Source organism: Aphelocoma coerulescens, chromosome 3 (genome assembly GCF_041296385.1).
Source record: "Aphelocoma coerulescens isolate FSJ_1873_10779 chromosome 3, UR_Acoe_1.0, whole genome shotgun sequence".
NCBI lineage: Eukaryota > Metazoa > Chordata > Aves > Passeriformes > Corvidae > Aphelocoma > Aphelocoma coerulescens.
Genome location: NC_091016.1, coordinates 50,239,078 through 50,311,166, shown reverse-complemented (window position 1 = coordinate 50,311,166; position 72,089 = coordinate 50,239,078). Strand labels below are relative to the sequence as shown.

The following is a 72,089-nucleotide window of genomic DNA, read 5'->3' as shown; positions in this document are numbered from 1 at the left end:
CCCAAAGCATCAAGAATTCACGACTGCAATAAAGGCACTAGGAGGATGGAATATTATTGCACAGAGATAAGAGCTTGATGCTTAACAACCATTTTAAGCCAAGTTTAATAAAAAAAGGTTTTTTCAATAATTTTTCTGCATGTTTGCTTATCTTCATATACACTGAACTCTCCTAATGGCCTTCAAGTTAACTGGCCACTCTTCACCAGGTTTGATGGAAGTTGGAATTATACTACAAGTTATTAAATTCCTACAAATCTCATATAAATAGACACTTGGGTTGATGAAGGTGGTCCTGTTTGTGGCTTCATTGAAGACAAGTCCCTAGCAAATGCTAAAACTTACTAGGTGCAGGGAATGTGACTGGCAGACATTACAATTTTCTCAGTTATGGGGAAAACTCTTGACTACAGCCAATATTATTTTAAACATCAGCGTATACAAACACAAAGGAGAAATCCTGCAGACAGCATGTTCCCCCAGTTCCTCTACTCTTGCCATGAATTTCTCGCCTTAAATTTTTAACTAATTTTCTTAGGTGGATGATTCTCAAGTTTCCCCGTCTTGCTTATTATGGGCCTTTTAAAACATCCAAATCAAAGCAAAATTACAAAGCATTATATAGGCAGTCAATCTGCCTTATTAATCAGGTTATTTAGTCCTGTATGTTTGTCCACTCATTAAACCTACCATCCAAATGCAGGTGATCAAAGAAAAGGGAGTGGGAGAATTATATTAACAGCGTTCTGCACAGGATGTTGCTTTCTGAGGGTAATATTTATTTCATTTATGGCACTACCAAGTACTGCTCTGAGGGCCTAACGAGGGTATTTGTAATGACATAAATTTTTGCCAAATATGTTGTTTTGTTAAAGATAAAATGCTTCCCAGGAACACATCCATTTCAACAATGTTCTGGTCCAGTTCCCTCTAGTCGCTTCTTCTTACAGAGACAGTAAAGAATGAATGGAAAGGTTTCAGTTTTCAAGAAAATATATATGAAAATCCAGGAGAGTTGTCTATCTGGTTCTAATGGGGAGACAGAATAGTAATAATAATATCAGAAATTTATGCGAGTTGAATAGAGCAAAGCATTGAATGAAAGCAATTTGTCCTGACAGAAATCCATCTTTGCATTATTTTGCTGTTGCATCTTACTGAGTTGTCAAATACTGCCTTTTTGCTAAAATTTCACACCCTCTGTGTGGCTAAGGGCAGTCAGGGATGGTGTAAAGAATAGGTGTATTCCTCCTCCTTTCCCTGTTTGAGTGTTCTCTGAGGTGGAAATAGAGCACTGTTCTTCTTAATCAATGACACTGGTAATTAGGTGGTATAATTCAAAAGGCCAAATTTTGAGTTAGGATGGATTTATTATATTTTATCTGAATCATCAGACTTTTCATTATTTCTTCAGTTTGGCTGTTGTTACCAAACTTACCTGTGTTTTAGCAGCTTTATGACAAATTACTGCTGTCCATCTAGTTAGCTTTTCCAAGATGGTAACCAAAAAAATGAAAACTGAATGCCATGATGTCAGATTTCCTTATACATGTGCTCATTCTGTTTATGTTTACATGATGGTGAACTTTGCTGCTGCCTCCTGTACACATCTTTTATTGCAAATTTGTTACAACAGTGAAAGTAAGCAGTGGAGAGAGGAGGAGTCAATGTTTCTGAAACAACACAGAAAGCGCACACACTTCACACAATTTTGGAATGCCAAGCTGTAAGCTAAAGTCACACTTGACTGTTCATTTGAAAATACTCTTCTGAAAGCTGCCTAAATCTGCAACCAGATTCTGTTTCAGGAAGCTGCCTGAAGCTTGGACAAAAGTGAAGCATCACATATTCAGGATTATGAAAAGTATGAATAACCATGATCAACAATAGATATTTTGGGGTGTCATTGGGTCAAAGAGTTAAAGCAGCAATGGCTGCAAAGGGAGACACTTCTAGAAAAACAAAAAACCAGGATCCAAGTAGTATGAATTTGTCTTTGAAAAGAAAAGAAGCACAAAACTTAAAACCCACAGCCCCACAAATGTTCCCCCTACCTCAAATACTAGACAAGACAGAGGACGAGCAATTGCCTGTACAATGAAATGCACCATGTGCTGATGCACAAGTAAGGAACATCACAAAGAACCAGGATCCTTGCCATTTTCAATAGAGAAACTGTGGCTGCAAGAGCTCACTAATTTCTGGTGGTGTTGCTATTTTACTTTTTAAGCAAAGGCAACCAAAATAACAACACTGAAAAATACCAAATGGATAATCCAAATTTTGCATATTTCACAGGAAAAAACCCTTTTGCATACCAAGTGAACTTTGCATTTTTCACAAAGTGTGAATAGATATGATAGCAACTTTTATCTCAAAACAAGAGTGGTTCTATTGAAAGAGAAAAAATAGAAACCAATAAATAATAGTTCAGCTGAGAAACAAAACCTTTGGAGCCCAAAGGACCAGGTTTGAAGGAGACACTAGGTATGTATCAGCCAGAGTGACAAAGGGAAAACAAATCACGTATCTAGACAACTTGTTGATGGATATGCTTGCCAAAGATAATTTAGTGCTGAACACAGAGCTGAAAGCAACCAAGTAAAAATCAATAGGCATCCAAGTGGTGCTGTGTAGAGCAGTTTTACAGAGGACAGCAGACATCAAAGTACACAGTGAGAGTGAGCTGTGGCCTTTTCAGTCCTCAGAACTGAATTAAGTCGAACGCACATGGCTTCTTCATACAATGCTAACAGGATAGAAGGAAGACTTAAGCCCATCAGCAAGAACAGAGCAACGGATAAACCTCTTTGACTAAGACTTAGTTTATTTAGTCAGATGGGAAAAAAAAGGCAATCCACCAAAGCCCCCCTGAAACCATCACTATCCCATCTGTCTGTGTTATTAACAAAGACTTGTCCAAAGGCTGAGTGGTGTTAACAAGGCATCTCTGCTCATTTGAACTATACAAAGGTGCAGAAAGTCATGAAGTTAAAACATTGTTAAGCATTTACCAGACAATAACAACAAAAGGTACCGAGAAATCCAAGAGGATCCACTACCCACAAATATTTCAAAGACACAACTGCAGGACATGAAATCCAAATTAGAGACAAATTTTTCTCTTGTCCCATCAGTGAGTCAAACCTCATGAAATTCTTTCTTTAAAGATGGGGGGTGAGTGTGTGTGTGTGTGTAAATCATGACAGTAAAGTACATCTCAATTCCACTGTGATCCTCTCTTTCTTCCTAATCAGAGACCACCACAAGAAAAGAGGAATTCTCAAAGAAGGAAGATGTGTGTTATACTGCATGCTCAAACAATGGGCAAAACCCAGCAGAATTATAGATCTTGGCTAATGCATGAGAAAGTCAGAAAACAGACACAAAGCATCACTCACTGACAGTGATATAATAGCGAGCTCCCCCAGGACTGACACATGCAGGGCACTGATTGGCCTGCACGTCTTCTGGGGATGCAGTGCTGTTAGTGTTTTTTTCAGACAAAGGAAAACTGGGAGCCCTAGAACTCATGCAAAGAAAATGCCATTATCAATATAACTTCTCAGTGTTTGGACAACCCTGGGAGCTTTCATCAGGCTTCTTTCAGAAATTACAAGAATTCACATGCCATCTGTTTGTCCCTAAAAGTGCAACAACTGATGCCATTATCAATCCTTCCCTGCCAAAAGGGATGAAATCGACTCCAGCCAGCTTCCCCCATGCAAAGATTTCTTATTCCAGCATGAACTGCATGCAAACCATTAAGCAGGAATTTGGAGATGATTCCTGCAATGTGAACCCACTCTGCTGGATCCAGCAAGTTATGGCTGGACAACTGATGCCAAAGGGAATTTGGACATTCAGTGGATGCCTGAATCATCATCACCCAAAACTGTCTTGAAGCTTATGAATTACAGATGTGTAATGTCCATTCCTGCCAAATTGATGAATGCTTATGTATTAGTAATGGATTCAAATGCACAGAGATATGCAAGTTCCAAGCTATACCAAGTAAAAGACTGATGGTGAAAAGGCACAGTTTGCAAGATCACTTCAGTGAAGATTTGGCAGAGAAAGATGAAAAAAGAGAATAATCATGTTATACAAGACCTGTGAAGCAAATATCTGACATGATTCCAGAGGGGGAAAATGTAATGTTGCTTATTATGGTATATTTAAAATTATCAGTTCCCTACTTGTGTTCAGAGTATCTTTTTTACCCAAGAACTATGTACCCTGATAAAGTGAAGGTTGTCAACAAAAACATGCTTAGCAGCACTGAACTACCCCACTGAGGAAGATTTCACATCTAAACAAAGTCTAGAGGCAGCAACACCTGCAAGGAGCTTCAGAAGAATTTTGGCCACAGGAACCATCAGCAAGAGGAATGCCTGACCTTGGCTCACCAGATGTTGGCTGGACAAGACACTCGTGCTTTGTAAGATCACCTCAACTCTCTTCTTTTGAAAGGTGATCCAGCTGCTAAGAATGGGAAACTGTCCTTGTTAAATGGAAATTAAATAAACTTCAGTGGAGACAACAAGATAGTGCTAACACAGGGAAAAGTGGTCCTGCTCTCTCCTAGTCCTGGATGTCACTGTCCATCCTGGTGGTACCTTGTCCTGCCTACTGAAACAAGGGTTTTTGTCGTCATGCAATGAATTAGACTGGGGAAAGTAGATTCAGGTACACCCTCGTCCTCTCCCAGCTCCAGCTGAATCTGCTCCAGTTCACCATTAGGCTAGTGAAAATACTGTGAAAGTAAGAGAATAGCACAATGGTGAGAACAAGCAGTCAGAAGCAGAGGAAGTGTGGATCTACTGCTTTCATCAATACTGACAACTTATGCTGGCTTAAATTATTTGTCTGACTACAATCCTGAGATCTTCCAAATAGCTTCTCATTTCAGCCTATATGTTACCACTCCACAGTCCTGTCATCACTGCCTGAAGCTAGTCAAAACGCTGCAAGGGAAGAGTTTTTTGGAAAAGAGAGTTTCTTTTTCAAAAACTAAGATCAAGGCTTTCTTCACGTCTGAAAAGGACTGAATACCTGAAGACTACTGCTGCACGTTTGGATCACCTCAAAATCCATCTTGTCTCATTGCCCTTGACAATCACTGCTGCCAGATTACTGAGCACTGAAAGTTTAAAGCAGAGAACATCCTACTGTGAAGATGATGGAAGAGATGGAGGAAGAAAACCAAAAACCAAAAGCCAAAGCTGAATAAATTGCTCACACTCATTCAGAGACCAGTCTAACTTAGTCTCAACACTTCTCTCCCAAGTTACTGAAGCAAAACCATCCCCCCATTTCCCTCTTCTCTTCCAAGCCATACACAGTTTCTTGTTGAGCTCTGATAGTGTGCAAACCCCATGAAAGTCTCTTGTCTCTAGTGGGAAAACAAACTGATTCTTCACACAGCTCTGGCTCACTCATTTCTGTTCACTAACAGTGTCAGCAACAAGTGCCAGATGAAAGCTTAAGGTCAGGATTTTAAAGTAAATGTCTTTCTGTCCATTAGAGCCTCCATCTCCAGGATGCTTTGATTTTTACATTGCTATGCAAAAAAAAAAATCCTTATAATTTTAATTTTATTAATTTCGTCACAATTTCTTAGCTTCAATTCACGTGTTGTTAAATTGGTTTTTGTCATCAAATTATTTAAAATACATTTTAATAAATATTTTGTTTTAAAAACTTACCATAATCTGCCATATTTTATCATGAATTGATATGCCTCTTAATATTGCATTTTTGAGTATTTTAAAATAAGGACTGTAAAGAAACTGACATGACTGAAATAAGAATTTCAGCTTTATTGTAATAAAAATATTCAATTAATCTGAAGGAGTAAAAAGTGGTATATCTCTTCTTTGACCCAGATAAACACTTTTTCCTTCCGTACTCATTCTGAAAATAAGCATGCATGACATCCATGTACCCCCCACCCCTGCAGACCCTGGCTGTGTTGGCTGACTCAGTGGTACAGTGGCTGCCACTGCTTCTCCTTTGGACAAAGCAGACAGCTTCCAGTGCTTGCCCTAAGTTGTAGCTCACTAGTGACAACTTTATGGACATTTTGTTTGGGTGAAATTGATTGTTAGGCCAAGCTTTTGCTTTCAGCACCTGCAGTCCTCTGATATCTGCATACTCATTAGCTTCACCTGAATCCAAAGCTGCTTTGAGATCAGGGTTTTTTATACGGGAAGCAAACTCAGCCAGAGTCAGATGATAATGTTAACCATCTCAGTGTTCAGGGGATGAAAGAGGTCTCATTTCAATCTAATGATCCAAATCCACATTTGCTGTAGAAGCATACTCTCTCAGGCAGCCTGTAAGACTGTCTGGAAAACTCCTGGAGCTCAGAGAATCATTCTTTTTCCCTCATATCCCTCTCCAGGCACTTGCATCAGTGCTGAAAATAATACCAGAAACCACCAGAAATTCCTCCTGGAGGGAGGGACGGCGCGTCCGGGAGGGCGGCAGGTAACGCAGTTCCCTCCCTCTCCCCAGCAGATCCTCCCCTTGACGGGAGCATACATGAGAGCTTTTATGAAGTGACATATGTCTAATTGGCTGAAAGGTAATATTCAAAGGCCCGCTGCTCCTCTCAGAGCTCAGGGACTGCAGCTGGCAGAGTGTTAAATCAGTTAACAGTTGGGCCCTTTACTGCGCTGCACCACTGCTGCTGCTGCTGCTGTTCCCGGGGCCGCTGCCCAGTTTGGCTCATTGAGCTCCCCAGTCAATGGAGAAGGCATCTCTATTGTGCACCTCAAAGCATGCTCACAGCCCCTGAAAGAGAAACAGGCCCCAAACTACTGGGGCAGATCGTATGACAGGATTACTTGCTTGTTGTTCCTCTTTCTTTGTTTTTTTCTTCTTTAAAGGACTTCTATTGGACTACAGGAAGGAATTACGTGAGGGGGAGACTGTATTACATAGTGACAGCTGGAAAACTGGGGATTGCAGACTAGTAACGGAGCTGGGTTCCTTCTGTGCCGGCTGGACACCTACCTAAGGCATCTTTTAATTAATTTGTGCAAAGAGTGATCTCCACAGCCCAGGCAGCACAGAGCAAATCCTCACGTGACCAATATCGACGGCAGCCTGCCCCCAGCACTGTGGTGAGGACGGGATATTTCACAAAACACACACAACAGCCCCTCACTGCCAACCTTAGAGCACAGAAGTGCAAGCATTTATTGTTCTTACAGGATCCAGACAACAAGACTCTGGAAATGTGTTAAAGCTGTGATTAAGCAGAGCTCTGAATGCCTGACACTCCAGCCACGGCAGAGATCAGGTTCTTGGCTGGCAAAAATCAGTGTTTCTCTAATGGTGTCAATAAACATTGCCCAGCTGATGAACTTCCCTAGCAGCCCAACAGTGGTTCTGCAACTGGCTCTGATACACCTGCCTAAGCAACATCAGACATAATTTATAACCACTCCCTGCCTTCTGCAGGCCGAGGCTGTGTGTGCACCTCAGATCCCTGTACCTGTGCTTGCAATAAGATGTCTACAATTTGCCTTCCAGTGCTGTAAACAGGCACAGTACCAGGGACCTCCATCATTGCTTAAGAGGAGGACCGTAATCATTCCATAGGTGCCCATGATGGCAGCAAGGGAATTGCTATCTGGAGTTTCAACATGACCCTTGGCTGCTACACTTCCCTAGAAATGCATAGACATTGCACATTTCTGGTAAAGTACACGTATATGCCTCATCTCACCTTGTTAGTAGCACCTCAAGGCTTCAAAGCTCTTTAATTGACCACCATCACTGTTCAAATAGCACTCAGTTAAGCCACAGCATAATCTATCTTCTCAGCACGTGTAGAAAGCAGTGCCACCATTCAATCTAGGCCTAAAAACTGCACAAAGTGTGCAGTCCTGCTCTGGGTAAAAACAGCACTTGCAGTTGGGAACTACAAATCCTGCTGGGGGCTGGACTTACAATGCCCTATTGTATCAGTTTTCCTTCACATTTTTGGACTCAGGGAAAATCAAGCTGTCAAATCTTGAAGCGCAGTGTTAAATACTGTGTTGTTTTGATTCAAAATGCAGAGTTGTCTAGGTCTGTAAAGATACCAAAACTCCCATGGTCTATGACATTCTTGGAGAAGAGAAAAGATCGGCCCAATTTTCATTTACATGCTGGCACATTTGCACCATTCTGGCAACAAACAAGGACACCAAAGTGGATTTAAAAGCAGACTGGCACGAAACAAGTTGCCACAAGAGAGGGTTTGAATTCAGAGTGCTCAGGCTACATCGTGGTAATTGTGATAAGCTGCAGATAAATGCTTTTATCATACCCACAATAAAGGTAAGGTAAGAGACCCGGCTTGCAGCTCGACACAAGCACAGGGCACTACCTCACACGTGCCACAGAGTAAGACCCAACACTCAGGCACTCACCACAAAGCAGATGAGGCAATGTAAATCCCCACCCTTGCTGGCCTTGTGGTAATTTGTTCATGTGCTTTTCCCCGGGGTGAGTAAAACCAGCCTGTTCTGCCAGAACAGCAACACTGAAATAGCAACATTTGCTGAAATTGTACATTATTATTAACACCTAGGATTACGTCAGAATGGATCATATCTTATGCAGCTCTACCACACGTCATGTAGTCTCTGAGCACACAACATTATTGTACTATTCAGTCATTTAATTAAAACAATAATTGATGCATAGGATGAAAAATAAAAGAGCATTTTTTTTGAAAAAACTTAAAACTTAGCCTTTTGAAAAGATGGTATAGATACCTGACAGGATGCATTCAAAAATGGGAAGAGGATTTTTGTGCTAGGAACAGAAGAAAAGAGGATTTTAGAAGCATGAGAAGTAAGACGAGCTGGTAGAAAGACCAGCCAGAGTACAGCTGACTGTCCAGGCTACAGGAACAACTGAATGGAGGCAGGAAACAGAAAGGATAGTCTGGGTGAAAGGCTGAAAAGTTTGCTTTTGCAAGCTAGGGACTGCAAAGGGACAACATATCTGAGAAAAAATTTTCAGAAAACTTGAAAGAGGCAAGGCTGGGGGGAAGGGAAGTGAGAAAAACGGAAGGATGATGGGATAGTCTGGGGCAGAGATCAGGTAAGTGACTGCTGTCATCCAGGAACCAAAACCCCAGGCTCAGTGAGGAAAACACTGAGGAATACCAACACAGAAAGTGAAAGACCAAGATGTTTCACAACTTCAGAGCATTTAACATTCCCAAGCAGACTTTCTGTATCCTAACGGCTGTCACATTTCACCCTATCTATCGTGGTTAGCTTCACCAGCAGCGTTCATTTATCAGATGCTGCTCTACTCCCTTCACATATAAGATGGAAGGAACTACAGGACAGAGTCTTCTCAGCCCTTGTGTCTGGAATGCAGCTCCTGTTGGCACTGTGGCAGAGCTGGGGCTCTTGGTGTGTAATGAAGGGCAATCTGGTCTAGTGCTCTCAGCAGGCGAGGCTGGGAGGTGGGCATGCCGCGTGTCTCGTGCCAGCTCTCACACTTGCTTCTCCCTCTGTAAAGTGGGAATACCACCTGCCAGCCCCACAGGCTTGTCATGAGGATTGATTAATGTTTGTAGACATTTTTAAGAGAGGGGGAAAGCTGACCAGACAGAGCTGCTAAAAGGCTGTGTGCGGGTTTTATCACCGCTATGGCTTAAACTGAGGCCCACACCATAAAAAAATTGTTACATTTGGATTCAGTTATGTCCAAAAGATTTGTGGCTGTCAGGCACAACTACAACATGCAGAAGTCTCAGAACAAATGACTCTTAACCAAGGGGAAAGTAGCCCATCCCTTGCCTTTTGCTTGGCTCCAAAAATCCCTCAGTAGCTTTGCATGTCTTCAGAGCCATGGGTGTTTCTGCATGATGCCAGTCACAGCCTCATCACAAAAACTTTCTAACCACTACCAGACATGCTCCCTCAACCCTGGGCTTCCACTGGAAAGCATGCCTGCCCCTGTGTCTGAGCTGTAATGCCAACAGTTAATTCACAAGCACATTAGCTCTGCTGCAGCCTTTTAGTAGTTTGCCCCAAAACTTGCACCTTGAATTTTGACTGTGCTCCCCGCCCAGGTCGAGGGAAAATGCGGGGATGGGGTAACCCCTACCATGGAGGAGCTGCCATTCCAGAGCACAGATAAAAGTGAAACCTGAGCGGAAAATGTTTGCGGTGCCACTGGCAATCAAGGGCTGGGTTGTCCCAGCAACGGGAACACTTCATCAGCTCAGCTAACAGATGGTCAGTGAGCAACAGGCAGCATATGTTCCAATAAGCACTGACATCAGCACAGATGGAGGGTGGGCAGGAGGCTGGCCCTGAAACATAACCTGACATTTCCTTCTCATTTGGTGCTGCATTGTTATAACTCACACAGGAAGATTAGCAGGGAAAAGTGAATAGCATTAGGGAATCTGCTCAGGAACCAATTACTAACACTTCACTGCAGTTTTAGATTTTTACTTAACCAGAGTGCAACATTGTTAACAACATTCAGGGGCAGAAAAGGAAAATGCACTGCGTTTTAACGATGGGGCATTATTTTCATTACAGACAGGTTTTCCCAAGAACACTAATTAACAGATTGCCACCTTCTAGGAGTCTAGATCTCCAGTTCCACTATTTCTACAGCTTTTTCTTTTACTCCTTCTATCCCTCCCCCAACAAAATGCACCCAAATATCCTACAGGATTAAATAAAGCTCCACAACACATTGTCACAAAGGGCATAACTTTCCTCAGCCCAAAATAAACTTCAATGCTTGCTACAAAAGACAGAAAAACAGCCACAAAAGGAAAAAAATAATAAAACATATATTCCTGCTGACGAACATTCAATAAAAAATAGGAATCAAAGGAGACTGTAGTCCTTGGAATCACAACCAGATTGATCTGGGACCTAGAGAATCCGTATGCAAACAGGTTACACACAAGTTGTATATTTATAGACTTGCACTGAGGATAATGGGCAAGCGTGCTGCATGGCTCCAAAGTGCCTCTTTGTGACAGACAGCAAGATGTCAAGCAGATACATCCAAATGATGTAAGTGTACAGCTGTATCACAGGCAGATATTAAAGAAAGGCAACATGTGCAGCCACAGCCTTCTGTTACCTCGTGAGATACCTTTAGAAGCCTTTTCCTCTGCTAGCGCGTGGGAAAGTTTAGCAGGCACCTCCCTTCAATGCTAATGGGACTTGTATGTACATCCATCTCTTGTGTCAGCAGAAGAACAGACCCTCCAGTGAAGCCTGTCTGCAGTCCTGGGGGACTGCCAAGCTGTTTTGGAAATGGCAAATGCTTCCATCTCTGCTCCTTGTGCCTTTCTTTGGACAGCATGAATTTGGTCAGAGATTTGCAGTCTGGATAACCCCCTGTACATCCTCCTGTTTATTCACAGTTTCTTCTCTGGAACTTTACCCAGATGCTCTGTGGTTGTATAGCCCAATTCACATGAGGATCTCCTGCCCCTCTTCAAACTACAGTCTCTCTGAGAGGCAAATACAGCTCTTTAGCAAAGAGCTGCACAGGGAGTCAACTGCTGATATTTTCTAGTGATTCCTAGTTTTCCACAGCTCAGTATCTGGCATCAGCATTACAGATTTATTGGGGTAATATTCTACACATTTAGTGGCCATGCACTGCAGCAATCACTTCCCATCTCTCTAAGCGTCCTAGAAACTTCTAAAGATGGCAGGCTGTGCTCCAGCTGATGACAACGAGTGTCACAACATTCTGGTATATCTTGAGCAAGGTAACAGAGTTAGGAAATGACAGATCTAGGAAGGTGCAGGGGAATCAATCAGGTTTCCTAATTCTGACCCCCATCCTAATGATTAAACTGAATCCTCTTACAGCAGAACAAATTAGATACTCATCAACTCTGAAAACATGTGCTCAGTGAGAACTCCCTAATGAACAACATGTGTCAGTGAGTGGACAGACACACACAAACTGCAGATTGCTGCATAAGGAGTGAGGCATCCCAAGAGTGTGCTCTTGTTGCTATCTTCCAGAGGCAAGCACTGCAACTCTAGCAAAGGCACTTAAGAGCACTTTTAACCTGAGAAGACTGAGTAGCTGAGCTATTTTGTATTAACTTCAAGCACAAGGATGCCAAACTGCTGAGAGGTGACCATTTTATGCTCTGGGCTGTGTTCTGCTTTATGCCATCAATGACTTTCAGTATCAAGAAGGCGATATGCAAGTCTGGGACTGTGCTCTTGGAAGTCCATGTCTTTTAGTGCTGTTTGGGGAATGGTCTTCCAGTCATAGGGGATGCTTTGCTCCTTTCCTCCACTACCTGTACAACCAAAGCTTGTACATAATATTTTGGTGCAGCTTCACTGTCCCAGTTACACCAAAGACTGTATTTTAATCATCACCATTTAGTCCTCTAGCAAATCCTCACCGAGGTTAAAGCAGTGCAGATCCTTTATGATGAATGGTCTTCTTACGTGGAAGTTAAAGACAGTCAATGATAGCCAAAGTCAAAATGAAAAATCCAAAGCATGTGCTTTAATTGCAGCAATAATGCTGACTGTTTGCAAAACAGCTGCAGGGTGAGCACATACAGCCAGCATCTGCCAGTTAACAACATTTGGAATGACATTTAACAAATGAAGTCTTTAAGGATCCAGAAGGATTGGCTTGGTTTTATATAATGTGCTTTTTATAAGTAAAAAAAAAAAAAATTCTGTATCTCTATTTGCACTACATATGTTCCAAAATATGAGGCAAGTGGGGCAGTTGGATTATTTATCCAACAAAACAGGCCCTGAGTGTGCTATTTCTGGACAGAGGTAGTTTTTCTAGGAAAACCAGCAGCCAAAGGCTGTTAACATTACTTAGATCTCCAGAAGTTCCTGCCTCCATGTCCATCTATTAAGGAATCAACCTGGCCAAGGTACCTGAGTGAGTCCCTCAGTTCTCTGAAGCAGTATGGATAAGGACTTGAACAGATGAGTAATGTGAGCAAGGAACAGAAAGAGGGGAGATTGCTTCCACCTCTCCTTCACCAACTTCCTGATCTTCAGAATGAGCAGGACATTCATGTTTACTGAAATAAAAGTTCTCTCTCTCTCCTATGCCCTGCCTTCATTCTGACTCCCTGCAGCCATCATTCCTAATGTAAGGCACCAGCTTGTCAAAAGTTAAACTGTATCGCTGACGACACTAAACTGGGTGGTGAGATGGACATGCCAGACAGGAGACACATCTTACAGAAAGACCTGGACAGAATGGAAAACTGGGATAGCAAAAAGAGTACCAAGTTTAACAAACAGAAGAGCCAAGTCCTGCACCTGGGGCAACACAACCGAAGTGTCCTGTACAGGCGAGGATCTGTGTGGCTGGGGAGCAGCCTTGCTGGAAGGGACCTGAGGCTCCTGGTGACAGCAAGCTGAACAGCAGTCAGTGGCATGCTGAGCAGCAACAAAGGCAAATTGGATCCTGGGCTGCATCTGCAGGAGCATTGCTAGCAGAGATAGAGACACAGTTACCCCACCCTATGCAGTACTTGTCAGGCCACACCTAGAGTACTGTGTCCAGTTCTTGTCCTCATAGCTCAAGAAAGAGGAAAAAAGAGTCTTTCACTGAAAGACTGGAGAGGATCCAAAGGAATTCATGAGGTTCATCAAAAGGCTGGAAACCTGCACTCTGAGAAAAGGCTGAAGGAGTGAAGTCTTTCCTCTCTGGAGAAGAGAAGGCTCAGGGAGAACCTCAACACAGTATTCCAGTACTTAAAGGGCAGCTACAAAGAGGACAGAGGCTCTCTATTCCCAAGGAGCCATGTGGAGAAGACAAGGGGCAAGGGATACAAGTTGCATCAGGAAAGGTTTCATTTCAATATAGTAAATAAACTCTTTATTATGAGAGCAATCATTCACAAGAACAACCTCTGAGGGGAAGTGGTAGGGTCCTCATCACTGGACATTTTCAAGATGTGATCAGACAGGGTGCTAAATAATCTCATCTGGGCTCCTTCTCCCATGGAAGGTTGGGTCAGGTGATTTTACAAGGCCACTTCAGACCTGGGTTGTTCTCTGATTCTGTATCTCCCATTGCTTAAAAAAAACCCACAAACAAGTTTTACAAAATGCTTTTGGGAAGCGAGACTGGTTTCACCTTAATGTGGAGCAAGTCCTTCCCCTAAAGGGAAGGGAAGGTTCTGTGTTCCCTCACCTGCTTCCAGCTACCAGTGTCCATCCCTTCTTTGTGCTGGCCACATCAGACAGATTAACTGATCAAAAACTTGTGCTTGTTGTTAGTCTCTTGGGGAGGTTAGCTCCCAGTCAAGCCGACTCTCTGACTTCGTAAACAAGGCATGAGCAAAGAGAGCCTGTGGACAGTAGTTTTCAATTTGCTGTAAAACAGCCCACTGGAAATTTTCAGGACAGACAAAAGTAATATCATTTGACTTCAACTTCTGTGGACACACAGCCACAAACGTGTCCAAGCATTAAGTGACAGATGCTGGTGAGTCTTGTCTTCAATTCTAACCACTGAAGCTGCAAAGTGCGACCACAGGCAGGACCTATAGTGGATGTGCTACACCCACAAGTAAAATCTCATTCAGGCAGAGAAATGAAGCCAGGGCATTGTCAATTCACTGGAGGCTCCCTGAACCTTTGCCTTGGGGGCTCTGAGAGCAGGGGCCATAAAGTACAGAAGAGTCTTTACTGAGAGCATATCCTAGAGCACATCCTGAAAAAGCAAGGCAAATGGTGTGGCTTCTTCTCCTGACGTCCCCACCAATATGAGGGCTCCAGTGACAGGTTAGAGTTGCAAACAGAGAGATCCCAGCAAAACTTGCTCTGAAGAAGCATAAACAGAGCAGTTCTAACAAGGCTCATGCAATGTTAGGAGCATATTTGTGCAGGGACTGGCAGTGTCTTAAAGCAATTGCAGGTGCCTGATCTTAATGCTAGCAACTGCTTCTTTTTGTCTGTACTGTAGCCAGGACTTGTGAGTGTGAGAGAGATTGAATGCTTTGTAATGAAGGTATATTGTAACATTTCTCTCCAGGTGGCACTTTGTTAACAACAATTAGATCCTGATTGATCTTTGAAGGGCTAATTCTTATGTGGTTTGCAAGGGTCCTACAAGGAGCAAGTGTTGAGTGGGGGCACTTTAAAAGTATTAGTGAGGAGGAAAAAAAAAAAAGAATAGTGCCATAAGAAATTTGCAATACAATGCCCAAGCCTCCTTTGCACCCCACAGTAATTTGTTCTTATTCCTGTTATTATCCCCTCGGGCACTAATGGTCACTTTATTAATTAGTTGAAAATTGCATTCTAGGTCAAATGGCAGCTTTTTTCCCTCCCATTGTTGCAAATTGCTAGTGGTATGGCCCAGTAAATGGCAGTGTTACTGCAAAATGGGAAAGATCCTTTGCTTTTCAAGATAAAGCCTATGGACCAGCTGCACTTTCCATGACATTTCTAAGCAGAGCATTTCCCCAGGCCTGCTTTTAAGCAGTTAGGAATTAAACAGAACTCACTGTCATTGTTAAGATTTCTAATCATAGGCTGTTACTGTATTTGCTCTCACTCTCCTCGCCCTCCCCCCCATTTTACTTCTAGCCAAGCCTGTTTTCTAAGGTGCATCTCTGCAGTGCTTAGCCCCATTTTCCAGCAAAGTAGGCAGTGGGTTTAGGTGCCTTCGTTTCTGGTGCTCTGATGGAAATATTTTAGAGACATCAGATTTTGCAGGAGAGGACAGATGCTTAGCTTATTTCCGAGAAATAAGGCCACGTCTGTGGCCTCTGAAGTTAGAGACTCGAAAATTACAAATCACTCTTGAAAATATTTGCTGGCTACTGAATGTAGAAATAGAGCAAACCACAGTCTCAGAAGACAAAATGGAAATTACAGATTTTGTGAAAGTTTTTTCATAAAGAAAACTCCTACTGAGGACAATGGATGTTTAGCCTTTAAACCAGAGGATCAGCCCACCAGAAGTGAACATCAAAGCAGTCTATTTTCCATTAACTACTTTCTGCAGCCTACTGTGCTGGATGCAATCTGTCATGCCAGTTCGTAGTCCAGCAGTCAGGGAAACTACCAGAAGTCAGGAAGCCTGGGCTAATTTCCCAGCACTGTCAGCCTAACACATCTAAAAGGATGCAGTTAATATGAAGTAAGTTCCACAAGCCGTCTAAGACAAAGCATAGCCTTTAATTTCTCTTTTTTCAAGCAACCCTGACCTCATATCTGCTTAATTTTCTTCTGTAAAGTTACTTCGATAGGCCGAACTTAAAACCAACATAATTCAGGAAAATAAAAGACCCTTCCTCTGGCCCTCCAGGGATTTAACTGAAGTCATATAGAGAGCAAGAAAACTTTTTGTATGAGAGAAAAATGCTACAGGGTCTCTTACAGAAAGTTTACACATGCTACCCTCACATACCTAAAAGTGCAAGTGTTTTGTGATTGAAACTATTTCCCCTCGAAGGATAGATCATATCCAGCACACAGAGAGGCATCTTATCCTCCAGCAGGCTGGACACTCATCCTCTCAAAATCTAAATGCTCGAGCTGGCACCAGCTGTAGCCCCTAGTGAGCATTACACAGAGCAGTTAACAACCCCCTGAATCACTCACTCCTGGATCATAAGGACAGAAGAAAAGCTTTATTTCCCTTTTTTCTTTTTGCCCTCTCCTCTCCTCACTCCCTTCCTAATTTCTAATATCAGAAACCATCACCCTTGCTAAGCTGGACTCTTTCTACAGGCAGATGGGGGTGTTTATGAGGGAGAGGGATGGTGGAGTGATTAAGCAGTAACACATTAGTGTAAACAAATGCACAGTGACAAATTTGGGATTTCGTTCCTACTCCCAACAAGGAAGTGTTAAGACAGGCAAACTGGCTCCTGTTAGCACTTAATATTTTTTCTTTGATGCTATTTTTTAACTTGCTTGGAGCAAAAGTTTCTTACAGCTCTATTTGTCACCAAGTATCAATATAGTAACCAGCAATGCAAAGAAGTAAAAGAATTCCCCCATCAAAATAAAAAAGGCTGAATTTGCAGGTTATTATTTCTTCTCAAAAACTTCAGGAAATCATTCAAAATCTAATCTTTATTTAAAGCATAAACCACAATCAATGCCTAGATGTGCACTGGTATCACACAGTCATAAAATGAGCCTAGATATGAAGGTAGTCAATAAAAAACACAAACAAATCTGCATTAAGTGTATTCCAAACCAGTATATGCTCAAGGTTTCTGATTTGTTTTTAAGGCCTAGAAGTTTTGGTCTAGATGCACTGGCCACCTTCTAAATGCTCTGTGCTACTGTACATAGCTGAGTAGCTGCTCTCCCTCTTTTGTTTGGATTTGTTAGAAATTCTCCTATTTGCTCCTTTGTGAAATCCCCCCTCTGCATAGGGAAGGTGGAGTAGAAATTAAACCACACCTTCAAAATGAAGGCTTTGTTGAAGAGAGAAGTATTACAATTTGCTCAAAGATGATGAAGATTTGGGGGCAGCCTTATCACCTTATTTAAATGTGGTGATCTTTCATAGATGTACTATGTAACTATGCTGGCTTTGTCACCAGCACCCTGCCTCAGACCTCTATAAACTTCACTGGAATTGAAAACCCTCAAGCAGAATACAGATCAGAAGGACTGAAGGACCTGATGGGTAATTAAACTAGGGGACAAAGATGATTATCGAAAGGCAGCACATTATACACTCACATCCCTTTTAGATGAGCTGCATCATGATCACAAGTAAAAATTAAAGTATTATCAGGAAGTGAATACAGAGCCTGCTGGTCTTCTGCTATTAACAATCAACCTCTTTCTTAAAAATAAAGCTGAATGTGATGAAGGTAACTCCATGATGAATGGTTACCTTGACCTAAATTTTCCAAATGCCATAATTCCATGCAAGTTTCTCATCACTTTTCTAAAAACTATGATTGCTATTGAATTTTTAAGCCACCTAAAGCATATTTAGGAAACACATCTGATATCAGAACAGCTCTTACAGTACAGTTTTGCTCTTTAATATGAGTCCAAAAGCCAGCTGCAGACTTGGCTACCTAATTTTTGAGACAGGCAGCACTATTTTCTATTAAAAAGCCTGCAGTTATCAAGCATTTTCAGAGAGCTTATATTCAGGATTTGTTTCTGTGCCTAGTATTTCTTGTGTCTTCTGGCATGAAAAAGAGAAGCTTAATACATTTGAAATATCAATGTATTCATATAAAAAAAATCATGCCTAGATTAACTATATTAACAATTAATATATCCCTGTTTATCTATGTGACCACTACTAATTAAAGGTCATTTGATAAGTGATCTAATGAGTAACTGGGAAAATCAGAACCAACACTAAGACAAAAGCCTCGAAATATTAAATGTTGTATGCACCCATCCCTTGCATTCTGTCTTGTCCTTGCCTGTGTAACTTTCAGGTTTGTGATTGTATCTGATCACCAAATCAAGTCCTTAATCTCCAAAGGAATGGTAAACAGTAGTCACAAATATCATCACTGACAAGAGGAGAGTCTTTTGGTATTTGCAAGATACAATCTTGGTATCAAATATGAATACCCAGTGCAGAATACAACACTATGTGACTGAAATTCTGCACTCAGAACAGTTCTTTGCCCCAAACAAATGCCTAGCTCCCTATTTCACAGAATCACACAGAATCACAGAATATGCCCAGCTGGATCATTGAGTCCAACTCCTGGCCCTGCCCAGCATCATCCCCAAGAGTCACACCATTTGCCTGAGAGCATTGTCCAAACTCTTGAACGCTGTCAGGCTTGGTGCTGTATATTTGTATTTGTAGTTTTTAGAGATATGGGAGACAGCAGTTGCAATTGCTGCAGCTGATGTCCTGCCTGTGCTCCAATTTCAGGCATTAGTGAGTTGTGCACTGCCATAGCTGCTACCCAGGCGATGAGCAGCACCCAGTACAGGATCTGGGTCAGTAACTGGTTTTGATTCCTTACCTGAACAAATATTCCAGACAGTAAGGTCGAGGGGTTTTAATACACTAAAGATGTATTTTCCCAGTTGGCACAAGCAAAACCAAACATTAGACCTTATTTTTGTAGTACTAAATAAATTTAGGCTGGCGAGCACTCAGACAGAATACCCTGCCAGCTACCCCTGTCTTTTAGAGACACCTCTTCAACTCATCATGTGTTGTCTCAATGCCATACTTTTAGGTAAAAACTGTAAGCTAAACTTAATGCCTGCTCACCAACCTAGGGCTCCAAAAGCAGTACAAGCCAGAAAGCTCTACGAGTATCAGTGTCAAGAACGTGAGCTCCCGTGCTCAACAAATGAGCTTCCATGCTCTGAACCAGCTCCACACTTGTGGTGAGCACTGTTGAAGCACATCGTACCCATTAGCCTGGCTATGGGTGAGAAAGGTCTGGGTGTCAGCTGCAAGGTCTAGGAAAGCAAGGAACACAAGGTCCTAATTCTGTAGGGATACACAAAGACACTTGGCTGGTTTGTAGCCATTTTCAGTTTTTCCAGCAGTTTTCAGCCCACAGGCTGTATCTATTGTTTTGACACCATCCAATTACTGTAGTAGTTTCAGCCAAACTTCCTGACCCCGTGCTGTCAGGGTCTTAAAGCTGTCATGGAGCAGCAAGGAGGGCCTGCTCCACAGGGGAAGGCAAGCCAGCAGTGAAGGGGCAATGTAGGGCAGTGACCTGAGTGATGGGGCTGCAGTCCCACTGTACCTGAAGAACAGCAGAGCACGTCTGATGGCGGTAACCAGGTTCACACAATAGTCCTGTCATCACTGGACAAATCCATGGGGATGGGGGATGTCCATGTCAAATGAGCAAGTCAAATCATTAAGGCAAAGGCAGAATAGGACAGGCTGGGCACAGGATTAATTCCTGCAAAGTAGATCAGGCAAGCACCAGGGGCAAGGACCTGGGCTTAAATGCAGGTCTTGAGTCAAGGGTCTCATGACACTCCTAGGAGACTTCCCACAGCTCTCTCACACAGGTCTTCCTCACAACCAGCTGGATCCAAGGTCACCTAGCTGCAGGTAGTCAAACCCCTTTGAGGACCAGGAGGAGAGCCTGACAATGCCTTCAGGATGCAGGCATGGAGCTGTCAGTCACCTATGCATCAGGGACACCAGGAAACACTGGTGCTTGTATACTCACCATCAGTGAGCCCAGTCCTGAGCAACCTCAGCCATTCTGAATGATCTACACTGAGGAGCTTACCAGGTCATCAGTGTGTGCCCAAAAAAACCCTCATGGCATTCCTACAGTTTCAAGCATGATATGCCTGTATGGCATGAACATACCACAGTTTCTGCTTATTTACTGGGCTGACCATGCTTCTATAGAAGCAGAAGATACTCTAAGAAAGAGGCTCTGCTCCACAGAGGAATATCCCATCAAACTTCCTAGTGAAGGAGCATATACTAGCCTGTCTCCCAGTTTAGCTGCCAAAGGGGAGTCACTGTTTAAATGTGAACGTGTAAACCTTTGATCTTCCTCCCCAGCATTTAAATAAAGACCACCTTTGCAAAATTATACCATATGTTGGAGTATCCTTATAATTTTGCTCAGACAGCATGGCACAAAAAGATCTGTAGAGCTTTAGCACTGCTGTTCCCCTCCATCTCAGCACAGCACTTGCTAAGATAGCAGAGCAATTGAAATTGTAGTCTCCTGTTTAATGAAAGAGGTGTAAACTATGTTTTGATACTTGCAGTGCCACAGCATCCTAAGATTAACTCATTGTTTCAGTGTTTTCTTCAGTCCACATTCAGATTCCCAGTGTGACGATGTCAGAAATGATTCAAAGTAATTTAAGAGGAAGGATACATAAAGAGGAAAGTTGATAGATGTGTTCCTGTCAGTCACTCTCTCCCAATGACCACGTAACAATTTCTGCTGAGTCACTGTTGACTAAGTTACTGATGTTACAGAATGTTCTCTGGATCCCCTTCCAGAAGGGGAACACATAAAGCTAATAAATCAATCCACAATTTCAGTGAACATTTGATGAAAGGCAGCTACCCAGTGCACAGGCTAGAGAACACTAAGCAGTACAGCTGAACAATAATGCTTTTCTTCACAAACATATGTTGCTTCACTTCAAATCCACGTGTGCTTTTACCCTGCCCTGGAATAATTCCAAATAACCCTGTAGTACACATACTAAGGAAACCCTATTAAACTGGAACCTTTATGGTCATGTTCTCCTATATGATTTCCTTCTAGAGTCCATAAACTTTGTGGTAACTTGTGAACAATTCAAAGTTCAGTGACACAGGAAAGTAGCACCTCTATGTTTCAACTTCATGCTTCTGCTTTCCCTCTACTATTCCTGGTGGGAAAAAAAAATCTTTTGGCTTGGAAATAATAATAATAAGCAGCTTCTGCTTATGGTCTAACATTAGGAAGAAAAACAACCTCACAAAGATGCTATCAGTAGTCAGGGTAATTATTACCAACAATTCATACCACAGCTAGCACAGCAAAACTCCCACTCTAACTGTATTTAACTTTGTTTATTGAGGACAACAGACATCTTTCCTCATATCAAAGCCTGAAGAGGGAATTACCAACAAATTCTGGCACACAATTACATTTTTTTAAAATACACTATTAGACATCATGAGATCCCTGAAACCAGAGAACTTTCCATAAAATTCAGATCACATTATTTCAAAAGGTTTGGAGGGCAGGGTTGAAAATTATAGTAAAAAAAATGATAGTGCAATCACAGTCAGTGGCAAATTGATTGAAAAAGGAAGCAGGAATACCCCTATCATGACAGTACATTTCCTGAAATGCAAATCAAGACACTGTGTTGTGTAAAAATGGTCTCTGTTCAAACTTTTAATAGAACTAGAAATTCTTACTGCTTATTTATTAAGTTTGATTGCTGCTATATACAGAGTATGAAAAAATACATTTATTGGGTTACAAACAGAAAAATACAAGGGAGGAAATTGAGTATGGAGCTATGTATGTCTGACAATGCTATTCACTTTGACATAACATGGATACTAAACAGGAATGAAGTTCCACTGACAGTTGACTAAAAGGAGTTACCTGCACAAGGCCTAAGAAACAATAAAAGAATAATCACAAAACCACAGAATGGGTCAGATTGGAAGGGATGACCCCACAGGCGGTGATCTGGTCCAACCTCCCTGCTCAAGCAGGGTCATCCTAGAGCACCTGGCACAGGATTGTACAGAGATGGTTCTTGAACATCTCCAGTGAGGGAGACTCCACAACCTCTCAGGACAATCTGTTCCAGTGCTCGGTCACCTGCACAGTGAAGAACTTCTTCCTCATATCCAGATGGAACTTCCCATGTATCAGTTTCTGCCCATTTATTCTTGTCCTATTGCTTGGCAGCACTGAGAAGAGCCTGGCTCCTCTCTTGACACCTCCTTGATTTTATAAATAAACAAATACATATATTACTGAAACTGAATCACAGAGTGAAACATATCAATTTTTAAGAAATAATTTTGAAGGTAAGTGTTTAAATTAGATTTCTGGACAGAAAAGAAATATTGAGTTCTCATATGTATTCTTCATTATAGAAGCAGAGCATGATAGATTCTTTCTCTCCTCAGTTGAAAAAGGTATAAAAAGTTGCTTAACTAAAGCATCAAATGTAAAAGCAGTTTCTGTCCTTTGTAAGAAAGTGTTACATTTTACAATGTTTCACTGGCAGATGATGCTTACATCAGTGATGTCATGCTCCAAACTTTTCAGGGTTCCAGGTATAATAATGGTATAACCCTTAAGATATAGATATAATCCACAATCAAGACACAAACCACAATACAGCATAGACATGACACATTATTCATGGTGAGGAAAGTCTTGGAATATAAACAACTATTACAAAAATATGCAAAAAGTATAGTTTAAGTCTTAAATTTACACTCAGGAATATCTCATGATGTTATAAAAAACAGTTCAGACTTTCCTTTGTCAAGTGGACAAAACAATGCAGCCATACTGGGATGCTACTGTGCCTCAGGTACCAGTAACTTAAGTTTTAGTGATTCTGGTCTCATAACAAGCTTAGACCTAACATGATAAGTGACTAACAAGCTGAACAGCCTCAGCTTTGTGTGATTTCCTCCACAGTCATACAGTTCAGTTACTCTGCAAAGTTCATAAAAACAGGCTTTCATAAACAAAAACTATCTCAGTGGCAACTATTCTGCCATCTCAGTTTGCCACTTGTAGACATGAATTCTTTACCGAGGAGGAAGGTGATATCTCCTCCAGTATGGATGTCCTGATCCTCTACCTGGAAAGAGTGAGAGAGGAATTAAATACATTCAATGAGCATAGAAGCAGCAAAACAAGGGCTTATTAAGATAGCCTGCAAGAAAAGTTACATTTATATATATCCTAAAAAAGTGCATGCCCCTGTCCAGTTGGTGTGTAATTATGGCTAGCATTCTGAGATGTTGGAGGATAAAGTCTGTGGTAGCTCTTCTTAAAACTCTTGGGTGACTGTAGCTTTTAAACCTAGTCCAATTAATGGGTTGGGATAGTGATTCTCATCTGTGGCTGGTAGGTCTGACTGTATGAATTCAGGAAAGGAAAATATGCTGTTTAGAACCAGACATAAGCTATATTTACAAATATTGTCATACTGGTTTAAATGTGCCGTGCACAATACTGCTTTAGTTAGAGAGTCCTATTAGCAAAGCAGTGCTCACAGTGTAAATTAAATCTTTTTCAGCACTGAAGTTCTACCAGGTCCCATCTGCATTACAGTTCTACCAAAATCCTATTAATCAGAAACATGCTTGAATGCAACACCAGTGTGGAAGACTTGACTAAGTATCCTGCAAATGAGAGGCTGCTTGTATTATCAGCAGTTATGTGTTTCACAGTGTGCTAAGACTGAAGTGAATGTACCCTTTTGATGCAAATTCATTCGGTGAAGAAATGGATACTTAACAGTGATCTCCATACTTCTTAATGCTCCATTTATTTTTAGGTTCTTATAGAATGAGTTAACATTGTGATGTAAAACAATGGTGGTCTTAACTTCTAATTAATGAGTTTGTCTACCAGTAGGGTATATGGGCTGTGGTGTGGTGGTGCAGCCACAAACCCAAAATCCATAAATTATCAAACAAGAAATATTAAGAGAAAATCTACCTTCCTGTGAGGCTTAGATGTCCTGCTCTGAGTAACATGGATGTGCTCTTATCCATTTGTAACATACAGCCAAGAAATTTATGGAGAGAAGTTAAATGAATAAAATCAAACAAAAAAATCCCCAACCCTCCCCAAACACAAAAACCCCCACAGCTGAATTCCCTACACTCAAAACACAGCTAGAGGATGAGCTGCTTATTACAGCAGCTGGGTGGTTACTATTGACCATACAATGAAGGATGCCTAAGTCCAGTTCTTGTTCTGCCTGAGGGGATCCAAGCCATCCTCTCAGAGAAATACCAGCGCTTCTTGGCTTGATGCTTTCTTGGTGGAGACACTCCTTCCTCCACTGGTGAAGTTGAGACATTGTCACAGAGTTCTTAAACATTAACTGATAAGAGAGAGCAAAGGCTGCCTAATCATTATGTACACTCCTGACACAGAAGATATGGGTCCCATGGTTACTGTTCCATTACTTTTCACTGCATTTAATCCAATGATTTATATACAATATGCAACAGCAGGAGCCATAACAGTGTACCATGGAAAGGTACCTAGAGGATGGGATAGACAGATATCAGTAATATTACTAGGAGGGCTTATCACATAAGATACCATGAACAGAAAATGGCTACTTTTTAGTTCTTTTTTTCTCTCTCTTTGGTGAGACACACATATAGCAGAGACGACAGCTACACAGAGAAGCAACCCAAATACCTGTGCTAATATTAGCAAACTTAGGAAAAGAGTTTTGTCAAAATGAGTCATGTTGGCAGGTCAGTTTAAAAGGAGCTCTAAAACATTGCAGGGCTCTTTTATAAGGACAGATGTATTTTTCCAATAAAACTGTTTTACTTATTTTTTTACACAGGCAATTTAACTGCAGTTATGGGATCATGTTTTAAGAGTGTCCTGAGGGTAAGAAATAGGGCTAGTGTAGAAGAAGCCAAGATATTTAAATAATGCTACTGAAAGACAGTTATAACACAGCAGCACAGTTACTGTGGAATGTACTTTGTGGAATACACCTAACCATAAGATCCCTGGAGCTGGTCAGAGATGATCTGGCCCCTAAATACCAGGTTTCTTCAGATGGTCAAGAATTGCTAACAATGACCAGATTTGGTTTTGCTTATGGTCAGCATAAATAGTCTATATTTTAGCTTTATATTTTAGATACAGGATCGAAGAATATTATTTGTGAATCAAATAATATTATCTTACTCTCAAGCTTTCAACAGTGGCAGCTGAAACACATTAAAGACTTCACTACACCTATTTATTATTTATCTTTCCTAAACACATTCATCAATCATCTTTGAAAACCTCACCTGGAAATATGAAAGAAATTCAGGCTCTGCAGTCTTAATAAAATAGTTGGTGTTTCTTAGACACTTCTCTTCCTTTTGCTTATTTTCTTTAATCTATGTGTATGTGCTTCAACTCACAGTAACAAGAAAGTAAAACTGATTTAAGTCAGCTCAACAGTGTTATCCACAGTGGCATTTCACTGAAATGTCTGTTCTTTTCAAGAAGTGAGACTGGTGAATGACTTAAGATTAATGCCAAGGCAAGACAGAACTTGCATTTGTATCAGTTAGGCAGTGACCTGGAAGCAGAGACCCTGCTCTCGAAAACCACTTAAGAATGTGTTTAACTTTATTCATATGCTTGAGTGTTTTGTTGAAGTATGAACGAAGATCTGCAGCTAAAGACTTCAGACACATTTCTGTGCAGCTGTGCCAATTTGTTTTAGAACTATTACAATTTCAAACACAGTTCAGCTGAGACCAAGCATGAAAATTATAAATACCACATGAAAGCTGTTTTCCCAGAGCACTGTGAGTAGAAGATGACTGCGGATTACAACGCTACACTCCACCTCACCCTGCAGAGTTAGTTCTTGCAAATGGCAGTGCACAACTGTATTAACTGATGCAAGTTTTGTTGCTGACTGCTGTAGGCACAGGGTAACTGCACACATAAACATGAACTGCAGATAGACACAGAGCTGTTATATTGTTGATAGGGACAATTCCAAACCCACAAACATGTACCTATTTTTTACCTTGTGACTGTGGATGTCTCTGTGTGAACCCCCTCATCTGGTTATGATACGGAGAAACAAAATGACTTCTGTGTGGTTGTTGGAACCTGGGATTAAAATCTCTTTGTTCTCTTCCTGAAAAACAGTATTCACTAAGCAACTCTGAGAGTATGTAAGATTAAATGAAGAAAAAGAGAGACAGTGTATTCTTTTTCAGGAAACAGTATTTCTTAGTTTTGTGCCAAAATGCTCATGCACAATTATGATCTTTCCAAACTAAAGTCAGCCTAACAAGCATGGTTCTTGTCCTCATTTCCATCTATGCACATCATGATTACAAGCTGTTAACAAGTGTATTTAGAAACCAGATCAAAATTTTATGACACAGATTTGGAGATTGCAGTCATTAAAACAAACAGAAATCTCTATCCAAATTGGAATCACAAATCATAATTAAAATGGTTAAATATAGCTCTCAAGGAAAAACAGATGCTACCAAGGTCTGGTATTATAAATCACCAACAGATATCCTTAATTTTGAGTGTCCAGCGTGAGCATGTTGTAGAGCCACGTCAGAAGTATTGCTGCCACATAATGCAAAGTACTCAACTACCAGAAAATCATTCTGTCTGCTGTAATTTGCTCAAGGAATCCTGAAGGGGTAATTTTTATCCTCACAGCCATTATAACTGATCAGGTTTTAAGCAAGTAATAAATACAGTATGAGCATAAACACTGAGATTCAGTGTAAATTATTTCAAAGTCTCAAAAGCCTCAACATTCAGGCTGGTCTGTGATTGATGTTAAAGACCTTTTAGATGTTTTTTTCCCTGAAAGTCAGGCAGATCAGGTAGGGAAAACAAATGCCTTTAGAGAACTGAGCCATAAAATTGGGGGAAAAAAGCAAGATCTTAAAACAAAAAAGCACAATTCTACAAATTGCCCCAAAGCTCTCTTCTATTTTGAAATATGTCAGCGGTCCAATAAGAAGTATTTCACCTTCAGTACCTTACTCATACCTTCAACTATCAAGGTTAAAATAGCTCCCCTGAGGGAATGAAAGAAAAAAGCTCTGAGTCATTTAATTTCTCCTATAAAAGTAACTTTAGTCACTGAATAAATAGTGATGTTTCTGTCAATGAATGATACTTATTGCATATATCTCACTAATCATGTAGCTAGATGGAAATATTATTCTATTCTATTCTATTCTAAACTTGGGTAATCAAATTCACATAAATTGCTAAAAAGGGAAATATTTCTTGGATCTCTTCATTTGCTTCCTGGAGAAAGAACTTCCAATTTACTTAGCTTGATGGGCTGCCTGTGTAATTGCTGCTGCTGTTGCTGCTGTTGAAGGGTAATTTAGCTCATTGATACATTAACTTTATTGAGAAAATTCACAGAATGCCAACCTGTGTTAAATCCGTTCCCTCTTGGTCTGCTTTCTATCGTTCTGTTCCTTGCCATGCAAACCTTGCAAATGAGAGACTTCAAATTTTGGAAGGGTGTATACAAAGACTCCTGCAAAAAACACAGTTAAAAATCAATGACTCTTCTGCTCTTCTTTCTTCAGGTGTAGCACAAATTAAACACACAGACAACAACTACAAGACTTGTGCATGCATCAAGGTGGTTCACACTTGTACAGGAAATAAAGTTTGAACATTTAATATTAAATGTGGATACTTGGAGGGATGAGTAGGGGTGTGGAAGAAATGTTTTCCCCTTTCTCAGTGAAGATTTTTTCCTTCTCTGCTCACATCTGTAAATCCCTTGCTGTCCTGTTCTATCACCTTGCACTGTAGATATATTTAACTAGACTTCCATCAGCAATACCTCAGGCAGAGATGGTTAAAGCCTCCAGATAAGGACTGATGAACTCATGGAAAACACACCAGTTAAAATCAGTCTCTTAACCCAACAGCAGTACATCTGCTCCAACTCCTGACTGATAAAACATAACTAACCCTAAAAAGAAACAGGGGAATTAAATTCAAGTGTATACCTTGTGGTGTGATTAAAAATTCTACTGTCAAAAGGACAAGCTGAAGCTATTTAAGGATGCAATATTGAGAGACATCACACATTCTTAACTTTCTCTGACTTCTGTGAGCTTTGAAAAAGTGACAGATCTTAGAGTGTATTTCTTCTTTTCCTGATTGGTACCAGGCATGTGGGATTTAGTACACAATGAAGAGAATGAGGAAAAGAGAGATTTTAGAACAATAGCATAATTTGTGATTTTCATAAAATTGAACTGATTTTTACAGGATGACAATTCCTTTTTTAGGAGCAGGAAGGAGAGAAGACGATGACAGGATAAGCTAAAAAATCTAATAGGTAGCAAGAATGCAGTAACTAGCGAGGTTTCTTAAATTAGAGGCAGAGTCTGACTCCCTGAACCCTGCTGAGAACTTTCCTATTAGATTCTTTGAGTTAACAAATGTCTTTATAGAGATTTAAATAAAATCCACAGATTTTTTAAAAATTTTGTTTTACCACACAAACTGGGTCCAGCCTGTGAAGAACCCCCTCTAATGGGAAAAACCTTTCATTTTATTCTTGGGGGAATAAATTCAGCATGTATGAAGGTCAGATGAAAAGCAAGATCAGAAAAGAACAAAACATCATTTATGCCGACCCCATGATATAATTTTGTTTTAATTTTAAAAAACTGATCATGAACACACTCATTAGTGAGAAGCACAATAAAGAGGCTAATAAAATGATAATATCATTGCCTCACTTCTTTATGAGACTATTATAGCCAATTTTCTGTGTGGATAAGCAAACTAATATGATTACAGTTTTGAAAAACAGAGAACTAGCATAATATGAGCTTAGCATAATTTTTTTTAAAAAACAAGACGGCTCTATTTTTATTCTTATCAGAAGCTGTCCATTTTTCATCTTTAGCAGCTGTTAGGCTACAAAGAGCTGAGCTACTCAAAAATTTGCTCACAAAAATATCAACTGTATTTAATGTACACATTTTCTTCTTTTGGTATAAAAATCTGTAGGAAGCAAACCCTAAAACTTCTGCTATACATGTAAATATTTAACCAGGACTGTATTTCCACCGTAGTTTTCAGAAACCTATTAACTGTATTTAAGCCTATCATATTCAAAACAACACTGATTCTGAGATTGCCTTGGGTCCCTGAAGTAATCCAACTGTCCAGAAAATAGAGAAGGGACCCTAGGAGTTAGGAGACAAGCACTGAACAACCAAAGGAGTAACTTTTTCTTGTTATTTTTCTTTTCCATAACACAACATCCCATGTAGAATAACTTTTTTTCTGAATACAATGCTGTCACTATCACCAGATTAGATTTATGGTGCTCAAGGTTAGATTGTTAACAAACAAATGCTGAAAGATCTTGGCTTCCAGCAGTACATTAAGCTCTGCCAGGAACTAAGCACCATTTTTATTTACTAAAGTTGAACTTATAATAATAGGAAAAACCAATCACATATACTTGTTGCATTGCCAGTGTTCCCAGCTAAACTGGCATCTCTTGGCAATCCCCCCCAAAACAGATTCTTGCCTCAAACTGATAAGCTGGAAAGCTATTTTATTAGTCTGGGTACATATCTCTGCCATATATGTACCATAAAATTGTACCTAAAAAAGAAAAAGGTATTTAAACTACTCTAAAAGTTCACATAGCTAGAGTATTTTTCCTCATAACAGAACAGTTTATCTGGGGTTTGTTTAAAACAGAGCATCAGGCTTTTAAAAACCTAGATATTTCAGTTGACCAAGCATATTTCTAACTCTGTTCTAGGAAAGTATGATCTTTTTTCAACTTCGTTATAAAACAGAGTAACATAGAACTCTAACATTAACACACAAAGATTTTAAAATGTTAGCTAAAACATAATATATAGCACATTAAGAAATATCTATATCAATTAATATAACTGTTGTACAGATTTAAATGCGTATTGTAAAAGTTATCCACTAACCTGAATTCTACTCAAATGGAAAACAAGTATCAATTTCACACAGATCCAGATACTTTTACATTTTCCCATTTATTTTTTAAGCCCTCTATTGTTTTGCAAAAGTCCTGCATGAAATTCCTGGATGAACCATTAGCCCAATCTAAATCTACTGAAATCAAGAGACCAATTAATAAGAACCACAGGATTTGGAGAGAGGTTATGGTCCTAATCATACGATTGAATACATATGGAAAGGATTATTCTCCTCCTTCATGCTAAAAACATGTTCATTCCACCCACCCACAAGAGTTGCACTCCTCACTCCAGACCAGCATGGTATGTAACTGGACACAAAATCACAAAAGAAAACCAGTTATACAAAAACAACTGGCATTGAATGCATGAGATTAAAATACATCAAAACTGAAACCTTTTTTCTCTGTAATTACTTTACTTTAACCTCAAGTGATACATTCAGTATCAGGTAAAAACATTTCAAAAGTAAGATTTTCAAAAGTAATGATACAGGCTTTTCAGTTCACATTGAAAAGAGACAAATTAATTGAAGGTCTTTAGAGCCACCTTCACAGATGGGTGCAGATCTACCCAAGCATCTCTCCACATATTCTGTGCTGGTGGGGCACGAGGCAGGTCTGGTTTGAGGCTTCACCAGTGCATCAATACAGCCTTGCAGCCACTCTAGCAGACCCTGCCTCTGAGCCTGGCCATGATGCCACTCCAATGCACTGTGCTCAGCGGGACTCTGGTACCTCCCTGCCCAGACATGTTTGAAATCATACTGGTCTTTTGGTAACATAGCACAAAAATCTTATAAATCCCCAGATTTGTAAGATAAAGTGGGACTGAGAACTAAATAAGTACTTAGAACCACAGGAAGGTACTTGGTGAGATTCTAAAATAAATACCTGGATATATACCTTCTGATTTCCAGTTCCTCTTTGAATCTGACAAAACTTCATCTCAAAATTTAGGTTCCTTAATGCTTTTAAAAATATCACTCTTAAACATTTTAAAAATTAGGGTTACCCAGTATGTTTTTTTAAAGGTGCTCTTAATATGTTTCTTAAAATCTTATGGGAAAAGGTCTCATCAGTATCTCAGTACTAGAAAACTATTATGGGCATTTTCATTTTTGAAATTGACAACTATTTTTCTTATATAAGCTTCTGAGTGTGGGAACAAAAATAAAGGTAAAATTACAGCTTCCTTCATAGGATCAGTATTTCTACTTTTTTTTATTATTTTTTGTGGAGAGATTGAAAAAGTAATAAGAAAGAGAAGAAAAATACAAAGAAAGGGGAACAGTGTAAACATGAATATTAAAACAACAAACAAAATGGACAGGTACATTTTTACAAAGAATACAGAACTAAAAGGAAGTGATTACTCACATTGCCTTCCAAAAGCTCTTCCAGAGAGCAACCTCTGTGCGACTGCTGGTATTTTTCTTGAAAAAGTTTTCCATCAAACACTGCCCAAGGCATCAGATCATCCATTTTGAATGGAAAGCCGCAGGCACTGTTGGCCATGAGCAAAGTTGTAAGGCCACGGATCAGGACAGCACCCAAATGTACAGCCCTGGAGTCTACTTGTGCAAGCTGTAAACACACACACACACAAAGGCAGGTCTCACAAACCAGGAGTATGAGGAATCTTGCCATCACATATAAACATGCAAACAGCAGAGAAAATTATAAACTTTCCCGATGTTGTGACAATGATGGCCCCCTACTCCACAGCAGAATTTATCTGAGGATTCTGTATCTAGTTTTATTCAATAAAGTGAAAGAAGTGAAGTTTAACAAATACAGCATCTCACTCAAGTTTTTAAGACAAATACATTCAAAATGTAAATGGAAAGACAAAATAAATGGATATTCTCCATAGTATTTTTCAAGCATTAGCAGTTTGGCAGGAAAAAAATTCTGTTAGAGGAATGCAAAACATGAAGTGGGAGTACAAATTGATGTGTACAGTGATCCACTGACCCTCCAGAGTTTGCTTACCCCAGAAATATTACAGAGTTTAGAGATCATTTAAATTACAGGATTTGACAGAACAAAGTTTATTGTATCCAAGCTTTTATTTTAAACACTCTAGAATTTCCTTTGACTGTAATCTGAAAGTCAAATTATTTCACTTCAACCTGGATGCCTCCAGAAGAAATACTGGAATCGTGTGACAACATTTAGAAAATGCAAAATGAGAAACTCAACAAGACAATTAAAACTCACAGCCAAAATAAACTACATGGGTGAATTTAACATCCTGTTGTGGCAGAGCAGAGCAAAATATAAAAACCTTGAATCCAGTATGGGGAAAACTGTGATTTTAAGTATTGTTTAAACAGTACAAAGCTCCTCAGTGGGCAATGCCTTTTCCAGTCTGTACCAAAGCAGTCTGTTAGGATCAGGAGAGATTTGTAACAGTGTGGCCATCAATACTGTAATCCGTGGTAGTTGTTGTACCCTTACAGTATAAATTATACCAGAAATGGAACAGTATCCAAACCAGTCCAGAATAGAAAGGGGAAAAAGTGACTCAAATTGTGTTAGCTCTAGCTCCTGGAGAGCTGTGAACTGTTTCTCTGAAATGCAATGGAAAGGGTTGACCATTATTACTATATCTTACATCTTGAAAGATCTCCAAAAGACTTAAAGGTATGGACATACACAATCAGTGCCCTATTTTTTAAAAAATGACAAGTAGTAGCAAAATCCATGAAATGTAGCACTATGAATCAGAATTTTTCCTTCCTAAGGTCCACATAACAAAATCAGGAAACCTTTGCTAGCAATAAAGAGCTACAAAGCTTCTTCCAAAAACGAAAATCACAAATCATTTGGAGAATAGAGCCAGATCCTGGTGAAGGAGTTAGGTTTTTTTGCACTATTACGCAATGAGCTGAATTCTGTTGCATAATTTGACTAGGTGAAGCTGGCTTCTGTGATGGGGTTGCCCCTAACCACAGACAAGGGGCAACAGGGCTCTGCTAAGCTGACTTGAAGATACAAGGTGCATCTCCATGGGCTGTTTTCTGTACAGTGCAAAAGCAAAAGAGGACCTAGCTATGAAGATGCAGGCAGGGAGGTGCCAGGCAGGGGGGTTCAGAGCCCTCTGGGAAGAACTTTTGCTATCTCTAGCGATTCCTGGAAAGGCATTAAGCTGGCCACCAGGGCACTGACCCAACATGACAGTCAGTAGTTGAAATTCAGCCAGTGCAGACAACTGGAGACAACCACTGACATTCAGACAAATACAGAAAACACAATCTAATTTCACAGAATTGTAGACTGGTTTGGGTTGAAAGGGACCTTAAAGTTCATCTAGTTTCAAGCCTCCTGCCATGGGCAGGGACACCTCCCACTAGAATTTGAGCAGTCATTTAGAAAATGAAAGGTCCATATTTTTCTGATCATGACACTTCATACTTGAGTAAGGAGACTCTCTTCTACCCTCCCTTTAAAAGAAATGTATTTTCAGTAGGGGATCAGGCCACTGAGTTTCAGGAAGTTATTGCCTCCAAATGTCAGCTACCATTTTTCCAGCTGAGACTAGTAACTACATGCACTCTCATAACTCTCTTGCTCTGGCAAGTAAAGCAGGAGTTTGCAAACTGTTTAACAATGCTGAAGGGTACTTGAAAGAGGAATGTGGTTTAAGAGAACCAGTAGTATTTGTACTAAAGTAAACTGCAAGACTGCACACAGTCACTTACCATGTTGCAGCTGAGAGATTCTTACATTGCATTTACTAGGTTGTTTCTGCTCACCAGATCAAATCTTAAGACCTGCTAAGGAAGTGTGTCCACATCATTTACAACCTTAGCTGTGCTCTTTTGAATTACACTTGAGACATATTGATCAAAAAGATAAAATAATGTTGCTGGTGACAGGTTTCACAGGTAAAAGACTTCATTGTCTAGGGATATCAGTACAGAACTTTCCTAAAGCACTGTAGTATTGGGGCGATGGAGGGTGTGTGTGTGTTTGTGTGTGAGGGATATTAGGTAAGGCTTGGTGTTTTAATGGAAATTAACATGAGCAAGACCAAAGCAAGAGCTATCAACAGTGATTTCTTTATTTTAATAGGACAGGAAATACATTCACTAAAGGGTAGTTTCTATTTTCCATGTCTGGCAATGAAAACCAAAGAAAATGAAAGCACAGTGAGTCTGTAACAATGATGCTGTGCACATGGCAAACCACAGAGCTGCCTGGCCATGGGAATGCTCACAACTGCTTGGTGTCTGCAATGTTAAGACGTCATGATGGGAAGTGAAAAATTACAAAAGAAAAGAAGTTTTCTCTTGCAGGGCATCGCACCCTAGAGATTACTTCCTTTCGGAAATTGTGTCTGTACTTTTTACTATTTCTATAAACTCAGGACCCCAGTGAACTGTGTGAGATACACCCCTGTGATCTTGCTGCTGCTACTCCTACCACCAGCTGATGACATTTGTGTGAGAGACACAGGGAATGTGTGAGAACTGCTCCTCCTGCACCAGCTGCCTGTGCTGTGCCCCTGCTGCTGCACCTACCAATGGCAGCTCCCCACCCTCCCAGCACTTGGGGAAAAAGATTACTTTTCCTATTTGCCAGCATCAGCTGAAGACTGAGAACTCAAAAGTTCACAGTCCTCTAGCATCATTGCAGCAGAGGTTACTGATAGCAGAGACTTGCTCTGAACTGGGTAAGCCACTTGAAAAGAGCAAGAGAAGTGCTACAGCATCCACAACACTGTGTATAAAGTTTTCTTCTAACAATTTGAGAAATCTTTTTGCTAGAAGAGCTGTCATCATAGACTTATATCACTGAGTTCAGGCCCATCTCTGTGGCCATGTGCACGTGCATTGGCAACAGAAAGAGGCTTTGCAGGGCGGAAGGTGTTTGCTCACAGGATCACTTTGCAAATCTAGACCGAGAGAATGCATATCCTGCTGAACACTTTTAACTTGCAGAAGAGAAAATACATGGATCTTCTTTAATGCAAATTTCCAGTTCAAATTTCATCTAATGAAATAACACTTAGAAAATAATCAGGATGTAAAAATACCTTTATATTTTAAGGCAATGCTATTAGTCCTCTGACTCGTCTGTGGATTCACAAGGGATTTTCTGATAGAGGTGTAAACCTTACACTATGCATTTTGAAAGCTGCACAAACTATTTCCAGGAGCATACTAAAAAAACCCTTTGCCCCTCAACTGATTGGAGTTTAAAGGGATCAAATTCTGTCAAAATGATAAATCGGTTCTGTGACAGTTGAAATGTGAGGGCGAGTATCTGAACATGCCAGACATCAGCAGACACAAAGGAAGGCCAGAACCACACACCAGCAAAGTCATCACACTACCTGAATTTCTAGAAACCAAGAAGAAAAGAGATGATGACAATTTTACAGTTCTTTACTTGTGCTACTTTACATGTCCTCTGTATCTCAATGTACTAAATATGACATTTCATTTAAAAACTGGTTCCTTTAGTAGGATTTTCAACAACATTCTGGGAATACTCTTTTTCAATGTAAAAAGTCTGTATTAATAATTGTTACTTAGGTTAAAGTTTACTTTTTTCCTATTCTGTTGCCTTCTTCCTGTGGTGAAGTTGAATACAGAAGATATGACTGGGACTAACATTTTGAGATATACATTTAAAAGAAATAACTTTAAAATTATGTAAGGCAATTCTCCCACTCCTCCCTTCCCCACCTTCCCCACCCACCTACAAAAGAACACACCTGCTTTTGTGATAAAACGGAAAACATAAAACTCAAGGACAGGTTAGTATTTGATGATTTCTAGTTAAAATTAATCAATTCAATAAGAATAGTTACAAATCAATGCAATTTGTCCCATGCAATAAACTGCTGGAATTCAAGTGGTAGTGATCAAAATCTGTGTACTTGTCTAGTTTAACCAGTTCCTTTTAGATCCATTTGAACTCAGCCGGTATATCATCAGTATGCTGCTTCTTACACTAGCTCCCCCAGCAGCCACCTGTATCTTAAATGATCAAATATTTAACCACGGGCAAATTATGCTTGAGCAATAAAGGCAGCAGGTAGATCCTATCTCAGGAACTTGTCATTAAAACAGTAAGGCTTAGCTTTGCCTGAGAGCACTAAGGCACACTGTGTCCTAAATATAGAGAGATGAACGCTTGGCTGATGACAATGTAAGTTAAAGTCTCTGCAGTGGAAAGCATCACTAAACAATCTCAACCCAAAGACAGGGACCAGATCGTCCTGCCTTCAGCCATTAGTATAAATTCCCAGTGGGAGCTGGCAAAGGATGCTAAAGCCCCTGCACACCAGAGCTCTAGTCTCTGTTCTTGAGAGAAAGATAACCTAAACTGGTGCAATGTTGGTAAATTTAAGGAATGTCACCCTACAGAGGTGGGCTGGTGAAACAGTGCATTTACTAGGCATCAGTCAGCTTTAAGCAGTAAGCTGCTGGGACCTGTCAAATTGAGGGGGGAGAGGAGCACCAGTATTTTGAAAACAGACTAAGGTTTATTCTGATAAAAGATTACGGCTTAAATTAAGCGCTTCCTGCTTAAACAAGGTGTGTGCAAAGGAAAATGGGGATTGAAAAGAGATCCTATGAGAGAATTGGCTGCAACAGAAACTAGAAAAACCAGTTTTTAAACACTTCTAAGACTTTGAAGTAAATATTTAGCTGTAAGCAACCCAATTGTTTAGTATTTATATGTTCAGGAAAGTTTATTTACTGGGTTTTATCAGGACTTTGATGTAAAATGATACCTCTTTGTGGAACAACACTTATTTACATTAAGCCAAAACCACCACTGAAGTAAACCTTAAAAAAAAAATTAAAAATTGCTTTTACCATTAAGCACTCTACAAATAATAACACAAAAGTACTACTGCTAACCAATTTGCAACCAGAAAATAAAATCTCCTCCAGTTCCAAAAAGATTACATCTCATTTCTTAATTTTCAGAAACAGTTGCCTTTATCAGAACTCTTAATCACACCCACAACAAACCCCAGCATAAGTGACACTTCTGTGATAATGAATTTCACAGGTAAAAAGTTTAGTCCTCTCAGCTTATTTATTCAGTTCTGCAGTGGACAGCACATTAACACCCGCAGAAAGACTGAAATAACATTACTTCTCTTATTTTAGCCACAATTGTTCAATTCTGATCTAAAATGCTTATGACAGTCCACAATACCTCTGACATCTACAGAATGTTCACATCAATTTTGAATTATAGTCATCAGGCTAACCATCTGACTGTAGCCCAGCCAGCAGCCATGTCCCTTCTAAAACAGTGAATGGATTCATCTGGATTTTAATTTTTAGTGTCTTATATATTTGCTCATGTTTTTGGTGACATACTTATCCTCGAACTTCCTCACCTTTCCATCACATAGATAATATTGAATTTAGTTGGTAGGAAAATATGTTTTACTAGTTTGGGACTCTGAAAATTGTTGTAGTCTGAGTTTTTTTCCTTTTTTTAAAATCATACAATGGTTAAATGTGGTGGAATTACAAGAAGGCAAAGTATTAGTAGCTCCTGCAACTAATAAAGTTTGTCCCCCTGATGGGTGACAAACTGCCAGCAGACTCCTGGTACATCTGCACCACGAACTGATGAGCTCCTGAATGTGCTGCGTCACTGGCATCTGAAGTGGTTCAGTAATTTTTAGAATTTTCTTCCCTGTGCCTCTTGGGATGTCTCCCTCTCACACGGATGCCCTAATAAAGCGATGCCATGCTAAAGTTTCCTCCTGTTGGGCAACTTAGAGTGCCTTCTCCATCTTCCCCGCTGCCTATTTAAAACAACCAGCAGTAAGTACTGCGCTCCCAGACTCCCACATCTCTGTCAAATGCAGCTGAAATTGGCCAACACATTCAAACGTTATTAGAGGACACAGAGAAAAAATCTAAAAAGCATGCAAAAGGTCGCTTCTCTCCCAGTAACTTTTCATTGTAAGCCTTCAAACATCAAACTTTTTCCACTTCTTTACTTCCTGACACTCACTATGTATTTCTGTACTCTACACTGTCTAGCTCCATGAACAAAATCTTCAAAATGAGGGTCTTCATTTGCTGCTACCTGATCCTGAGGATACTCCTGATCTAAAGTCCTTATCCACACCTTAATCCAGTACGATCCCTTCATTTAAATCATAGGACTGGTCCATGGAAAAAAGTTTTAGGAGTAAAAATTCTGCCACCAACAGAACTACTCAGCAGAGTGTGCTATGCTGCCTTTGCTAGTGCAGGATGTCCTTCCACAGTCAGACTCTATCGGCAAATGACAGCTGGTTAGGCCTGCAACTGCTCAGTTCACTGCTACAATTGTCCCAAGCTTCATTAGCCAAGCTTGAAAATTAGTCTTCTTTTTCTCCCTCCCTAGATTCAGAAAAGAAGTTCAAGATTTATTCAATTGTCCTAACATAGGACCACTGTCTTGGGGTGACTTGATGTTGTATTCCCTATCGCTGCACTATGCCCAGAAATTAGTATATATACCTTTCTATGCTTTTAAACTGAGCCTGAGCAGAGAGAGAAGAAAAAAAAAAAACCCTTAAGGACGCAGACAGAGATAACTCGTTCCCTGCTTTTTTTTTTTTTTTTTTTGGCTTCTGTGTTTCTTTTTTTCCCGAACCTGGTGGGGGAGGGGTGGTTTATAACCTGCCTTCTCTCAGAGGATGTATTTCTAAATTTGGCCAAACCGGCACAACCATCCCCACTCTTAAGCTGTTTGAGTTTATACTTCTCAAGGGCCTGATTTATTTCCCACTGAAACCAACAGAAAGGTCACTGAATTTCAGCAGAATTAGATTAGACAAAATTTAGCATGTCTGAAGCACTGCAGCTTCCAGAAACATTATCACAACTGTTATTCATGTCATAAACTCTTCAAATAAAACGGTCATTGAACCAAGATACTTAGTGTAGAGAATTCCAGTAGAGCAAATATTGTTTGCCAGTGCAATATAGGTTTTGTTGGTTTTTGTTTCTCCCTGGGTTTCTTTGTATTGCAAAGCAGCTGCACAATAAGATTGTTGATACTGCGGTTCACCCTTTGAAGTGATACAGTCCATGGTAAACAGTTCTGGCTAAGGAATTTTCTAGGTGTTAAGTCCACAGGTTGAAGAAGGAAAGAAGAACTTGTCTGCTTTTATTTCATGACAATCCCAAGGTCCAAGACAAATCAAATGAGTCAGGCAGCAGCATTTCAGATGACCTGCGAAGGGAACTGACAAACTGTAACCTGTGATCAGGTATGTTCAAGGCATCAGGAATTCATTTGTAAGCTGCAATAGAGTAACCACTTCCAGAACACCTATGCCTTTTGAAATGGGAATGCCATACACAGCCTGAAAGTTGCTGCATTTTGGCACAAGAATGCCACTGCTGTGCTATGGTTTAGATGAATACATACAGAGAAATTAGAGAACCTTTGTTTGGTGCACACAGCTGTTGCATAAAGATGGTCTTCTGAGCTATTCAAGAACTGACTACAAATAAAGGTTTTAAAGAAAAAAAAAGATTACTTACGTGTAGTATTCTACATTTTCTTGTATTGGCACTATGTCAGAGCAAATTAAACAGGGAAAGAGTTTATGTGAGAGTAACTTGGCCATTTTTAAAGACCTATTGAACAGAGAGAAGAATGCTGTTTTAAAGAAAATGCATGCTCTGTAATAAGCCAAACTTTGGGATCGCAGCCCTTCAGCCAGCACTGGACTCTGCAGGCACTTTGCTGATAACATTTCACCCTCAGGAACTGATCCACAGCCATTTTAGAACAAAGGGTACCTTTTTATTTTTTTTTTTATGCAGAAGGTGCTGTGCCAAAATAAACTTCCTGCAGAATGCCACTACACTTTCAGCCTCCTGTAATTGAAAAATACTACTTACCATTGCTCCTAGCCTGAAATATTCCTCTATTGTATTGAAGCCTCAGGGCACAAATACAACATACAACTGTGTGATTTTGCAAGAAAGTTAAGAGCACTGAGAGGTTGAGGGATGGATTTTTAAAAGTGTACTGGGATAGCTCTGCTTTTATTACATTCAAAAGTAAAGCTCTCATTGAGGAACTTACAGAACATAAGTCCTAACATAGAAACATTTTCTGCCAAGTCGTGTTTGTGTATTCTACACACAGAGAGCATATAGAAAACTACTGCTAAATAGGAAAAGATACTTAGGTATGCATTATCTGTCCTTGCTAAAGCCAATACTTATAGAGCTTTGTATTTGGCAAGGAACTGAACTTCCTTTAAATCTATCAGGGTAATATACAGCAGCCTAGGATGAATGTAATACACCTTTTTAGTTAATGTGCATAGTGCTGGTGTGACACTAGACATGCTGATGAGATTACTAAGCAGGAAATGAAATCTCCCCATAAATCACTAATTTCCTTTGGAGGTAATACACAACTACCTTTACACATTTAGTGTTTATTGTCCCTGTGTGCTCTTCCGCACGTGTAACACTGGGATTAGAATGTCTTAACAAGTGATGATGTCTTGAGATGCTAAAAAATAATGCTGGTAAGGGATATTATAATGTACTTTTATTGCTTTTCTCTTAACACAGCTCCATTTCTTTATAAAAAGTTCCTTCAACCACATCTCAGCTGTTTCTCAGTGAACATCAAATGAAATAACCCCAAAACAAAGATGAAGGGGAGGAGAATATATGTATGACATCAATATTAATGTTAACATATTAAAAGTTCACATTTACACAGCACTTTTGGCTAAAAAACTTTTACTATTGAGACTACTGGTTCACGACTGTTAGAAGCAAGAACTAAAATACAAGAAAGAACTGAACAATTTGACCAAAGTCATAGAAGAAGCAACAGATAGGAACTGGACACTGTCTTGACTTTTAACCCCTGGACAATGACTATGTCAATCAAGAATACATTTGAAAAGAAAAGGAACAAATCAGCTCTTGGTTGGCCTTGCTGTTTCTCATATCTTCCAGATGAACATTTCTACTATAGTAATTTGAAAACCTCCAGTACGTCCACCAAAGCACTGCAACCATATGCCTATAAATGCATCCACCTCCAAGTGGCTCATTTCAGAAAACATTTTGCTTCTCTGAAGTTACACCCAGCCATCTGCTTCTGCAGGGAAAGCTGGGACAGATGTGCAGCCTGCATTCCTGCTCAGGCGTGACAGAGGCGCGCAGGCAGGTGCAGGCAGCCCCGAGCAGATGACGGGCAGGTGCACGCGTGCCACCGCTTCCCGACGGCACGCTCCGTTCCCTCCCTGCTCCGGCCCCGGCACGTCACCTGCCCTGGGGCACACAGGTCAGCCCTTAAAGGCAGTGGGGAGCAACCCCACCTACGCCATGCAAACACCACCTCCCACCCTCATGGGCTGCTCGCTCCTTCTAGCATGCCATATGCAAGGGAGTGAAAACTACTGAACTCAGGAGTAAACGTACACTTTGACCAACACAAACTTGGGAGGAAAATGTAATTTGATACCAGAAATATTTATTTTTCCCTCTCTGCAATAAGTTATCTCTGACTTTCTCAAAGCTGTCAGTTTGCTTGATATTTTGGGAGAGCTTTATTACCCTCACTACTAATAACTATGTTTCACTTCCTGCAATATTATTTGGCATGGATTAAAAATTAACAGTAATTTTGTTATCTGAAATTCCAGTGTCTTTTAACTTAAGCATCCTGAAATATTCTTTAAGCTATATATAGTCTAAAACCAATTTATAACTGAAACATTGCTGCTATTTCCATGTTGTTGAAACCTTGCTAATGATGAGCTACAAGACAGTAGAGGGGAAAACTCACAGAAATGCACAATTATGGAGAAAAATGCAAGACCATCTTCCCCAAAGGAATAAAAATCCTCTTTTTAAGACCCTTGCTCAACATTTTCTCCCTGGGCAAACTGAATCCATTTAAACAAATGAATTTTTTTCACAAGGTAAAAGAGATGACCTACAACTCAGCTCTCTACAACTACCTGAAAGGAGGCTGTAGTGAGGTGGGGGTTTGGTCTCTTCTGCCGTATCTCAAGTGAAAGGACAAGAGAAAAATGGCCTTAAGAGGCACCAGGAGAGATACAGATTAGATAATAGAAATTTTTTTTCACTGCATGACTGGTTAGGCACTGGAGTAAGTTGCCCAGGGAGGTGGTGAAGTCACCATCTCTGAAGTGTTCAAAAAGCAACTGAAGGTGGCACTTGGGGATGTTGGGTGAATATGGTGGTGCTGGGTTGATGGTTGGACTAGATGACCTTGGAGGTCTCTTCCAAACTTGACAATTCTGTGATTAGTTATGCTGTGGTTTGCATTTGTGCCAGTGATATATAATAGAATTCACACGGCTATGTGAATTCTGATACTGGAGCTTATGTCAACTGCAAAAAATGTTCAGGGAAATAGACTCTAATAATACGAATAAATATAGCAAATTTTGTCAAGAAGAAAATGGGGAGAGTAGGGCAGAACACCAATCTTGTCTGCAAGTTGAATAGGTTAATTAAGCCTAAGATTTCTTTTTAATATGCTTCTGAACGAACAGCAGCAAAAAAGGTAGAGCCAGTTGTTGGTGGATTCAGAAAACTTTCTTCAGAACTTCAACTATTATGAAAATAGACACAAATTTAGAAATGGGTCTTTGAAAAGCGCTGTACACAGTAAGTAACTTCAGCTCCTGACACAGAATTGTATTTGCACTAATGCTTGACCCATATAAGCGGACTGGAACTGTTCTATTTGGACTGGTTCATTTAAGCCTATCTTAAGTATATCAGAAGAATATTTCTAATTTTGAACAGGGACTGAACCAATCCCAGCTTGAAATCACATCCCATACTACTGCACTTTAGTTCCAGATTAGCCCAGAACACGGAGAAAACCTAAAGACCGCAGATGAGAACATGGGCTGGGAAGCAATGCCAAGATCAGCAAATCACCTCAATCCCCCCTGTTCTCCACCACCTGTCAGTTGCAATCTCGTCTATAATTTTTAAAACACTTTTGACAGATGCAAATTTTGAGGGAATATAAACCCTGATCCAGTAAAGCATCTGGGAATGCACTCAAATTCCATTTTAGTTAATACTAATGTACATGACAGAAGCAGGTCCTTTGTATACAAGAAGGGTTGATCGGTAAGATCTTTACAATATTCTTACTTGGATTTTATGTTTTACTCAATTCAACTAGACTTCAAGCAAATATTAATTAGGAAACAGTCACACAGACACAATAAACATACACTTCCTGGGGGGGGAAAGATTTTTTTCAACAATCATATTTTGAAAAATACAGACACCTCTCAAAGGTTGTTTGGGGTCTGTTTGAAAAATATCACATGTACTGGCGTTGACAAACATAGCTTGGCTTGCCAAATACATCAAGAGATTGAAATTATCGAATGTCCAGAATCTGGGTATTATTTATGCTTTTCTGCCTGCACAGCATAGGAAAAAAAAAAAAAACAGAACAGATGTAGCAGTGTCCTTCTTTAAATCTGAGGGATCCTAACCAAGACACCTACACTCTTACCTACACTCTAAAACATACTGCTATTTTAAATGGATGTGGCTAAGTATCCCTCAGGAAAATATTCAGAGAAAAATACAAAAATACCTTGTGTAATATTGGTGTAACACCAAGGTAAACCAAGGTATAAAACCAAGGTAATTTTGCTTCCATGACACTGTACAATGAAAAATACCCAAAAGCTCTGTGCAACTAAAATTCTTGCTAAAGCTATTTCCAGCTTTCAAACCAGTTAACTACTTTGCTGAGTATTTATTATTATTATTCCAAAAGCTAATTAAGTAATACCTAATACAGATTGTGTGAAAGTTCATTTGCAGTCAAGTTGCAGACTCTCTGAGTCTTATAATTTCAGATCTAAAATGATTGTGCTCATTTCATATCATTAATAATTTGAAATAAGAAAAACCTCTTTAAAAATTGAAGGAATATACTTCAGTGCTTGACTGTCTTATACCTCAGATGCAGCCAAACTGCTCCTTTTACAAGTGGTACAAAAGATTTTGTCACTCTTAAGCAGATATTCTAGCATAATGGGACATTTTAGGGCAAAGCTATAAAGGGTTTGCAAATGCTCTATATGCCAGCAGTGATGTGTATACCCACCCATGTACCTGCTATTAACTTGGATTTCCTATTTTCTGACATACATTTCACTTTTAAAATCATTTATCAGGACCCAAAATTCATCGACCAATTTCCAGTTTGTACTTCCTTTTTAACCAAATTTTTCCATCTCATCTTTGGTCACAACTTTCAGAAAAGAAGTGATTCACAGCTTTACACCTCCAACACAAATTTTTTCATATAGTCAAATATTTAGAGCAATCTTAGAAAAAATGTAATTGTGTTTACAAGTCATTATGGGTTTTCCTGTTTGGGCAGTATTTTACATGCATTACTGGTGAAAGCTGTAATTGCACTTGTAAACAACCAGGGCCAGCACAATATAAGAAACAAGACTGGAAGCATGACTGCTGGTGCCTCTTTTTCTCTGCAATGGCCTCAGAGTTAGACTGATGGCTCTCTGGGCTTTTTGCCAACACCACACACCAAATTAAAATAGAAAGAAGGGAAATAGACAACCTGGGGTCCAAAATTTAATTCTGACCTTATGTATAAGCTCTATGGGAGGCTTGGGCAAAGTAGAATGCTAATCTACCATATAAGGGGGGCAGCACAAGAAAACTAGAAAAAATCTAACCAGAAAAATGTCTTTTCTATGGTGTGCACATTTTGGTATTTTGAAACCATAGATCTTGAAAAATAATCAAATCTTCATGTATAAACATTATGTTATTCTCAGAAAGTAATATTTAATGTACAGTGTAGTTACATGTCCACAGCCCACTTTCTTTCAGCATGAGACAAACTGTATTTTTTATGGCTTTAACCCACTATATTCAAACCATAGGCATTTCTGTTTCATAGATTTGTGGGTTTATGGATCTCATTAACTATGAAATATGGACAGCATATTAGAAAGTAGATTTGAAAGTGAAGGCTGAAAGGCTCTCTTCATTCCATGAGAACAGGCTCTATTTATATTTTCTCTCATATTTCATACTGGAAGTATTCTTCTGCTAGAACATACTTGCTAATGGACTTCTTTACAGAAAGAGGGAAATTTTTTTTATCAAATTAATGTTCTTTACAGAATTGGTTACAAGAAATAAACATTTTTTCTACTTCAAATAACACTATAATGTTAAGTCCAAAATGGTAGATGAGAAAATATCTGCATAAAATTTTGCAGATAACTTCCTTGAAAACTCTGTGATTAAGTTGTTTCTAGGGATCACTTTTAGCATTTCAATGGAAAATAAAAAGTATGGTAAACAGATTAAACTCTGTTCCTGACTTCCCACTATAAACTCCGTTTATTAATTAACTATGTACTAGTATAAGTCATTGCTCTTGGATCCTTTGATTTTAAACACAAATATCTAGAAAATTAAGCTGTTAAATACCTATTGATACCCCACTCACTAACTATTAAAATAACTCAGTAACTCTGTTGAGCATAACTCAATTTTGTAAAATGACTAAATAAACACAGCAATGAGTAAAAACAGTTTAGGCTATTCTGAGATGGGATCTTGAAAATTAGATGCTTGAATGATAATTCTCAGACAGCCTGCTTTATTGATCATTATTCTTAGAATATTTGTATAAGATATTCTATTTATTTAGTCTCCTGCCCTTTCAAGAGAAAATTCCCAGGACATTATTAAGTTCTCTATTCTTGATACAGCTTGACAAGACACAGATACACATAAAACTGAGAAACAGCAACTTTTTTCCACAGGGAAATTCAGGTCATCAAAACACAGGAATTGAAGTTAATTTGAAGGCAATGAGGGAAAGTTTTGAAACTCTTATTTATATATTCACAACCTCAGAAGAGAAAGAGACCAAAATCTTTCCTCACTATTCCCGTCAGAACAATTTATTCTGGCTCAAACTATTACCAAAGGTACTATCGTGAATTTTGATAGAACAAGACAAGGAGCTGATCTACAAAGTAGCCTGATACAAACCATTTCAGCTACATTACATGATCTTTTGTTGGTTTCCAGCACAGCAGAAGGCATTGTGAGACAGTGCATGAAGTGCTTATACACGCAGTAGGGGGACATAACTTTGGAAAGGACTTGCCAGTGGCATGCAGAAGTCAATTCCAACAACACTCTGTCCATTTCATAGAGTGATACATGACACAGTGTAAGTCCAGCTTCACACTTCATGTACTTTTGTGTGCACAGCTGACCAGCCATAAGCCTTGTGGGTAAGTACCAGAATTTTGTGAACAACTTTGAACCAGTACAATGCTGATAAGTAGCATACATAGATTAATATTACGTGTTTGGATGCAGATTTATATTTTCAAAGAGCCATGACACAAATGAATCACACAAAGACCTCTAACTCAAGCGGAATCAACTTTGGAGCACTTAGGAAATTTCTTTAACAATCCCTGTAAGTGCATCTACAAACAAGTTGTTTCAACACTTCCTGCTTAGGCTTGATTTCCTTTATTCTTTTGCTGAATGACTGCCATGCAGGCTTGATGAAGTACTGATCCTCACAATGTTGAGTGCAACACTGCGTGCAGTAATGTACCTGACAGAAATAAATCCTACATTTAATAAATCCTGCTGCTTTCCATATTGCCTTCATTTCATTGCTTCTCTTCTGTTACACAGATCTAACACTTGATCTACAGCTACAAAACAAATTTGTGATGAGTTTGAAAAAACTTACAGGAGCCTGGACTTCACCTGTTGCAAGGAATCAAATAATGGAACTGGAATTACACTAGTTTTGTTATTTTGGTACTTGTGCACTAGAAACAAATGGATAGAAACAGGAGTGTTACCCTGAGATCAACAAAAAGTACTTTCAAAATTGTCTCATGGACTGCTCAAAGAAACAGGGAATTTATTGGAAATATAAGCAAGATTTACAGAATAAAGATATGTTAAGGTTCTAACCACTTCTAAGTCTTTCCCATTTAGTTTGCAGAAACCCACCACTCAAATAGCCATTGGCATGTGGGGTCTGTGCTGTACACTGCTAATACTTTGATTACAATTTCAGGCTATGAAATTGAAAATACTCTTGCATAATTTCATATGCAGGAAGAACTATTTAAATGGTTCTTCTGCAATAACCATCTTCAATCCATGTGTGGAAAGGCAGAAGCTAAGAAAGGAAAAAACAGATTTTCATGGAGTATATGTAAAATATTTAAAAGAACTTCTGCAGAGTTACAGAACAATGTAATCCAAATGGTTTTCACTGCAGTGAGTCACATTAGGTAACTTTTTTCTGGTTAGGTTTACACTGTTTATATTCTCCCTCAAGCAGTAATACCAAAATTTAATTTAATCTAGTGGTTTTCATACAACCTATGGCCAAAACCAAAATCCTCCTCAGTAAAAAAAAATGAAGCAATATTGTAAGACAGGGTTCACTGTTACCAATTTTTCATCAGATGGAAGTTTGGAAGCTAAGGAAGGAAGAAATCTGAGACTAATTTGCTCACTCTAGGACTGCAACCACTAGAAAATGTCCCTTCCATTTTAATTTCTTGTGTGATTAACAAATATTAGCATTCACATGAAATGTAGCACATTAAAAGCCTATATATTTTCCATGACCTCTAGCTCCTATACCTGTAAAAAAATTAATGTAGAATGATTTGCCCCTAAAATATTTATCATAATGTTACCATGAGTATTTTATGCTACACAACTATTCCAGTCCATACCTGCAGGCCTGTCAATTGAGCTGCTGACTTCCCTTTGAGGCAGAGAATGAGTGCCAGAAATGCATTTAAGTCCTCCAGAGAGAGGCTACTGACCTAAAACAGATGAAAAATTAACATATTATCTGAAGGCTCTGAAGAGGAGCTTTCTGAAAATTGAATCCTCTTGTTCAAGCACATCCAACTTAGAACAGTGACCTCATGTAATGATGACCACCATGAATGCATCATCTAGGAAAACACACAGGGAACAAAATACTTTCTTTCACAGCTCGAATGAAGTGCATACCCCAACACTTGTGTATAGTGCATACACATGGATTTCCACACACCAAACAAAATGCCCAGCCTTCATTTATTCCCTTCTCCACTTCCCTTGGAGTTTCTTAATAACAGGAAATTTCTCCCTCTCTGTAACATCAAGCATAGTAAAAAAAAAAAGAATTAAAAAAAATTACTCTGTAATCAAGACACAGGATAAAAACCACCTCAATGAGCCACAGATACAATGACCATTAGGATTTTCTAAAAATGCTTAGACATTTATCTGTGAGAAATTTCAAAAGTATTCTAAAATATTTCAATTACCTATTTTAACCTAAACTTATCAAAACATATTTGATTTCTTTCAGATTTTAAGGCTGCATATGGAAGCAGGGAAAACTCAAAACAAAACCCTGAAATGTTCAAGTGGGGAAATAGAAATGACAATTCCAAATTTACGTAACAGTTTATTTCTATCAGCAAAGGAGGAATGGGCACTTTTTCTGCTGTGAAAAAGGGTTTTGAGATTTTGCAGAGGCACATGATCAGCTCAGAAGAAAGACAGCACCTTGAGACCAGCTGGGATGATTCCACAACAGTGCCAGTCAAGTTCTAATCCTTTCCCTCCTCTTATGAAACACTGTAGATTATACATGTGCACCAAGACCTCATATCTGTTACAGCTGTTGAGGACATAAAGAGAGCTCCAAAATGAGATCCATAAAGCATTACAAATCCTTATCAATTGGAACTTGAGGAAAGGTTTCTCTTGCAAAATGTGGAAATGTGCATTGTGGGCTTACAGAACACTTAAGAGGTTGCCTAAAACTCTGCATTGCCTTTCTTTTAACAGGTTGATTATGGGGCAATGTTGGTATATTGCATTTCAATCCAGTAAGAGTTTCTATTTAGTGACAGATAAAATGGAGAGAAGAATTTAAAAGAAAGTATTGATGTAAATCAACAGGGAAAAGAAGCACTAAGAGGCCATCTATAATTATGTCATTCATTTTTTGGGTTAGAAGAAGTGACCTATTGTTTCCTCCTCAGGATAAAAATCATTCAACCACTATTCAGAAATATATTTTTTTTTTAATCAGGCCCTACTGCTTGTCCCACTGTAAAATACTTTCCCCTCTATGATGCTGTTAAATCTTGCATAAAGCACAAGAATGTGATATCAGAAACATTTTAAGCTTTGAAAATGCTCCTTGGTATTCATTAACTCCACCTGTCTGCTAAGATCTGATAATGGCCCTACTTTACCCTGTAATTCAAGCCAGGTGTCACCTTTGTGTAGCTGGCAACAAGAGAGGTTTACTAAACCTGCACATTTTATACACTGCAATAACAAAAAGTGACTTTTATCTACAAAACAATTCTTAATACTTGCACAATTTTGTCCTAAGAAAAGGAAATCAAAGATTGATTGCAAGTACAACAGCAAGAAAATGCCCCTAACAGAGCAGATCAGCCAAAAATGCTTATGAATGTAAAAACACCTCTTTAGAGAAATATTTTATTCAGTAATCAAACTTGGTGACTTATCACAATTCCACTGTCAGATTTATTCCAAAACTAGAGATTGAAAATTTCCCCTTTGTCTGGAGGCTTCAGTTTGATTTGAACACATTCCCACCTTTCCCAACTTTAAAGACAGACCTAATGTTTCGTAATTTTTTTCACTGTTTTTGTTCTTAATTTGGAGAATATTTAAAAGGTACCATGGAAAAAGATATTTTTCATATAAACACTTTTTTTACATAGTTAATGTTTGTTTATTGGAATTTTTTTTCTTACTTTACAAAAATGCATCTAAAGTTTTCATTAAATACTTGCACACACATTCTGAGGAAACCAGATGGGTTGGTCAGTATGCTGGTTCCTGTAAAACTCTTATTTTTAGCTTAGATTAAATGATTAGTAATGAAATTTTTAAGAAGTTTATTCTCCCTCACACAAGCTGAAGGAAGACTTGAGGCCTGTTTCAAGGCAACCTACACTTTTCTCAATAATTTCTGAGGAAACAATTCACCTTCCTTCTCTAATAAAAATTTAAGACTAAAGTGTAAAGACAAGAGTCAGGTCACAGTTAGACAAGCTTTGTTTTCTCAGCTATAAAACAAATGGAAGCAATATGGCCAGCTCAAAGCATGGCTACTGACACTCCTGCCCTCATGTTTTCCTCTCAAACATCCCAAGAGAACAAACAGACAATATCAGAGAAATAACCAAAGTTTAAAACAACTCAGCAATGAAAAACATTTTACTCCAAATCGATTCCCTAATCTAGTTCACAGGGTAGATTGTGTCAGTGCAACTCAGTGGGCAGAAGAGAATCAGGAAAATGGGGCAGTTCTTGAGAAACTGGCACTGCCATGAAAAGCCCTCCATCAAACTGAGCCCTTTGCATGATCTCTGCTGTTATTCCTGTTGAAAGCAAGAGCTGTAAATCTGGACTCTTCTCTGTTTATAACAGTAGCCATTGGATTATAAGTTCTGAAAACCATTTTCCTGACAAGCTTTTTTTTTTTCTGTTTTATTAATATCCTGTGATCAAGGTTCAGTAAATCCACATTTCTGTAGGTGTTCCATCCTGTTACTCCTCTTCTTAATCCCACTAAAGAAACCCTTCTCAAATGATTTAGTTATCATACTATGAAAGGGTGCACAGAATAACTAAATAAATAAGTGAAATGCAATGAAACTGCATTTTCATATCCAAATAGGAAAAACACTTCAAGTATGTTAAAAGGTAGGTACATGATATATATCTTGCTGACTTGAAACTGCAAGGCATGAAATGATGTTTAGTAAGTATTATCTTCAAAAAAATTTCAATTTGTATTCTGTTATACAAAAATTAAAGAAAAAAAAAGACCTATATGGATCATTTGTGTAGTTCTCACATGTACTTCCTCAATATGTCATCTAAGTTTGAGTAAACACATGAAGGGAAATGAAAGGAAAAGTCAGGGAGAACTTGTTTTCATGTATCACACACCAGTACAAAACTGTTATTGAGGAAAGTGAAATCTAAAAAAGCAAAACAAAAGACAAAATGCAGTTCCGTTTAAGTACAAGTGAAGCTGAGCTTATCAGATTAGATAAAAGCATAATTTGCTCTTCCTCAGAGAGGAAAATCTGCTTGTGAGATCACCATTTGAAATGTGGCAAGTCCAGACAATATATAAAATACCTAAGAGAAAAGTAAATAATGAAGCAATATTGTATTTAATCTTGTGTCCCTTTTTATTACAATTAAGATAGCCTGCAGGCTGCCAAGTATTTGAAATTATAACAGAAATGCTATCTAATGATCCCCTATTACTCAGAATTTAATGAGAAGAGCCATATCCTCAATTCTGGCTTTAAAATTAGTAGACTGACAAGATGCTGTGAAAAAGTAGTGAAAGCTGACTACATATTTATACTGTCTGTTTGCACAGCCTGCACAGTCACCTGAGGGAATGTGTCCTTTTGATGACATGAAGGAAACACAAAAGGAGCAACTTTAATTTACTAACAGGTCCCAAGGAGCAGGGGAAATCCCTCAGTTTATACTCTCTCTGCTAGACTGCCCAAGGGGTTTTGTCATGGGCATGTGAGAGTGATGATTAGCTACTAAAAACCCCAAGTATTTCTTGAACAGGATGGTGCACGTTAAGTGGAGTAATTAAAAATACTGTAATGCAGTACTATTATATTTGATCAGCTATGCCTACAGTAAGGATTAAGAGAAATGCCCAGCACAGGCTAGCAAAAACCAGTTTATTTGTCCTTCGTATCTATCAGGGCTGACAGCTGAGGAAAAAGCAACTGTCCCTCTTACCTGCATCATCAGATAGGCCAGCAAGCAGCAGAATCCTGCAACAGGTGCTTCCAGAGCTTGGAGTTCTTCCATCTCATCTTGAAGGTAAAAGCATGCCAGAAAAGTACTATACCGTTGCTTTTCCACGTCAGGCCCTTTGGCAAGCCACAGTGTTTTCAAATTAGGTGTTCCACCTACAAAAGAAAGCCATTATTTTATTTTGGCAGCAGCAAGATAAAACATGTCGACCTCATTACAATCTGAAAGGAAATGAGTGATCTGCTCTTGGCACTTGCAAGGACCACAGAGTTAAAAATAAAATGTATTTGACAAAACTTGCATTTGAAAAAAAAATTTAACAAAAAAAAAAAGGCCTGTAATTTAAATAAAATTTATTGAATACAGTCATGTTTAAGCAGAGTGGACTGAACTTAATTCTTACAATAGCACAGACAACCTTGAGACAGCAGGCATTTAACCTATGCAAGGGCAAAGTTTGCCTACAAGTGCGTTCATTCCCTTGGCGATCCACAGGATTAAAAGAGGCTCACTTCATCATAAAACAGTGATTCGGCAGAGAACGACCAGATCTCCTTCTTCTCTTTCTCCTAGACTTAACACACCAGGGGTCCCTGAAGGATCCTCCCACTGTCTCCCTCATGGTGACCTGTTTTAATGAACACATGGTCACCTGTGCCGCTCGGTGGGGCTCACACATCCTCCACCAGGCACTGTGTGGGCGCGCCTGCTCTGCAGCATGTTCCCTCCCACTTGGGAACAAAAACCCAGGCGATCTGGTATTTTTCACGTCCTAGGCTACTGTATGAAACACTGCTGCAAACACACACAAAAGAACTGTCATCAGTTATGAATAATGTATCTTTCCAGACTTTCTCTAGTCTCATTCACGCTTGTCTCTAAATCCTTAATATTTACCCCATGCTGCCATCTCCCAGCTTGTGACACGTGTGGGCTAATGCAAAATTTGCTCCTCATTTAAATTACATTTAATCTACTATCAAAATAAACACTATGCACGTGAAATAACAGAACAGCTAACTGGTTATGCCTGAGAATCTCAATAAAGGACAGAATCGTACCATAAAGTACGGCTGCTTCTGTAGTTAAATAAAATGAGGTGTGAATTTTCAATGTGGACTAATTAAGCTACATTTGGTAACACCTTTTCCTTTTTTACGTGACATGCAGCAGCTGCAGACCAGTTAGGAACACTTGGTGATAATAAATGGTTAAAGTGACAAGGTGCTGAAATCTACATAGATGATGTTTATTTAGCCAGGAAAGCCCATTAACCAAATGGTACTAATTCTTTGGAGAGGGGAAAACTAGAAGAAAAGTTAGTATTTTCTTTCTTTATCTCCCTGATGGATGTTTCCTTTACTATTTTTAAGACTAACTCTCTCGTCAAAAGTTTTAACCATAAAAAGAACTACTGTCATACCATCCATAAGTTTCTAACCTCATTTCTATGGGAAATGTATTATTAAGAAACAATACCAGTTGCTGGACTGGAGGTAGAAATGCAGGTAAGAGATAACACAAACAGTGGCAGTGCGTGGAGTAGTACAGACAGCACAGTAAGACCCACATTACTGGTTTTGATATTGGTTAATTGCTGCCTTAGGAAAAAAAAGAACAGCAGAGACTGAGTTCCAGGAAAAAAATCAAATATAACATGTATGAAACCAAAACACAGCCAACTTTTCCTACCAAGGCTAAGCAACGCTGATGTGTGAGACAATCTGTACATGGGTAAACTCAAATAGTTTTGATGGTTTCTGTATAAAAGGAGATATACCAAGAATCGGTTAAAAGGAAAGTTCTCTTTTGTATCCAGGGGCATACCTATTAATAGAAATCCTTCTTTCTCCAGAGTAAAACCAGTAACTGCATCAATATTCAAGATTATAGATCTATATTGAGAGAGCTCAACAAAAAATTCGAGACATCTCTTCCACAAACAGTTTCTTACACTTTCAGAAACATCTATTTGTGCCTGGGAAAAAGAGGTACTGATAAATTATGAGTTATTTACTCTGGGAAAGGAAACTTGATGCTGTCTCGTTTTGGAACACACCAATGAAAGGCGCTCTGTCAATGTGTGTAAATCATGATCATATTCATTCAATTGAAAAGAACCATTCCAGAAGGAAGAAAGAGACACAGACAATGCAAGCAAGCACAGATGCTAATTCATGCTAATTGTTTCTCTCAAAAAAAAAAAAAAAAAAAAAGTAATACATACTATGTTTTAAACATATTTTAAGTTATCCTCTTACTTACTTACTACCCTGCGTTTAGGATTCAATATTTCATTTCTAAAGCAAAGCTAACATTCAATCCATCACCTGCAACCTTTCCAGATGCAAATCACTTCTGCTGTTTTATACACACACAAAAAGTTAGCAGGAATTCTACTTATTTTTTAAAAATCAATGCAAAATCTAAAATATTTATCATTATGGACACTACACTTCAAAGTTCATGATTTCTTTAGGCTTTTTAATCTAAATCAAATTGGAAAGAGTCAGGATTTTCCATATATTCTCAGTATAGCTATAAAGTAGTTTTGATTATACGGTTATCAGTTTTTTCAAAAAAGATAAAACAGCGAGCTTTCCCTAATTAATTGCACTTTTGATGTTTCAAATACATTTTTAGTAAAATTTTTTTGTCTTTTTGAGTAACCTGATCTTGACTGACAACTTGAACTCTTAACTTCCTAAAACAACTTTAAATTTAGCTCTAAATATGATCCCTGTCTGAAAAATGTGATGTGCGGTTCGGAACCTTATTTGGTGAATTAGAAAGTCATGCTGTGGCAAATCAAAGATGCATGAGTGAATGTAAGGCATACAAATATGGACTGCAAAAATTTTAGAAAAATATTTGTCTGCTGAAGGAATGACAACAGAGCACTAAAAATAAACACTAAAAGTCCTCCTCCCATTTTTTGTCTGCTTGAACAGCCTTTTATTACTGAGTTAGTAAAGATTGTATCTGAGAAGATTGTGTTTTTATAAACCACTTACGTGGTTGCTACAAACAAACACACTTAAGATCCTGTTTACTGTCAGCATGAAGGTGGGTTCTATGTGTTGCATGTTTGCAGAGCTACAGAACCAGAGTACATGAGATTAAGTGGATTCCTCCCCAGAAATAGAGGAAGGAAGTCTACTATCTGGGATGGAAAATTTCACAACAATAAATACAGTATATTTTCCAGACAATTTGAAATGTAACTACATAGGTACAGTTTATACTTCGTTGAGTTTTGCTTCCTTGTTTTGCAACATGTTCCCAGACCATTTTATGCTGAAACAAAGCAGTTGCACAGGACAGACTGATCAATATTTACTCTGCATATTCATATTCCATTTGGAAAATTTCACAGCAATTTCATGTTATCATAAAGCCAATTAGATAATCATTCCCCTAATATTGTGTCAGGGGTACTGGATAGTGAAACTACTGTATATCAAATGAAAACTCATTGGTACTTTGTCTATGTAACCCATTTCTTTCCAAACAATCCTTAAAAAAAGGATTTTGAAAAGGCTGATATCTAAAAAGCAACTGGTTTACCTTCCTCTTTGAATTCAAAGACTCTAATTAAATATATGAGTTTCAAATTTGAAGACAAATGTGCAATCTTTGGATACCTAAAAAGAAATTTTACTATAAATTTATAAAAAAGTGCCTGCATTTCAGCTTCTGAATTTGGATTTAGATCAGATCAGAACAACGACTACTACAAAAGGTTCTGGATGCTGAGGGAAGATCCACTGGTAATTACTCTCCAAAAGTTGAGTAGACAGTAATTTTTCTTAACAAGATATCAATGGTATTGTATATCAGTGGAACGAATATATTTCATGTGAAAGACTAGAAAAACCTCTGAGCTGCTGATCCATTTGATAGCACAAGACTTGACAGAGAGAGACCTGTGAGAACAAGGATGACTACAACAGCATGGGCAAATGAACACCTAGAACAATCTTCCCCTTGACATAACATAATTGTTTACTTCCCATCCTAAACTTATATTGCATGATACAATTGTGTATATATATATATATATAGACACACACACAATTATATATATACAGTACTCAATCTTTTCACTGAAATGTATGACATTTGTAATGTAACATATTTCTCGTAACTCTAATTTCACTAAGAGTGTTCATTAATGTGTTTTTTACCAAAGGGAAGAAGACAAAACCACACAAAATACCAAAGTCTTAAGAGAACAGAAACAGGTTCACAGAAACAGATAGCCTAATTATTTTTCTTTATTGAAAGCTGGAATCTCTTTCTGGGTTGTCAGAGATGATCTAAAAATGACTCTTTTTTACATTCTCCACTACTCTCATTAACATATTCTGTCAAACAGCTTAATGGACGAGTTTTAATATGGCCCTACATACCACTTATCCTGGCAGTATTTAGAACCTCTAAGAAATTGTTTGCATTTTAGAACTGATGTTTGAATTAGCACTGGGTTTAACAAGACACAGCAATAACATGTGTCTCAAAGCTGAATCCTATTATAATTACAAAGGGTAATTAAAAGCAATTACAAGCATGCAGTTCTTTAGCCCCTTGTTCTCTCCAGTCATCCTGGATTCTGTATCAAACATATGATGGATTGCTTAACCTCATTTTAGTGAAGTCATTCTTTCAGTTTAGATTTAAACACATTTTTACTCTACCTGTAACAGAAGGCCGTACAGGTTGTATCAGCTCTGGCTGCTTGAGAGGATTTCCAAAATAGACAAACCACTCTTTTACCAAAGGATAGGCTCCACCTAAAAAGAATTGGATCAGTAAGTCAAATGCAAGTATTGACACTAGTGTAACAGCTGGAATCAGCTGTGATCAGGATTCTAATGTAATAGAAGGCATTTCATGATGACTTGTTTGCTCAGCTTTAGAAACAAACCAAGAAAAAATAGTTTTAGTATCTTTATGACCAATCATCAGAACAAATAAAGAGAGTTTCAATTATGTACTATAAACATGAGTTTGGAGTGGGGAACTGCAACCAAAAATATATGTACAAGAGTCTATGGAAAACATCCTTAAACAGATTTAGACCTTCCCACTCCAACGCAGCTCAGGAAGCTCTGGAGGCACGTGGCATAGCTTAGGGACCTGCATGACCTGCCTCAGTCTCTCAGCACTGTCACTGCCACATATCCAGGCAGTGCTTAATACGATTCACCTCCCAACTTGCCCTGACATTTCCTGTCTCAGGGTTTGAGCCAAAATCTTTATAGGGAGGCCTTGATGGCTATTTGAAAGCTGACAGCAATGGAGTCATCCCACCATCATGCAGAGCTTTTACAGCCCATTGTTCCAGACCTTTTACCTAGCATAAAGGAATTGTTTATACATAATAGTTCAAGTGGCTTTCCTAGTCCCTAACCTCAACCCTGCTCAGCCCCCCTAAAGAAGCCCCTTAAATTAAAAATTTCACTACAGGAATTGTGTATTTAACTACTTGATGCTTAAAAAAAACCCAAACAAACCAACTTTCAGAAAAAAAATCAAGCATTTAAGAATTTTTGAAATGCAGACTATCCAATTTACAACAGTCAGATCAAAATCTTTCCAATGCAAGTCTTCACTAAAAAAACCCAAACAAACATAGAATCAGTGTTACTATCAATGGTGTTTTGCATTCTGTCCAGATTTTTGCTTATGGCAGCCATGTCATAGTACCCTAAATGTCCACTCTCTGTAGTCTGGCAAACAGTATGAATTAAAGAGGTTTAGCTAGTCCTGGGCACTTGGAGTAGAGTTTTCAAATATTTTCTTTTTTCTTTCCCTTGGCCCTTTCCAGATTCACAGAATGGCACCTCTGATTTCTTCAAGCTCTCAGCCAGTACAGAAGTAATTATTCTTAAAAATTCCTGCCTTTTATCACCAATTCCAATCTCCCTGAAATTTAGTGCACAAGTATTTCTGATACCACATTGTGAACCCTAATCAACAACTTCCCCTAGATTAAAACAAACCAAAGAAATCTTTCCAACACTGTCCTTTCCTTCTCCACCCAAAAAGGTTTTGTCACACTAATTTCCTGATCTCACTCATACCTCAGTGCTGGAGATAACTGTTGGCATGCATGAACAAGTAGTGTGCTACGGTGCAAGGGCAGAAATTCCTCAGATGTATTTCTAGTGTCAGGGGTGAGAAAAGAGAAAAAGAACACGACAAAATCTGTTTTACAACCCTGCTTCTTCCTTCCTTCCCTCCCCGTGGACCTACAGCACAAACTCCCAATAAAGGTGAGGGACTGAAGAACCAACATATGGACTATGAGGGACAGTATTACACCTGGCTTGCCATGCTTCACTGTTCAAAAACTGATGACATTAAAAATAAAACTAAAAATGCCTACCCTAGGGGGGAAAAAAAGCCTTAAGCTGTACATTCCAGTAGCTGAATAACCTCACATCTTGATTATAAATCATTGTCTATGATAATGCTATCTCATGAACAAAACCCTCCAATTAAATAACCCAAAGTCACTTTCAGAAACATTCTGATGTTTTAGCATTCAGTTTTAAGATTTAGTGTGTAGATTACTCCGCTTTATTCAATTTATCCAGCTCACTCAGACTCCTAAATTCTAGCCTGGTTTCTTAAGGAGGCAAACCTAATACAATTAGGACATCTGTCTTATAATTAATTCAGGGATGCACTGCTCTGTTTCAACTAAATCTGACAAAGGAGAAGTGATTTCAAATGGATTAAAGTCCTAAACATTTTGTGAAACTGGAGACTCAGCTGACAGAGGGATCCTATTAGGGTACCAACTGAACAAAAGGCAGGAAAGCCAACTTACCTGCTGTATCCAAACAGACTGAATGGCAAATCAGTACACAAACAGCTGTAGAAGAGCTAGAGCTGAGGAAAAAGGTAGATGGGATTTGTGAAGGGCAGGGGGCAATAGAGAACATGCTTAGGAACACTGTATGTTGCAGGAGGGAGTTGTCAAGGACATGAGGAGAAGTTAAGATGGTAGAAAGCAGCATGGGAATAGAAAAGCTTTGCTGGGGGGAAGCTGGTGGGGAGCACTGCTCTTTGTGAGTTCCACAACTCACAGAAAAACTTACCTAAATGTGACTTGATTCTAAATACCAGTGAGAGATTATTTTTTACATCAACCATTGAACTCATGCACAGTAAAGAGAGAAGTCAATAGGAAGTCTACAGTTTCATTCTTTTAATGCTTGTGAATATAGGTACAGGACATAGCACCACATCAGCTAAGTGCTTTTCACTACTCTAGTCCATTAGTAACAAAAGTATATTACTGTTCACATAACCAGCCAAATAAATACAGCTGACAGCAAGGTCCTGCAAACTGACAGCACACTAACATACCAAGAATGAAATGGAGATATGATTACTAAATGTCAACCCTCTCTGCACGGAAATGTCTTGGGGGAAAAAAACCCACTAATTTTTCAAACTTTTTCCCCCACAGTGCATGTAAAGAATATCACCAATGAAATAAAAAAAAATAGCAGTTCCTTTGTTTAAACAGATTCTGAATGACTTGTGAAAGCACTGCTTAGGCAGCCTAAGGAAAGCTCCAGCTATGTGCAAATCACAAGACAGTTGGAAAATGTTATGTGTGTTCCTCTACACCTGTAACAATGCCAGTTCTCCTGAGCAGTCACTGGTGATAAATGGCAAAAATTCCGCTAATGGACTGTTTTTGACAGTGTCAAAGCGAGGATCAGTCTGGCCTGCTAATGTTAGAACTGGGAGTGATGCCAGGACTTCGAGGAGCTGGCCACGGGCTCAGGCTACATTACATAACCTCCTAATTGGCAGTGGCCATGCAGGTGCAGGTATTTCCATGGACTGCACCAGTGCCAAAACCTGCTGGCTTTGTTCTGAACTCTTTGCACACATAAGGAAGAGCTTGGCTGGCTGATCAGGGTGTATTATTTACTGTTATTTTCCCCTCCTGCTTGAATTTTTCCCAAAGTACTTTTTCTCGGAAAGATGCTAAAGTGTTGGCAATTTATATCACTGTATGCAATATTTCACATATTGATAAGAAATAGCTCAATTAATTATAAATGTACTTTTGAAATACACAGGCAACAAATGCCACGTTATCAGAATCACCACCAGCCCCCTATTTATTTCTGAAGAGTCAAAAATAAGGCTGTGATTCTCCAACATTTCCATGAGTAAAGGTCCACACATACTTACCATACATCCAACTATACCAAAGGCAATGTTATACAAGCAATCTTTCAGCAGACAGGCACTGATTTGTATATTCCCACTCTCTGCCATTCCCTCGGGGTGTTTCACCACAGCTGTTTGTGGCTACACAGAGCCAGATAGGGAAACAGAACCAGGTTACCTGGCTACAAGAAAGGCAGGGAAGAGAGACAGAAGCTATTTTCAGTTTCTCAAACTAGGCCACCACACAGCTGCCCAAACAGCTGCACCAGCACAACTGAGACGATGCACAGGGACTGAAATGAGTGGCTGTGCAAGAGAATTATTTTAAGTGGCACAGATAGCAAAAGAAACACTTATCCCACTATGGCTTCAGGCAAAGTGGCATGGTATGGGCCGATGGTTTCAAAGGGTATGACATCCTGCTCCTATGGATTTGTGGGTCTCTTGGGCACCCTGGGAAATCTCAACCGAGACATTCAAAACTAAGTTTCTTGTTTCAGAGTAGGGGAAATAGTTTACATTAGTTTTAACCTGTTCTTACTAAAACTGTAACCACTGCTTTTAGTAAATGTTGGCTGCTTTGTCAATTAACAATAAATAAGCAGACCTGCAAACTGCAAAGAAGTCAGTTTCCACCATATTTTAATTGACGATATTAAGGAGTAAAACAGAGGATCACTAGCGCATACATCACCACAGCAAACTGGAACACTGTGTAGAGTTAGTCAAGTTAGCTTCAAATGTGCTACATCAGCAGCTGTATAATGGCAGCAGACTCCACATGGACTAATTTAATTGGTTGTCTTGTTCCAGTAAGCTCTTTTTTAATGCTAATCCAAAGTGATTCTACATTATACTACAACTTACATACAGAGTAGACTACTTCTTCCCATCCTATCAAATTACAAAACCCAGGTAACTTAACCTCATCTGAGGGAAACTGGCAAAGGTTTCTACTTACCCTGTAAAGAAAAAAACTTCCTTGTAGGTCTAGCAGTGAATCCATAAAAAAATAAGGCTTACATGTACTTATGCCTTCCAATACAGACTGTGACTAATGATCTACACTCTTGATTTAGAAGCAACTATACACTGGAATAAACAAAAACCCCATTAACTTCTAGGAAGTGACATGGTTAAAGAAGTTAAGAGGTAGATGCGTGCACTGAAAATGCAGATTTAATAGAGGCACCCATGCAGACACAATCTACCTACCTTTCTGGAAGGGTTAAGGATTGAGGGTGTACTATGATTTACTTTAGAAAATTATCTCTGGAATTGGAAGCCTGAACTGAGAATAAATAGCACATGCTATTTGTGGCTTTATTCTAAAACCGCTTTCTTAAAAGAAGACAACTTTCACATTAGAATTTCATTTACAATATGACTCTAAATAAATGTTTCTGTATTTCAATTCTAATTTTCTTTGAGTACTAAAAACACTGTAACAAATGCAAAGGTGCCTATTACCCTGCCATCTTGCAGCAACAATTGTTAATTAGGAATTTTGGTCTAAGTGTTTCTGAAAACATCAGTGAATATCCTGCTGCTTAGATGAATAAGTAAAACCCAACCAAGTTATAATTATATACAAAATTTAGAGGCAGTACACCAAAAAATGAAAAACGACAGATGTGCATGATTACTGCTGAGATTTTTGTTATTCTCTCCAAATTGCTATGTAAACTCTGATTCAGTTTTTCCTATTATGGCACAACTTCAACCTCTGACTGCTGAAGGAAGTCATGCACTTAATTACCTTTTTGTGCCTTTCTAAGCAAATAGTTTGAATACTAGGTTTGATGGCGGTGCACTTTCATCAATAAAATGTAAAGTGATTACCACGGAGAAATCAACACATTCAAAAGAAGAAAAGTTCAGTACACTTTTAATTTTCAACTCACTGGCTGAAAGACACTGTAAAGATAACACTTAACTAATGGAAGTCTTAAGAACATGAAATTGGTCCAAGGATGTGAATAAAGAACTCTCTGTCTTCAAGGAGATGAATGCAAGCACAGATATAAGTACCTGCTACCCAATCTGTTTATTCCGCTGGATAAGGAAATTGTATTTTCTTGCACTTGGATGAAAAAACTAATAATTGCTGGCATGACTACTTGCATTTGTATTATTACAGTAACTATATTTGACTGTTCTGAAAATTGCAGACTTAGAATCAACAGAAGGTAAAACTTTAACAGTGCATTACTGTTCTGTAAAAGTGTATTATAACTCACTAATTCATCCAGAGCCACACTTATCCAAGCAACATTAGGTTTCATACACCCTCAAATTTTCAAAAATCTCCTAAAGGTCATTGTTTTGCTCAGTCTTTTTATCATTAACAACTATCACAACTTCCCATTTAGCAAGGAAAAAACCTCCACTTTTTAAAAATCATGTTAAAAGCACTGAAATGGAACAGCATGTAGAAAAAGCCCCACAATTTCACTTTCACATTTTCTCTTACTTCCATAAGATGTACATTTCAGCTGCTCAGAGCTTTTATCCTAAATGCTGATGCAGCCGCTGAAGCAATGAATTCAAGATTTCATATTTCAAAATTGAAAGTGCACTTGAATAATGGTGTAAGCAGTTTAATCCTTACCTTTTCCAGATTCCAACAAGATAGAATAAATATGCTGACGAGCAGGGCGGTAGATAAGTGCCTGTCCAGGAATCTCCGTATCATAGTCATCTTCCAAGGAGTTGCTGCACTCAATCTCTCCATTACTCAGGATATTGAAGATTGAATAATTTTCAGATTGGATATGCTGTTCTTTGGCTAACTGTTTGTTCAAAGAAGGAAAGAAGGCATTATCTCCAAAATTAAGAAAAATCAAAAACTAACAAAATATATTCACTGTTTGAGGAAATAGATCTTTCTCTATCAGTAGAAATGGAGGGAACAGCCAAGGAGGCAACAAGTGCTTTTTCAAATAACATCAGTATAGCATATTTTCAGACATCCCTCTTCTTGTGGACAGGAATCCCCAAGAAAACCATGACTGCCTTTCTTAACTCCTCATTTAATTCTTAAAACTTGGGAGCTTGAACAACAGTTTTCTAGAGAGTAATTATTCTTACAAGGAATTCTGAATTCCAGCATAGCTGCCCCTCCTTTGGTCTCCTGAAAATGTATCTTCTCACTTGAAACAGTGAGTGAAGGCATGACAAAATGCAAACTTATGATATTGCAAGATGAACTATATAAGACAGCTGTATTTCTTTCCTGACCTGACTTGGTGTAGTTTACATTCTGGTAAAATTAGAATACTTAACTTCATCATACTTTCACTTTTCAATAGCCCTTCACTGTGATCAGAAATGAAATCTACTCTAGTGAGGAAAACCAGGTCTGCAGGCATGTTGCTGAAAAGCAGAATTAACAGCATCACCCAGGCTGCACATTAACCACGCACTGGATGCAGATGCATCTGGCTGGAGCAGCTGGCTACAAGCAGCCTCAGTACCAACAGGGTCTGCTGGTCTGGAACACCCTAGATGAGAAAGCAACAAAGATGCTTCCAGGCAGTGCAGAATTCCAACCAGTAACACTGGCAATCTGGACTGGCCAAGGGCAGAGCCAGACAGACTTTCTACTTCATAACCCCAGACCAAAATTCTGGGGGTGTTCAAACAGCTGAGCGGAGCAAATTATTTCCATAGGGTGCCACTAATAAATTCTCCAGGACCCGTGCCATATGGTGAGCAGGCACTGACGTTTCTGCTCTGCATTCCCTGCATGTGTTGTGCTATCTGTACTATTCGGGTTCTGCCATCCACACAGCTATCACAGACTCTTTCACTGTGAGTTACTGGACCACTGGCCAGAACCAAATTCACCCTTTCTGCAGAATTCCAGTATCTGCAAATCTGGGAAGTCAGCCAGTGAAAGCTGCAGTCAGTCACTGGGTCATTACCAATCAAAACTAATTCTACTGAAATGTCATAACTTTCTGTGTACAGTGCTAATCAACAGAGCATTTATACAATAAATCAATGGTTTCCCTGCAAGAAATACTTTAGTATTCCTAATATATGTAAACAATGTAATCTCCCAAGTATACTTTTGTATAAAATAAAAACAGAGCATCAAGTATTTCTAAGCATGATTTAAATGAAGCACTGAAGTATTTCACAGAATCCAGACAGAGATATGAGATCATCAACAACACTAGTTTATTGCAACTTGCCAATAATCTACACATCCTTATGTACTGAAAAAACTACAAGCTGATTTCAAAAGAACTGCTATATTCAATGTCTGTATCTTGAAAAATATTTCTGATTCATACCTACAATCAGCTAGAAAGTTATGCTCTTCTGAGAGAAACAGCACCATGAGGCTATGTCCTCATGGTCGGAATTGAGCTTTGTGTGTCATTTAAGTGCAGTCCAGACAATGTGCAAGGTAAGCAGAACTACACACGGGTTTCAAAATATGAAGCAAAGCACACACATTACATATACAAATATTTGAACACTTGTAACAAAAACAAAAGAGAAGTTAACGTGTCTAACGTTTTGACTGTAATTTCCTTGGCCCAGGGACTGGCTTCGTGTAGGATTCATGCAACAACCGTGAGGCACTCCTCAATGGAGTTTCTAAACATTATTATTTTATTAGAGCAGTAGCTCAGCATGATGCTTCAGAACTTCAACCCTTCAAATTAAAGACCAAGACACGAAATAATGACCACTTGTCATAAAGACCGCACGGTACATTCTCTTAAGGAATAAGGATATTGCCACTATTGTCCTGGCCATAATCCAACCTAGATAATTGCATTCTGGCTATTTTTTCCTTGCACTTCAAGCATAAAGAGTCTTTTTCAGCACCTTATTATGATGTATGGCTGCTGATTTAAAAAAATATCTTCTATTTAACTACACCAGTCAGAAGTTATATGTATTGTATCTATGTGTGGTTAATATAACAGATCAAATATATCTACAGTTTAGCTGAAATGAGCATTGCATAGGTTGCAATGTAGTTATAAAATGTTTTGGTCTTCTTAGAAAGGAAAATGTAAACTATATAATTACTTTAGAGTAATATGAGGAAACAGAAAGGTAGTTTTAAAGAAAATGCTTAAGATAAGCAAGAGGAAGAAAAAAAGTTTCTGTGTTTGAAGTCTATACAGACCTAATAAAATAGGGAGTAACAGATGGCTAATACAGGGTCTACAATACACTTCCTTGTATAGATTTTTTTAAAAATCCCAATGTTATCTTAATTGCCATGAATTTATGGAATTGTACTCTAGACTTACCACCATTCCATAAACTCTGATGCAAGGTAGCCCACTTTCTATCAGCCAGGCAGGCCACCCTAAGCTAATACCTTCAATTTCCCAGAGTGACTCAATCTGACATACCATATCTCATCACAACACCAGTGCATCCCTGTCTGTGTGGAAGTAAAACTTGCTACTGCAGACCTGCCCTTTGGGAATTAATAAACCCAGTGAGGTGCTTTTGGGTCATTCAGGGACAATGAAAACAAGGGTAATTTAACCTGAACCAAAAATCACAAAATACAGACTTACAGCATTTGACACTGTCCTGTACAACATCCTTGTCCCTGAACTGGAGAGGCACGGATTTGACAGAGGGACCTCTTAGTGGATGAGGGACTGGTTGGATGGTCGCTCTGAAAGAGTTGTGGTCAATGGCTCAATGTGCAAGTGGAGACCAGTGACAAGTGGTGTCCTCAAGGGTCGGTAGTGGGACCAGCATTGTTTAACATCTTTGCTAGCAACACAGTGGGATTGAGTGCTTCTTTGGCAAGTCTGCTGGTGACACCAGGCTGTGTGGTGTCATCGGCATGCAGGAGGGAAGGGATCCATCCAGAGGAATCTGGACAGGCTTGAGAGGTGGGCCTGTGCAAACCTCATCAATTTCAGCAGGGCCAAGTACAAGATCCCGCACTTGGGTTGGAGCAATCCCGAGCACAAATACAGGCTGGATGGAGAATGGATTGAGAGCAGCTCTAAGAAGGACTTTAGGGTGTTGCTGAATAAGGAGCTTGACCTGAGCCAGCAATGTGTGCTCACAGCCCAGAAAGCCAACTGCACCCTAGGCTGCATCCAAAGCAGTGTGTCCAGCAGGGTGAGGGAGGGGATTCTCCCTGCCTACTCTGCTCTGGTGAGACCCCACCTGGAGTGCTGTGTCCAGCGCTGAGGTCCCCAGCATAGGAAGGACTTTGACCTGTTGGAGTGAGTCCAGAGGAGGGCTGCAAAGATGATCAGAGCTGGAGCACCTCTGCTGTGAAGACAGGCTAAGAGAGCTGGGGTTGTATAACTGGAGAGGAGAAGGCTCTGGAGACACCTTAGAGCAGCCTTCAAATAGCTAAAGGGGGCTACAAAAGAGCTTGTTAATACACAAGGGTGTGTATTAACAGTATGAGGGGAAATAGCTTTAAACTGCCAGAGAGTAGCTTTAGATTAGATATTAGGAAGAAGCCCTTTGTTGTGAAGGTGGTGAGGCACTGGCCCAGGTCGCCCAGAGAGGAGTTGGATCACCCCTGGAAGTATTCAAGGCCAGGTTGGATGGGGCTCTGAGCAATCTGGTCTAGTGGAAGTCTCCCTGCTCAAGGCAGGGGTTTGGAACTAGGTGATCTTTAAGGTCCTTTCCAACCCCAACCATTCTACGATTCTATGACGTGATTCTGTAGGAGTTTCCACATCTCCACCACAAGAACAATTTCAAGTTCTGCATTCTTAGCCCAGCTACATTTGACACCTCAACTGCATGTGCCAGGCACAGCCAAGCAGACCACTGACCAGCTTATGGCTGACCTGTGGGTTCTCAAAGTAAAAAGCAAGCCAATACACAAATCATATAAACATGGGAAATCATATAATACATGGGAAGTACATTTCTGTGCCCAGCTGCTGGCCTATACAGGAGCTGCTCCCCATTATTTGACCTACTTGACACTTCAAAAAGAGAGAAACCACGTTTTATTAAATGTGCTGCATCTATGCTCATATTAATGCATGCAATACTCCTAACTGGGGCTCTACTTAACAGACAAAAGATTTTTGCACAAGCAAATTTAAATCAATAGGATTGATGTAGTCATTACTAAGTTCCACTAGGTAGTCATGGCCATGAAGTGATCAAGTTTTAAAAAACAAGTTACCTGAAAGATTTCTTTATCTTGACAGAGAGCTGATTGTTGTTGAAGGGATGACATCTGACAATTTATTACATTGGGAGGAATCCATGGAGACTGCTGCCCAGGCAAAAGATAGGAGTTCACTCCTCTGTAAAGCAATGACTTGTCTGATCCCAGAGGTAGCATCTCTTCCAAGTGTTTCAGGCTGCTGTATGAGCATGGAATTTTTGAGATGTAATTTGCTACAGATAGCAGTATGTTTGTTCTTCTGTTGTAGCTGTTATTCCTGTGGGGACTGGTGGTTAAACATTTGTGCCAAAAGCCTTCCAACAGGCTTTCTGGAACAACATCATTGCCAAGCAAGCATGCAAAGAGAGGAAGGTGTGTCGAACTAATACCCAGTACATGGCAAAGAACTTCTCGAGAGTACATAACAGTGACCAGTCTGTCCAAATGGAGGTTCTCAATGGAAAAGTAGGGACATGTATTATAGATGAGGTAGTCACTATCTTGCCCCAGAATTCCTATACAGTTGTGCTGCAAACCATATGCAGCCACCTCAAAGTCTGCCTCTTGCAATGTGCAGACTGTTTTTTGACCAAGTGATTTCAGGGCAAAACGCGTAAAAGTAGGCAGAGCTGAAGGAAGAACAAACATTTCTCTCCCTGGCTGTTTCCTGTGAGTCTTGATAAAACGAAACAATGTGGCTATTTCCTCAGTATTCTTCATCCTCCGTTTGATCCACTCCTCTCTCTTTTTCTCTTCTACCACCCCATCAAAGTAAAACACCAACTTGATGCCAGCTGCTATAAAAGCATTGATAAAATCCTCTAAAATGGCAAGGTACTCCCGCCACTGGCCACCACACACCCAGGATTCTGGTGTGTACCAGCGTCTAACGCAACTCATGGCATCTACTACGATAACAGGTGGGGAATCAGGATGATCGATGCGATGCTTTTCTGCCATTTCTCTCAGATCTACTGTTTTGCACGCATCAGGGCAAACTCTTGCCACAAATCCCTGCAAGCCTCTAACACCCATGGCTGATCTTGGAAACTCACAGCAGTCTGAAAGAAGAAAAACAAAAACAGTGTGCTAAAATGCAATACTGAGAAACAATGAAATTATACAGTAGTAATAAAAGAAGCTGCTTGGAAACAGAACTGGGGTTTTTTTCTTCTTTTGCTGATAGCTCATTGTCTTATCCTGGCTTTTAACAATTTGAAATGGCTTACTTCAAATCGGCAAACTAAACGTTAAGTACTCATTCATTTTCCCTTCCACTTCTGTTTCTCAGTGAAAAATATAAATATCAAAAGATTCTCATAAATATGACCAAACAAAATTCACAGAATCATTGAAAGAGTAAGGATGGAAGGAACCACAGGGTCCAACCTCCCTGTTCCAGCAGGGTCATTCTAAAGCACATGGCACAGGATTGCATTCAGACAGTTCTTGAGTATCTTCAGTGAGGGGGATTTCAAGTTAATAGCATATAGAAAAGTACAGAATACTAGAAAAACAAGGGTAGGTTTTGTTTTATTAAAAAATATACATGCTTATGGTATTCAAAAGGGAAAGAAAGGAAGGCAAGTTTACAAAGTATTGTGAATACACAGCTTTTAAAAGCATTCCCGAATCCTATCAGTTAAAGACAGAGTTCTGAATACCACCCTCTTTAATCACAGTAGGGGTTGGAAGAGGCCTTTAAGGACCTCGCAAGGTGCGGGGGCCGCAGCGCGCCGCCCGGCAGGCCGAACCCCCCACCCCGGGGTTCGTGCAGCATCCGGGAGGGCCACGCTGCCCACGCACACCGGGACTGTGGCTGTGACCGCCCCGCCCCGGGGAGCCCCCAAGCCCGAGCCCCGGCCCCGGCCCCGCCGCCCCGCCCGGCACTGACCCGAGCGCCGCTTCCGCTTCCCGCGGGGCGCGCCCGCGCCTGCGCCCGCCGGCGGGGCGGGGCGGGGCCGTGAGGGGCGGGCCGGTGTTGGCCGCCGCTGGCCCCGCCCGCGGGCTGTGGTCCCTCGGCTTCGTACGGCCGCAATGGGGCCGGAGGGGCCACTGTGCCCCCGAACAAACCCGGCCGGCACGGGGGGACGGGGCGGGGGGCATGAAAGCGTCGCGCACCGAAACCGCTTCAACCCCCCCGAGTCGCACTTGGGAGATTTGGGAGATTTATGTCCCTCCCCCCTTGGCAGCGCGACCTTTGGCCGGGGGGGGCGGATGGTGGGTTCGCTTTGTCGTGGCCGGCGATTGCCATCGGAGGGGAACCCCCCTTTTTCCCCTGGCCGCATATCCCGGCATAACGCCCTGGGTGCGGGCCAGGAGTGAGACCCGCTCGCAGCCCGCCGGCAACAGGTGGGGACCTGAATAACTTCACATCTTTCCGGGAGGGGGGAGAGGGACACGGGGGAGCCCATGGGAATATTAGATCAGATGTTATTGCCGGTGAAAAATTAAAAGAGAGCGGTGCTCTGGGGAGTGCAGATTAATATATTTGGTGACTCCGAGTGCACAAAGCCTCACCATTGTAGCGGTGTCTGAATGCCTGTGAATAGGATGGAGCATATGTGGCCTGTCACCGCAGGTGCCCACATCTGTTCGTCTCCGGGCAGATGCTCTCAGAAAAGGGGAGAGCATTTCCAAAAGCTCAGGCCCGCCCCATCCATACCCATCCTCTTTCTCATAATCACCTTCTGCAGAGGAGTTTTTGCCCCCACCTTCTCCCACCCCCTGCCTACCCAGAACGTGGAGAGATGCAGAAAGAAATAAAAACTGCCCAAACTGGAAGAGGCTTGGAAAGCCCTGGAAGCATATAATCAAACTGCTGTCCCCTTTCCTCCCCCAAAGTTTATTAGCAGCAGGTTTTGCGCTGCAGCCAGCATGCAATGCACAAGATGCGCACACTGTGCAAAGTGGGGAACAGAAAAACCCTTCATGCATGAAATGCAGCACAGTACAGCAGCACGCTGTGCTGTCACACGGCTCTGGAGAGCGGCCTGGGCAGCTACTGTCTGGAATGGTAGTTTGCAGCTACTGTTTAGAGTTCTGGCTTACGATGACGATTAATAATGCTGGGCAAAAGAGGGGGTTTTCCTACGAGAACTGGTGAAGGCAGCAAATATTGCTACTGAAGTTTGTAGCAGAAGGGAATCTTTCCATCCAGGGAAATCTCTCAGCCACAATGCAGAACTTTTTTTTGAGGAGTGCCATCACATTTTTTATCAGTACCTGATCTGAGTCCTATTGCTCACCCTCACTCTCTGTGACACCCCCATCACGACAAGCCAGGCTTCAGTGCTGCATGGGGTTACACTGGGCTTGCTTGACCGGGCGATTGGGGTGCTGGGACGCAGGGTAAACAATAGGATCAATGGATATTTCATGTGGTAAGGGACTTCAGAAGGTTTTCTAGTTCCAATGTGGTCTCTGGTTTCTGATGTGGTGAAGATCTTGAGTATCCTTGAAATTCAAGGTGGGCAAAGATGCCAGTACTCCAAATGCAAGGCCGAGGTGCTCCCAAGAGGGGCACGGGCAGGGAGAGCATTTGAAACTGTGTGTCCCAGAGCAGGGGCCGGGGGAAGGAATGGGACCTGCCCGGCTCAGGGCACCCACGGGAGGTTTCAGGAAAAGTGATGTCCCAGACCGGGGGGAACCCAAGGGCTGAGGGAGGGCAAGGCGGGAGGAATCCTTTTTTCCCCGAACCCCTGATGTCCCGTCGTTCCCTGGGGGCCCCGCGGTTCTTGCCCCTCCGGGCGGAGGTAAGCAGCCCTTCAGCCTTCCGCCTTTGGGAGTAACGACAGCTCACGCACACGAGTGACCAATTTTATCCCTCTTAGTTTCCCACAAGCAAAATCCCGTCGGAAGCGAGCCAGGGAGCAAACCCAAACAAACAAGTAGCGCAGGGAAACGGGGCCGGGGCGGGGGGAGGGGGTATCTCGCTTTCTCCTCGTGTGCAATCAGTAAAACACATATAGGGGCCACTTCGGGATTTGCCCAGGGAAGGGTTGGAGAGCAGCTGGCTGCGGTAATCTCCTCGGGAGACAAAGGAATGCCCCGTCCCAGGATCACAGGTAAACACACAACCATTGTAATGAAAATGAGGGGCTAGGATAGGGCCGGAGCAGATGATTTGCGATTTGAAAAAGGGGGCTGGGGGGAAGGGAAGACCCAGAGCTGCTTATCTATCATCTGGCCTCGCTGTGTGCCAGCTGAGCCACGCGACTGCCCTTTCTTATTCTAATCAGCACATGCCTTTGCAACTTTGGGCTAACCTACACGCTAAACTTCTTAATCCTCCTCCCCGCACACGGCAAGGGCGGCGGAGCGCCCCTCCGGCACCGCGGCTCCTCCGCGCCCGTCACGCACTCGCCTCGGGCCCGGGGCAGCGCCAGCACCCCGGTCACGCCGCCGAGCGTGGAGCCAGCGGGGGAGCCAGGGCCCCGGCCCAGCGGCACCCCGCCTGCCCTCCCCCCGCTTCCCATCCCTTCCCTCCCGGCCCGACCCGGCCCGGCCCGGAGGAACAGGTGAAGGGGGCGTGCGGCGGAGGGGCAGCCGCGCACACATACCTCCGTAGGGACTATACACCTAATTAAAATATTATGCACACTCGGCTACACATAGCTCCACACGTACACATCCCTC

The 72,089-nt window shown here is 40.1% G+C and overlaps 1 protein-coding gene across 3 annotated transcripts; it reads right to left on the bottom strand.

Moving 5' to 3' along the window:
* Positions 1 to 21,910: 21,910 nt before the first annotated feature.
* On the bottom strand, positions 21,911 to 69,388 carry FAM120B (family with sequence similarity 120 member B). 3 transcript variants are annotated; one of them, XM_069010225.1, is made up of 10 exons: positions 69,346 to 69,388; positions 67,467 to 68,512; positions 62,925 to 63,105; positions 56,809 to 56,904; positions 52,094 to 52,266; positions 48,001 to 48,093; positions 31,575 to 31,781; positions 27,626 to 27,734; positions 26,232 to 26,345; positions 21,911 to 23,297 (listed from the first exon to the last, which is right to left on the bottom strand). In XM_069010225.1, exons 2-10 carry the CDS (start codon positions 68,484 to 68,486, stop codon positions 23,245 to 23,247), a joined length of 2,046 nt encoding a protein of 681 aa, XP_068866326.1. In that variant the 5' UTR covers positions 68,487 to 68,512; positions 69,346 to 69,388; the 3' UTR covers positions 21,911 to 23,244. The 3 variants fall into 3 exon arrangements, with proteins under 3 accessions (XP_068866326.1, XP_068866328.1, XP_068866327.1); XM_069010227.1 differs by lacking the exon at positions 26,232 to 26,345; XM_069010226.1 differs by lacking the exon at positions 48,001 to 48,093.
* Positions 69,389 to 72,089: the final 2,701 nt, after the last annotated feature.

Bases quoted from the DNA above. Each gene is read 5' to 3' on its own strand.
- FAM120B (XM_069010225.1), bottom strand. From the start codon at position 68,486: ATGGGTGTTAGAGGCTTGCAGGGATTTGTGGCAAGAGTTTGCCCTGAT. The intron at 56,905-62,924 runs GTAAGGATTAAA...AATTCTTTTTAG, and splicing joins CTTGTTGGAATCTGGAAAAG to GTGGAGCCTATCCTTTGGTA. The intron at 52,267-56,808 runs GTAGAGTAAAAA...TTTCTTTTGTAG, and splicing joins TGTACGGCCTTCTGTTACAG to GTGGAACACCTAATTTGAAA.